The sequence below is a fragment of the Canis lupus genome, chromosome 18 (genome assembly GCF_048164855.1).
Source record: "Canis lupus baileyi chromosome 18, mCanLup2.hap1, whole genome shotgun sequence".
Taxonomy (NCBI): Eukaryota; Metazoa; Chordata; class Mammalia; order Carnivora; family Canidae; genus Canis; species Canis lupus.
This window is the reverse complement of record NC_132855.1, coordinates 8,051,707-8,123,795: the sequence shown is the minus strand read 5'-3', so window position 1 is coordinate 8,123,795 and position 72,089 is coordinate 8,051,707. Positions and strand designations below refer to the sequence as shown.

Sequence of the window (72,089 nt, the reverse complement as noted above, 5' to 3'; positions counted from 1 at the left end):
TTGAGGTGAGGTTTTCCTTCTAGTCATTTTGCTCAGTGCAGAGTGGCCAAAAGCAAGTTGTATTGGGAAAAAGAGAAAAAGAGAGGAGAGAAAGAAGGAAAGAAAAGAGAAAGAGAAAAAAAAAAGGGGGAGGAAAAAGAAAAAAAAACGAAAAAAAAAGAAAAAAAAAAAAAAGAAGAAAAAGAGAAAGAAAAAGAAAGGAGAAAAAAAAGGGGGTGGGGGAAGGAAACAAATCAAAAAGCAAAACAAAACAAAAACAAAAACAAAAACAAAAACAAACAAACAAAAAAAGAACCACCGGGGAGTATCTTCTGATTCTGTGTTCTTTAAGTCCCTTGGCTTCTCCTGGAAGTTGTCAGTCTAGCTGGTGTTCTGGGGGAGGGGCCTGTTGTGCTGATTTTCAGGTGTGAGCAGTTGGGGGAGCTGCTCTGCCCCTGCCTGGTGCAGGGCTCGGTGGGGGTTGTTTACCCCGTGAGGCCGCAGGAGGAACAGCCCCAGTGGCGGGGCAGCTCTGGAAACCTGGAGTCAGCTCCGGCAGGAACTCCTTCTGCAGGGCCTGGAGGCTCCGGGGCGGGGCCGCTGATGTGCTCAGCTGGGGCAGGAGCGTCCTTGCTGTCCTGGGCCCTCCCGGCCTCTGCCTGTCCCGGGGGAGGCCGGATCCTGGGCTGTGTCCCGGCGCCCTGTGCTCCGGAGCCTGCGCTGGTGGATTCGCGCTCCCCGGCCGCGCAGCCCCCTCCGCGGAGCTGCCGCCCGAGCCCCTCCGAGCTGCTCCTGGAACCGCGCAGCCCCCTCCGCACGGAGCCTCTTCTGCCCGAGCCCCTCCGAGCTGCTCCCGGGGCCGCGCAGCCCCCTCCGCGGAGCCGCCCCCGAGCCCCTTCAGCTGCTCCGGGTCCCGCCGGGTCACGCCGTGCGCGCTGCAGCCCTTAGGGAGCTCGGCGCACTCTCCTGGGCGCGCAGTTGCTCTGTTACTGTCCCCGGGAGCCCGAGGGCCTCCTCGCCCTCCTGGTCCTGCTCCACCTCCCCACGAGCCCCTTTCCGCCCGGGAAGGTCGGTGCAGCTCCTGCTCCTCCGGGACGGGGCTCTCCTGTCCTGGGGACACTCGCCCCGGCCTCAGCCCGGCTCCTCGCGGGGCCCCTCCCCCTTGGAGGCCTTTGTTCCTTTATTTCTTTTTCCCCGTCTTCCTACCTTGATAGAAGCGCGAACTCTTCTCACTGTAGCGTTCCAGCTGGTCTCTCTTTAAATCTCAGGCCGAATTCATAGATTTTCAGGATAATTTGAAGGTTTTCTAGGTAGTTTGGTGGAGACAGGTGATTTGGAGACCCTACTCCTCCGCCATCTTGCTCCTCCCCCCAATAATATTCTTTTGATACAGTAATTTAATGTTGCACCTGTGATCTTGGCTTCATTCAGATAATGTAGTTTTGCTATAATAACCTCTGAATTTCATGGAGCTCAACTAAAAAACACAGCTCCAAGTGGACAGGCCAGATGAATAAGGGGGCCAGATAGTTCTAATCTAAAAAAGTGTCATTGAAAAATTATCACACATGGGAATCACAGCAACAAGGAGCATTGTCTACATATCATGAGAAAGACTTCATTTTTATAGATTAGGGATAAAGGCATTCTGAAAAATGTCAAGGGAATGCTCAGCATTGATTGATTTTGCATCTTTAAGAAAAAGAAAACTGATAATGCTTGACCATCAGACAAGATTTCACAATTTGGCAATAATTCTCTAATTGAAATTAGCAAAAACAAACAAGCAAAATGTGAATAAACAGAAACTACTTTCATTATTTAAAACCTTGATGAAAATTGTGCTTGTGTGATGTTGCAGTTTGACTCTCGTGGTATATGCAGTCATTATACTTAAAAATTCCAGAATGCCTTTCCATACACAATATTTATATGAAAAATGGTAAAAATGGTTCATGTGTTATTTTGAAAAGCAATACAGTTTTTTTATGACTGTACTTAGGGGAGAACTGTGTTCCCTCAAAATTCATAAGTTAAAATCCTAAACCTCAGTATCTTAGAATGTGACTATTTGGAGAGAATACCTTTAAAGAGATAATTAAGTTAACATGAGACTGTAAGGGTATGTTCTTATCCATCCTGACTGGTGTCCTTGTAAAAGATTAGGACTCATCATGGGACACCAGGAATGTTTGTGCACAGAGAAAAGATTATGTGTGAATGTTGCAAGAAGTCAGCAATCTACCAAATGAGAAGAGAGGCCCTTAAAAGAAACCAAATATGCCAGCACCTTGATCTTGGGTTTCTAGTTTGGACACCTGTCAGAAATAAATTTCTGTTATTTAAGCCACCCAGTCTGTATGATATTTTGTTAAGGCAGCCTTTGTAATCAAATACACTCTGTCTTATGTAAGATAGTGAAAGAAGCCTAGTCAGCTAGTTACTTGAATTGTTACACAGAATTAAAAGAAAAGTGAATACAAACTCAGGTTCAAAGATCCTTTAGATCTATAAGAATAAATGAAATCTTTGTGTATGGTGAAAGAGAGTGGTCTAGTTTCATTCTTCTGCATGTGGATGTCCAATTTTCCCAGCACCATTTATTGAAGAGACTGTCTTTCTTCCAATGGGTAGTCTTTCCTCCTTTATCGAATATTAGTTGACCATAAAGTTCAGGGTCCACTTCTGGGTTCTCTCTTCTGTTCCATTGATGTATGTATCTGTTTTTGTGCCAGTACCACACTGTCTTGATGACCACAGCTTTGTAGTACAACCTGAAATCTGGCATTTTGATGCCCCCAGATATGGTTTTCTTTTTTAAAATTCCCCTGGCTATTCGGGGTCTTTTCTGATTCCACACAAATCTTAAAATAATTTGTTCTAACTCTCTGAAGAAAGTCCATGGTATTTTGATAGGGATTGCATTAAACGTGTATATTGCCCTGGGTAACATTGACATTTTCACAATATTAATTCTGCCAATCCCTGAGCATGGAATATTTTTCCATCTCTTTGTGTCTTCCTCAATTTCTTTCAGAAGTGTTCTATAGTTTTGAGGGTATAGATCCTTTACCTCTTTGGTTAGGGTTATTCCTAGGTATCTTATGCTTTTGGGTGCAATTGTAAATGGGATTGACTCCTTAATTTCTCTTTCTTCAGTCTCATTGTTAGTGTATAGAAATGCCACTGATTTCTGGGCATTGATTTTGTATCCTGCCACGCTACCAAATTGCTGTGTGAGTTCTAGTAATCTTGGGGTGGAGGCTTTGGGTTTTCTATGTAGAGTATCATGTCATCAGCAAAGAGGGAGAGTTTGACTTCTTCTTTGCCAATTTGAATGCCTTTAATGTCTTTTTGTTGTCTGATTGCCGAGGCTAGTACTTCCAGTACTATGTTGAATAGCCGTGGTGAGAGTGGACATCCTTGTCTTGTTTCTGATCTTAGGGGAAAGGCTCCCAGTGCTTCCCCATTGAGAATGATATTTGCTATGGGCTTTTCGTAGATAGCTTTTAAGATGTTGAGGAATGTTCCCTCTATCTCTACACTCTGAAGAGTTTTGATCAGGAATGGATGCTGTATTTTGTCAAATGCTTTCTCTGCATCTAATGAGAGGATCATATGGTTCTTGGTTTTTCTCTTACTGATATGATGAATCACATTGATTGTTTTACGAGTGTTGAACCAGCCTTGTGTCCCGGGAATAAATCCTACTTGGTCATGGTGAATAATTTTCTTAATGTACTATTGGATCCTATTGGCTAGTATCTTGTTGAGAATTTTTGCATCCATGTTCATCAGGGATATTGGTCTGTAAGATAAACTCAAAATGGATGAAAGGTCTAAATGTGAGACAAGATTCCATCAAAATCCTAGAGGAGAACACAGGCAACACCCTTTTTGAACTCAGCCACAGTAACTTCTTGCAAGATACATCCACGAAGGCAAAAGAAACAAAAGCAAAAATGAACTATTGGGACTTCATCAAGATAAGAAGCTTTTGCACAGCAAAGGATACAGTCAACAAAACTAAAAGACAACCTACAGAATGGGAGAAGATATTTGCAAATGACATTTCAGATAAAGGGCTAGCTTCCAAGATCTATAAAGAACTTATTAAACTCAACACCAAAGAAACAAACAATCCAATCATGAAATAGGCAAAAGACATGAAGAGAAATCTCACAGAGGAAGACATAGACATGGCCAACAAGCACATGAGAAAATGCTCTGCATCACTTGCCATCAGGGAAATACAAATCAAAACCACAATGAGATACCACCTCACACCAGGGAGAATGGGGAAAATTAACAAGGCAGGTAACCACAGATGTTCGAGAGGATGTGGAGAAAAGGGAACCCTCTTACACTGTTGGTGGGAATGTGAACTGGTGCAGCCACTCTGGAAAACTGTGTGGAGGTTCCTCAAAGAGTTAAAAATAGACCTGCCCTACGACCCAGCAATTGCACTGTTGGGGATTTACCCCAAAGATACAGATGCAATGAAACGCCGGGACACCTGTACCCCGATGTTTCTAGCAGCAATATCCACAATAGCCAAACTGTGGAAGGAGCCTCGGTGTCCATTGAAAGATGAATGGATAAAGAAGATGTGGTTTATGTATACAATGGAATATTCCTCAGCCATTAGAAATGACAAATACCCACCATTTGCTTCAACGTGGATGGAACTGGAGGGTATTATGCTGAGTGAAATAAGTCAATCGGAGAAGGACAAGCATTATATGTTCTCATTCATTTGGGGAATATAAATATTAGTGAAAGGGAATATAAGGGAAGGGAGAAGAAATGTGTGGGAAATATCAGAAAGGGAGACAGAACATAAAGACTCCTAACTCTGGGAAACGAACTAGGGGTGGTGAAAGGGGAGGTGGGCGGGGGGTGGGGGTGAATGGGTGACGGGGCACTGAGGGGGGCACTTGGAGGGATGAGCACTGGGTGTTATTCTGTATGTTGGCAAATTGAACACCAATAAAAATAAATTTAATATAAAAAAAACAAAAAAATATTTTTTAGCTTAAAAAAAAAGAATAAATGAAATTAATATGGTGTCTCAGCCATCATAGAAGTCGAAGCTTATGTTTCTTTAAGAGATATTTTGAGGTTAAATTATGCGTTTCATAATGCTAATGTTAATCCTCATTGTTTTAAAGATCTAAGAAGAGTAGCAAGTTTATTTGACAAGAAAATTTTTAGATACTGCACTGGAAATGATTACCACATATTATAGAGTTGTTTTGGAGGAATAAAACCTATTATAGAGTATTAAGTGATACCTTCTTTTAGACTCCAAATTAATAACCAGTTTCTTTGTTGTCCTCAGTTTGACATTGAAGGATTTATTTTAAAAGCACAAGAAGCCTCATTTTTTGTCATATCTTAATTTTAGATAGGAGTCTTCCATACAATTTATCAGTTATTTTTGGTACTAAAGACATTTAAATGACAGCAGACCTCCAGTTTAATGGAAATCCCTTTTATTTTCCTTGCTATAGTGATTTTTGGTGTTGCTTTGCTAATCTAGGTTATGCCTGCTATACCAGTCAATGCAGCAATTCAAATGGTTTAAATAGTAGACTCAGTAAACCTCTCTCCCCCAGCTTTTCCACCCAGTTTTTGATGTGTGACTGTCTCTGACTCTTTATAAAACATGATTATGGACATCTTATAATACATTTATCAAGAACTATAAGATATACAAAAATGTACTGTTCCTGTGTGAGTAAAAATGATCTTTGAAGAGCATACTCAGAAGTTACTCTAATAATTGTGAATTTTTAAAAAAGATTTTATTTATTTATTCATGAGAGAAAGAGAGAGAGAGAGAGAGAGAGAGAGAGAGGCAGAGACACAGGGAGAGGGAGAAGCAAGCTCCATGCAGGGAGCCCTATGCGGGACTCAATCCTGGGACTCCAGGATCATGCCCTGGGCCGAAGGCAGGCGCTAAACTGCTGAGCCACCCAGGGATCCCAATTGTGAATTTTTGATTAATATATTTCTGTATGGTAGCCACTTTTTAATTAGGGCTAATTAATGTGTGAAGTATTTTGCTTTGTTTTTTTCTCATCTATGTGTTTGATCAGATATAACCTTTAAGAAATGGTGGGCAAGGCATATTAAAGAAAATTTTAATCAGCATATTTTCAAAGTTGAGATAGTTCTGGTAAAGGATGAGTATTTGGAGGTTTCAACTATTGATTAATATTAAATTTTGGGGTTTTTATAAAAAATTGAAATAATACATATAGTAAAATTTGTAATTTTACAATTAAATTTGTAATACTTTTTGTCACTTTATACAAGGTAAAGTAACTGAAACATGTACATATAAACTAACAATAATAATTAATGAAATAAGGTTAAACTAGACTTATATAGGAGTGATCAAAGGATTGTCACTTTCAATTTCTTCTTCTTTGTGCCTGAAAAAGTGAAAAATAATTGCATTTCACACCAACCCCTAAGAAAATCCTTTGTTACTTTGAAAGCTGCCAAAATTGTCCTCAGAAATTCATGCAAAAGAACACAATTCCCTGTTACTTTTATGTCAGTTGTAAATAGATTATATATGAAATGCATATGTATTTTACTGATGATTAAGATGAATAACAGGATGCACACAGAATGCTTTATTTATCTTACAATATACCCTCAAAAGAAAACAAAAACCAAGGTATTGATATAACCTTCCCACCTCACATCTCATTGTCAGGCTCCAAATGTACAGGGGGTTAATATGTCCATTTCTTCCCTCTCAACCTTCCTATTTATAGGCTTAAAAAGATTGCCATGACTGATATAAGAAGAAAATGTCAAAAGGTTATAATACTGCAGAGAAAACATTTTTAATGAGTCTTCCAGAACCCTGAAATGCGAAAAATCAGAAATAAGGTTATTACAATGAAACCAGATAATGAAACCAGTATTCAAGACATGTTTTCTAGTATTTCTACCTATCTGTGTTGCATAATTAGTGGTAGGCAAGTTAGATTGTAAACTGTGAGAAAAACAACATATTTTCCAACTCTGGCTCCTTGCTCTGCTGCAGACAGCTGGGAATGTTTTCCAGAAATAGAAGGTGGCTGTAACAAACAATAAAATATAGGCAGTGAGAGCCACGATGATCTCTTTATCACATCTGTCATCACTGCACATACTGACGGATTTATCAGAATGCCATGTGAGTCTGAAGGCAATGTGTCACATCCGTGGGTATGCCTGATCCTGAAGGATTTATTGCTTTATTAGGAACCAAGGGAAGAACTTAAATAAAAAATTTAGGGATGTTTGGGTGGCTCAGAGGTTTAGTGTCGCCTTCAGCCCAGGGCATGATCCTGGAGTCCCTGGATCGAGTCCCACATCGGGCTCCCTGCATGGAGCCTGCTTCTCCCTCTGCCTGTGTCTCTGCCTCTCTCTCTCTCTGTCTCTCATGAATAAATAAAATCTTTAAAAAAAATTAAAATAATGAATTAGGAAATTATATTCCCTAATAACCTGGAATGAGATTTTGAATGCAATAATAAACATGAACTTCGATTACACACATTTACTTCTGCCTCTACCCATTGATCTTTGTAAAAAATGTTACTCCTTAGTTCTCTTAAATCAGGAGCACAAAGGGTTGGCTTTTGATACTTAATAGTTTGATGGCTTTGAAGGCTCCAAAACCCAAATGATAAAACTGAAGATTTTTTTTTTTAACTTTTTCTTTTTATCAAGTCACTCAGGAAAGTAAATCACTTGTCCAAATTGCTGAAGCCTGAAGTCTTACCTTCTCATATGGGTTAATTATATAGCCTTACATCTAGTACGAGTGTGTCAAAAAGGGTGCTGAAAAGGCCAGAAAGCCTGGGTCCCATTCAACTCTTTGGAACTGTGTGACTTTAGAGAATCTTTATTTTAGGATATTGTGAGACTAAGTATAATAAAGTATGTTTACCTTTTTAAAATCTTTTGTGAAGAGGAAAATGTTATTCATTCATTTATGATTGAACTAGTATCATTCATTAGACTAGAGTCACAGCATTGAGGCTCTAGATCTAATACTATATGTTCAGTAAGTTCTTCCAATTCTACTGGGATTTACCTGAATTTGTTTTTTTGGTATAAAACTGCATTGTTAAAGATCTGCCAATATCCTATTTTTTATTTCTAAAGAGTGAACCTCTATGATCTTTGGTTAGCCACTTAACCTCTCTGGAATATTAGTTTATAGGAACATAAAGGAATCAGAGTAGATTATTTTTTTTAAGATTTTATTTATTTATTCATGAGACACACACAGAGAGAGGCAGAGACATAGGCAGAGGGAGAAACAGGCTCCATTCAGGGAGCCTGACGTGGGACTCGATCCTGGGTCTCCAGGATCAAGCCCTGGGCTGAAGGAGGCACTAAACCGCTGAGCCACCCAGGCTGCCCAGAGTGATGATTATTAATATTCAATTCAATCTTACAGTGCTCTGCTACATTTCACACTGCTTGTTCTTGGTGTTGAAATCTAGGACGGCAGGCACAGAAAAGACCTTTGGACTCAGCATTTCCTGTTTGCACGTGGCTGAATGGAACTGAGATTGTCTCCATCCCTGGCTTCCCTGTCCAGTGTATCTTCATGTTACAGATTCTGTTACACAGAACTTTCTATTTTGGTCCTCAGGATTCTTACTTGTTTTTGCCTGAGGCTTTCAGAGTTATGAGTAAATATTTCATCTGTTAAACTAACACCTAAACTAACCCTTTCTTTATCTTTTTTTCCTGTTTTTGTGTAAGGGTTGTCACGAAACCAGCCACATACTAATGTCACAGAAGCACACCATCAACAATTCAAAAGTCCAAATCACAGAAATCTACCCTGAAGGTAAAAATTAGAAAGTTTCCAAATGCCATTCTGCATTTGAAAGGAGTGTGATTGTAGGACTGTGATTCCTGAACAATCACAGTCCTATTTCCTGTTAATACTATTGCTCATGCTTTTTATGATATCTTATAATTTTGAGAGATTAAGCCAATGCATGTTAAATGATGTGAAAGCAGCAACAGTAAAAGTACTTTAAGTAAATGTGCATAGAAAATCATAATTTATTTCAGGAAGGGCACAGAGGAATCAACAGAGGAATGACTCAATATTTTAAATTTTACTTTCTGCCTCTTTTGTGATTTAGAATCCTGGTGAATCAATTAATCTCTTTATTTTCAATCAGCTTGTATCTAGGGTCTAGAACCTATAGATCTAAAGTCGATAGATCTATAGACATCTGTATATTGACATATATATATATATGTTGACATATATATATATATATGTTTTTTTTGAGGAGCAGGCTCATGAAGCTGTGCAGGTTGGCAAATCCACAAGGTCGGTGGGTTAGGCTAAGAGGCTAGAGAGTGGAAGAGTTGCAGTTTCGGTCAGAAGGCAGACTGTTGGCAGAATTCTTTCTTCTTTGGGGGAAGTCAGTTTTTTTTTTTTTTTTTTTTGGAAGGCCTTCAGTTGATGGGATGATGTCTACCCTCATTATGGAGGACAATCTGATTTAAATGTTAATCTTGTTTAAAAAATACCTTCAGAGGAACATCTAGAATAATGTTTGATCAACTACCTTGATACCATGGCCAAACTAAATTTACTACCCCTAAGTTGTGTACTTTATTGTTTTCTCCAGGATATTGCTTTTAGCCTCCCTTGGCTATCTTTAAGGCTAATCTACCACATAAGGAATAAGGACTTTCAAAGATCTATCTTCAGTTCTTATCTTTTATCATAGTTCCAACTGTCTCCTAAATACCTTCCCTCGGGTGCCCTTCAGACACTTTCATTCCAACATGTTTAAAACAGAAACTCATTATCTTTTCTCCCTTATCTGTTGCTCCCTTTTATTAATGACAAGATTATTCAGTCCAGAAATCTTGGAGTCATCTCTGAATTATCCCTTTCATCCTTTCCTCTAATGAAATTCCAACTCACTTTCTCAACAGTATTTATAAATGCCTTCAGGGTGTCAGATAATATCCTAGCAATATAAACAAATTAGTAATGAGGTAGACAATAAACAATAATCCCCCAAATTATTGTAAGCACAAGGTGCTAGGAGATTTTGTAACTGAGGGACCTCATGCAGTATGAGGGCTAACAGGCAAGGCTGGAGTAAGATGGTTACATAAGTAAGCTGCACAAAGGGGAGAAAGGAAAAGGAGTAAGGAAAGGAACAGTATTCTAGGCAGAAGAAACAGCATGTGCAAAGACCCTGATATAGGATACAGTGAAAAGGGTATGTTGCCTGAGTATTAACTTTGAGTCAGGATCTTTTATTCTCATAGTGACCCAATGATAAAAAGATGTTGTGATACAGATATTACATAAATATACCAATCCTTATTTTAACTGAGGAAACTGAAGCTCAGAAACATTAAGTAAGGAGTTTAGGTTTTTATAAGAGCAAGTGGAAGACGGATGAGGATTCCATTCTATTCTCTGCAAGAAGTTCAGATAAGAGAGTCCCCACCTCTAATCACCCATTATTGTCCCATCAGCAAGACAAAGAAATGCCATAAAACTTCTAAATCATTGATAGATCCTGGTAAAGCAGTGTACAATATTCTTATTTTGGTAGATCAAGAATATTTTTTCCAGTGTTTGGTTTGTATGATTTCAAATATTTTAGAATACGTTCACATTAAATAACATGACATTGATTAAATGATTCAGTTTCTTTTCTGCTCTTAATTAATCTCAGCAATAGTTCATTGCTTTCTTTAATAAAAGTAATAATAACCTATTTTAACTTACCAAAATATTTTGCTTTAATTTCATATAAATGAAGTGATTATGAATTTCAGATTGGCTAGATTGCAGAATAATTTACTACATCGTTTTTTTTTTTTTTTTTCCCTTGCAGGAAGAAGCAGCACTTCTAATTAGAATATAGTATCTCATCAAAATAGGATAAAATTTAAATGGACTCCATGAAAATCCCTTTTAATTTGCGATTATAAATTTCACCAAAAAAAGAAATAGAATTCTTAGAGAATCATTTGGAAATTAAGAAATTTGTCTAAGATTTCTAGTTTTAATATTCACTGTGGTAGTATTGGCACCAATTTAGAAATTTTCAAACAGAATATCAAACATGGAAGTTCACATAAAATGCATAAATATATGTAAAGAAATAAGAAATGTTGTGATTCTCTACCAGTGGCTATTTTCAATTTATTGCACTGCAGCTTCTGGCCCCACTACTTCATTGAGATTGTCTTTGTCTGGAGCCCTAGTGAATTCCAGGTTGTTGGATACAGTAGAAACATTCAGTACCATTAGATACAGCAGACCTCTCTTCATTCTTTTCTTGGTTGTGAGGACATCAGCCATTTATGGTTTTACTTTTGCTTTTTTTTTTTTTTTTAAAGATTTTATTTATTTATTTGAGAGGGAGAGCACAGAGGAATAGTAAAAGGGAGGAGCTGACTTTCTGCTGAGTAGAGAGCCCCCTGAAGGGCTTGATTCCAGGACCCTCAGATCATGACCCTAGCTGAACAGAGATGCTTAACTGACCGAGCCACCTAAAGCACCCCCCTTTTGCTTCTTGTTGTAACTCTTTCTCCATGCTCTTTGTTAGCACTTCTTAGTAGATGTCCAGATACTAGAAAGGAGGCATATTGATTCCTCTTGAAAAACATGTGCTTCATAGGTGATCATATTAATCACTATTACTTTAAATATCATCTATGTGCCAGACTTCCAAAGTATCTTTTTAATCCAGGTCTTTTTTCAGAGTTTCGAGATCATTTATTCAGTAACTTCTTTGATATTTCCATTTGGATATCTCTTAAACATCACAAGTCTAACATGTCTAAAACTGAACTGCTAAGGTCCCCTCACACCCAAACCTGCTCCTTTGTCTTCTCATTTCAATCACTGTCTATTCAAAAAACTGTCATCCTTTTTATTTTTTTTTAAGATTTTATTTATTTTTCATGAGAGACACACAGAGAGAGGCAGAGACATAGAGGGAGAAGCAGGCTTCTTGTAGGGAGCCTGATGTGGGACATAATCCCCAGAGTTGGCATGGTACCCTGAGTCTAGGGCAGATGCTCAACAACCACTGAGCCACCCAGGCGTCCAAAAAAAACCTGTCATCCTTGATTTAGCTCTTTCTCTTCTAGTGAATTCTTTTAATCTTATCTTCAAAATAAAATAAATATTTCACTTTATTTCATTGCTTCCACTCTCATAAAAGCCACCATCACCTTTTGCCTGCACTCCTTCAGTAGCCTTGTAGCTGATCTCTCTGCCTTATTGTTGTTTTTAGTCTATTCTCTATACAAAGATCATTTAGAAGTGTAGGTCATCATTTAATGGCCCTGCTCAAAATCCTTTTCACTGGGGGTACCTGGGTGGCTCAGTAGGTTAAGTGTCTGCCTTCAGCTCAGGTCATGATCTCAGGGTCCTGGGATCAAGCCCCATATGGGGCGGGGGGGGGGTCCCTGCTCAGCAGGGAGTCTGCTTCTCTCTCTCTCCCTCTGCCGCTCCCCCTGATTATGCTCTTTTTCTCACTCTGTGTCAAATTTTTAAAAAATCTTTTAAAAATGCTTTTCATTGTACTTAGAATAGAATCAGATGTTACCATGGCTTCCAAGGCCCTGTGCCATCTTACCCTGTCTACCTGTTCCTGTCATCTTGTGAATTACTCTTCCTTGCTCATTCTCCTCCAACATCGTTGACTAGCTTTCTTTTAACTCTTCAAATACACCAAGGTCATTTCTGTTTCTCAAACATGTAAGGTCTTTCCAGCTTTTGGATTTTGTTGTTGTAGCCCTGCCTAAAATGTTCTTTTTTCTTCTTGTTGCCGCCCTCCTCCTCCTCCTCCTCCTCCTCTTCTTCTTCTTTCTTCTTTCTTCTTCTTCTTCTTCTTCTTCTTCTTCTTCTTCTTCTTCTTCTTCTTCTCCTTCTCCTTCTCCTTCTCCTTCTTCTCCTCCTCCTCCTTTATTGTATGTTTGTTTATCTTTTATATAATGGCTGATTTTTTTAATCCTTTAAGGACATCTCTCTAATGTTTCCTTCTCAGGGAGTTATTTCCAGACTGCCCTTTTTAAGTGCCTCCTCTAATCCAGAGTCATACTCTCATATTCTGTTTAGTTTCTTTCCATCATTTATCCCAATTTAAAATTATCCTATTTATTGCCTTTCCCTCTAGCTAGATTGTAATCTTTCTGTAAATCTAAAAGTAGTTTTAAATGGAAAGTTTTTTTTTAAAGGTGATTAAACAAAAAATGCTTTGAAATGAATTGATGATCTGACAAAGAAACTTAGGAATTTGCAGAGGTCAAAAATGAAGTGAGAGCAGGAATTCCTAGATTCATCATGATTGCTGCATTGGTGGAATGGTGTCTTCTCTTTTTTCTGGTAAAGTATTTTTGTGTCGGGATGAGATGTGGACAGTTTGTCTGCTCTGGGCCTCTTGTGTATCTTGCTGAGTCAGCTAGGCCAAAACTTCAAAAATTGCAAGGCCTTTATTGAATCATTTCTTTAGTTTTTCTCATAAAGATAATCTTGAAAACTAAGGGGGTTTGTCTTACACCAGGTATCCCTCTGGACAAAGAAGTCTTGCTTACTTTTTGCTGTAAAAATAGTGGATTCTCTAAGCTCAGGCTTCATCTCCTGTAGCACATCCTCATGTGTTTACAGATTCCCTCCAGCCCTGTAATCAAGCCCTCCTGCTATAATCAAGTTCTTTTCTGTGACCCAGAAGTCTTGTGTCTTCTTTCAGCTTTCATGGAACTATGGAAGGCTGGCATAGATACTTTGGCAGGCATTCTTTTGGTTCTAGCCCTTCTCAACACTGTCATTTTTTTTTTTTTTTTTAAGCAGCATAAAAGCCCAACAAAAGAGTGTCGATTTTCAATTCTTTCTTCTCCACTGAAACTCTGGTTAAATATGTATTGACCTTGTTATTTATATTCTTCAGTTTTTTTTTTTTTTAACTTCTCTTGTATTCCTTCCATCTCTGGTTGTCTGTTTCCCATTATCTCATTTATTAATTCTCTTTTCAGTTGTTTTTCTTATGCTTCCTTAAATTGTCTGTTGAATGTTTAATATCAAGTTATGTTTTTTTTTTAGAAATTCTATTTGTTCTTTTTCCAAATCTGCCAGATATTGAGAAAAATGTTCCTTACTCATGTTTTCAAATTCATCGTATACTTTAGGTACTTTTAAACATATTTTAAAATTTATTTCTGATAATTCAATAATTATCCAAATAATTCTAAAATACCAATCAGAATAATTCTGAAAATACAGTATCTGATAAAAAATCTGAATTCGTTGAGATTTTATAGTGTGTTTTTTTCTGCTGTTTCTTCCTTATGGTGCCTTATTTCTTCATGCATTATGTAATTTTGGAATGTAAGTATATATTTAATTAGGTCTGATTTAGTGACCTAGCTTGAGATCATTCCTGTAGAAAAGGATTTGAATTTGCTGTAGCCAGGTGTCCTGGAGCACCTTCAGTCTGAGGCTCTTCAAATTATCTACTATTAAGGATGAAACTGTTGCCAAAATTATCAAGGGTGACTTCTTGCTTCCTCAGTGCCCCATAATTAAAACCCCAAGAGGAGAATGAAAAGTTTTCCTGTTGCTTTTGCCTATAGGTGTGTATTTCATTGAGATTATAGCTTTGAGTGCCTTTACCTTTCCCAAATCATCATCTCATGTTCACTTATAGATTGTTATACTATGATCTTCTTTCTTTCTTCTATTATACATGTAGGCCTTTTCTCTCTTCTCTAGTTTTACAGGCCTAGCTTAGAAGTTTGACATTCTGTTCCTATTCTTTTGTCATTGTTACCCTTAAATTTTAATATGCATACTTAATAATATCTTAGGCTTTCTATCCTCATTTAGAATACCACAAGCACATTTGATCAATATAACTGTAAATCTTCTTCCTATCTTGCATGTATTTTTATTTAGCATTTCAAGTGCTACCTTTTTTCCTAAAATAAACTTTTAATTGAAGTATAATATACATAAAGAAAAATAGACGTAAGGTTCCAACTCATTAAAATTTACAAAGATTTTCCAAAGCTGTCTAAACACAGCTGAGTAATCACTACTCACATCAGAAATAGAATATTTCTGAAGTAGTAGAATATTTATAGCATCCCGGAGACCTTTGTGTACTCTTTCAAGAGAAAGCGCATTTTTGACCACTAATTTGCTAAGTTTTGGTTTTGAACTTTATTTAAGTAGAATAAATATATAGTTAATATTCTTTTGTGTTTGGCATCTTTACTCAGTATCATTAGTGAGGTTTATCCATATTTTTGTATGTGGCAGTGGATTGTTTATTGCTATAAAGTATTCTAATTTATAAATATATATTTTATTTATCTATTTTAATATTGAGGGTTATTTGGGTTATTTCCAGTTTTTAGGTGGTACTAACACCAGCTATTCTGATACTGATGCTATGAAAGTGCTATGAAAATTTTTACATGTCTTTGGTTGCATTTTGTGTGCATTTTTCTGTTGGAGTAGAATTACTATAACATAGAAAAGCATATGTTCAATTTACCAGACATTGCCAAGCACTTTTTCAAAAGTGATTATTCCAATTTACACTCTTACATAAAATGTTTGAGAATATCAGTTGTACTATATCCTTGCCAATATTTGGTATTGCCAGTTTTTTTCATTTTAGCCAGGGTGGGTATATAGTTGTATGTCATTGTGCTCCTAATTTGCGTGTCCCTGAGGAATAATAACATTGAACATTTTTCACATACTTAGTAACCATTGTTTATCCTTTTTTTTTGAACTCTCTTTTAAAGTGCTTTGCTGGGCAGCCTGGGTGGCTCAGCGGTTTAGCGCTGCCCTCAGTCCAGGGCCTGATCCTGGAGACCCGGGATTGTGATCGATCGAGTTCCATGTCAGGCTCCCTGCATGAAGCCTGCTTTTCCCTCTGCCTGTGTCTCTGCCTCTCTCTCTGTGTGTGTATCTCATGAATAAATTTAAAAAAAGTAATAAAGTGCTTTGCCTCTTTTTAACATTGTGTATTAAAATTATTGATTTGGGGATCCCTGGGTGGCGCAGCGGTTTGGCGCCTGCCTTTGGCCCAGGGCGCGATCCTGGAGACTCGGGATCGAATCCCACGTCGGGCTCCCGGTGCATGGAGCCTGCTTCTCCCTCTGCCTGTGTCTCTGCCTCTCTCTCTCTCTCTCTCTCTGTGACTATCATAAATAAATAAAATTAAAAAAAATAAATAAATAAAATTATTGATTTGTTAAAATTCTATATATACTCTGGATAGAATTCTACTTTCAGATAAATATGCTGCAAATATGTACTTCTAGTTAGTTCATCACCTTTTCATTCTCTTAATGGTTATCTTTTTTATAATAAGTTCTTGATTTAATGTAGTATAATTTATCATTTTATCCTATTTACAAAATCTTTGCCTATATCAACATTTTTATCTTTTAGAGGCTGCATTGTCTTACCTTACACATTCAGGTTTACAATCTACCTGTAAGTGATTCTTTTCTGCATAGTGTCCAACATGGATCAATTTACTTTTTAAGTATGGATAGCCAAATAATTTAGCTCCATTTTTTTTGAAAGGTCATCCTTTTCTTCATGCTGCATGCGGTACCATCTTTTTCATAAATCAAGTGCCTTCATAACTGTAGGCCTATCTCTGAAATGTCTTTTCTATTCTGTTGATCTTTTTGCCTATCTTGTACCAATACCATAGTGTCTTAATTACTATAGCTTTAAAGGAAGGACAAGTTTGTTTTCTATATTATTGAGATTGGTTATTCTTTCACTCATGTGTGTTTCACCTAAATTTTGAATTATCTTTCCAATTAAAATAAAAGTCATGCTAGGATTTTGATTGGAATCAAATATTAAATTTATAGATCAGTTTGGAAAAACTTGAGATCTTTACAAAATTGAGTTATAAATTTATGAACATGACATATCCCTCAATTTAGTTAAGCATCATTTTCTCTCAGTAATGTTTTACATATTTCTTTATGTCACTTTTACCTTTTGTGCTATTGCCACCTGGATTTTTGTCTTTCCCCAATTAACCATTTTTAACTAATCTTTTTTTTTAATTTTTATTTATTTATGATAGTTACAGAGAGAAAGAGAGGCAGAGACACAGGCAGAGGGAGAAGCAGGCTCCATGCACCGGGAGCCCGATGTGGGATTTGATCCTGGGTCTCCAGGATCGCGCCCTGGGCCAAAGGCAGGCGCCAAACCGCTCCGCCACCCAGGGATCCCCCAATTAACCATTTTTATATGTTTTACGTAATTATTTGGATCTACTAATCTACTTATTAATTTTTTGCACACCATTGATTTTTGTATTCTACTCTTTCCATCTGAGCTTAATTTCTTTCCTATCGTCTGTGTCTTTTAGTATTTATTTCAGAATGTGTTCATAGTTCTAAAGTCTGTGAGTGTTCTATTATGTAGTTCTGTTGAAAGCAGTCTTTTTTCCTGCAGATATGATCTTCTAACAATATCCCCTTGTACTTGATATTTTATATTCTTCAAATTCCATCAAATTCTCTTTATATTTTGTTTTCATCAGTCCTGCTGAGTATGTGGTAGTTTTCTTCAGTTTGAGAATATATTCTTTTTACAAAATTTTCATTTTGGAGAAGTTTTTATGTGGTATTCCTTTAAATAATAGTTCTCTTTAATTCTCTGTTTTTGCATTTCAGAATTCCTATTGGACTTCAGTTGTTTCCTCTGAATATATCCTTCATGACATTTAACCTGTTTTTCATGTTTTCTGTCTCTTTAAATCATTTTGTGGCAATCTGGATAATTTTCTCAAAAATAACTTCCACTTGCCTTAGTTTCTCTTTAGCTGCCTATTCTAATCACTAACCAACCATTTTATACATTCTCTAAGGTTTTGTTTGTTTGCTTGCTTGCTTGCTTGCTTTTTGAGAGGGGAGTGGGGAGGGTCAGTGGTTGGGGAGAGGCTGAGGGAGAAGAGAATCTCAAGCAGCCTCCATGCCCAGCACCAGCTTGACATGGAGCTCAATCTACCACTCGACTTTGTGATCATGACCTGAGCTGAAATCAAGAGTCAGACACTTGACTGACTGAGCCACCCAGTCACCCTGTTTTATTTAATTTAAATAACTACAATTTTTGGACCTTCTATTTGACTCTTTTTCTTTTCTTTTCTTTTTTTTAAGATTTATTTATTTATTTATTCATGATAGAGAGAGAGAGAGAGAGAGAGAGAGGCAGAGACACAGGCAGAGGGAGAAGCAGGCTTCATGCAGGGAGCCTGACGCGGGACTCGATCCCGGGACTCCAGGATCAGGCCCTGGGCCAAAGGCAGGCGCCAAACTGCCAAGCCACCCACCCTATTTGACTCTTTCAAGCCAGTCTGCTATTTTCTCCACACTATTTTCTTCATAGTTTATTTCTTTTGTTCATCTTTCCAAAATTTATATGTACTAATTAAAATTAATCGGGCAGCCCAGGTGGCTCAGCGATTTAGCGCCGCCTTCAGCCCAGGGCGTGATCCTGGAGACCCCGGATAGAGTCCCTTGTCGGGCTCCCTGCATGGAGCCTGCTTCTCCCTCTGCCTGTGTCTCTGCCTCTCTCTCTCTCTCTTTCTCTCATGAATAAATAAAATTTTTTAAAAAAGTGAAATAAAATAAATAAAATTAATCTTCCAGGTATACGGTTTTATTTTATTTAGATCTTGAGATTGGAATTTTCCTATTTGTATTATTTCCATCTCTTCCTCTTGCTAGTATTCATATAAATTTTCCCTGTGACTTTGAGCTTATCTTTAGCAGTGGTTGATTTTATTAGAGGACTTTTTGTATCCTGCACTTAGAAGCATCAGTGGTGTTTCATTCAATTGTCTCTGCTTCTGGAAATTAAAAAAAAATAAATTACTTCTTTAGCTTTCAATAGAGACGAGCCTAAAAACTTTGACCTTATTTGTGTATAGCTTATAGTTTTAGTTTCTTGGGGAACTCGTTTTCACCCATGTTGGGAACAGACAGCAAGTTTTGGTGATGCCTGAAGAACCAGAGGACAGAATTTCTCTAGTTCTTGTTTATGAGTAGGGTTACTCTTCATGGATCTTGGCTTTATATTTAGGCTTAAAGTTCATTTCTCCACTTTGTGTTTTCCTGAGACCTCTGATGTGTTCATGTGCAAGCTTTAAATTCTCAGCCCCTGCCATTAAGATCTATAAAATTTTGATCCTAATGAATTATTTGACTTTTGCTTCAAATTACTGCAAAATTACTTGAATACTTCTTGTTTCTGGAACATTGAGTTTTCCATTCCTTTCCTTCTTTCCCTCCCACCTTCCCTCCCACCTTCTTTCCTTGACCATATATCAAAAATATTTTGAATATATTTTATCTAACATTTTTATATGCTTGGAGCATGGCAGGACAAGCATATTGATCTGATAGATGTCTCATCCAAGACTCAACATATATAGAAAACTAAGTGTTATAGTAAATAACATCCCAACCCTATAATTTATATAATAATTAATTGTATATTTTTCTTTTAAAATTATATCATTATTTCTTATTTTTAAGATTTTATTTATTTATTCATGAGAGATGCAGAGAGAGAGGCAGAGACACAGGCAGAGGGAGAAGCAGGCTCCATGCAGGGAGCCTGATGTGGGACTCAATCCCAGGACTCTGGGATCACGCCTTGAGCTGAAAGCAGATGCTCAACTGCTGAGCCACCCCAGTGTCCCAAATTATATCATTATTTCATTAACTACTTTTTATAATTATAAAGTTAGGAAGAGTCACTTAATGTTAGATGACAATGTGTTAGTATCTGTTTTACATTAATAATGTTCACTATCCCAGACCTTATTGTCTGGTTTGGGAGAAATACAGAAATAAATATTCATATACATAAATGACAACTACAGAATGTTTTGAGGGGCTGATTTTATATTGGAGAGATTTTCAGGAAAGTCCTCTTTCAGAAAGTGATCTTTAAGTTGATGAGAAGGAACTCGCCAGCTTAAAAGTTAAGAAAGAACATCTCAGAAAGACCACTGTATGTAAAGGTAGGAGAAAACTTGATACCTTTAAGGAACTGAAATAAGACCACCATCATTGGAGTGTACTAGGAAGGGAGAGACTTCCCAGTGGTGAAAGTAGGAAAAATTGAGAGTTAGGTCATTTAAGATCTGGCTGACCTTGTAAGGAATCAGTTTTGTTCTGAATGCAATGGAAAACATGAAAGGATTTTACATAAATGGTGGTGTAATCTTATAAATAATCACTTTGATTGCGGTTTGTAATAGAGTTGAAGGGGGTAAAAAAGGAAGAAAAAGTTAGCAACTTGTTTCAGGAATCTAGGCAAAATATAGTAGTGACTTTGACTAGAATGGCAAAGATAGAAGTGGAAAGGAGAGAATGGCATAATATTATATAGTATAGAAATTCTACAAGTGATAAGAATGACATCTAAGTGTGCATCTCTTTGAGGCTTGATTGAGGGGTCCATTTTAGCATATGTATTCAGGGGCTTTTAATCTGGACTTCAAAGGGCTCTCAAACTTTTGAAATTTAAATTTTGAGTCTATGGGCCTATGTGAAGTTATCTAGGGGGATGGTCCAAACCACTTATTTTCAAAAGATCTATGTCTCTAGATATAAAAAACTCCTGATTTAGGGGAGTTGATTATAGATATTTTTCCTCTAAAGTAGTCTTTTGATTAGGACTTTCTGATAAGACAATTAAAAATTGACAAGATCCCCTTGGCAGCAACCTAGAAAGAATATGTTTTATGTAGGCACGATATTAAAAGTATTTAATAACCGATATTTCACTGACATATGTCAATCAGAATAGATAGCACAATCAAATGAATGTTGGCCATAATCAACAGCTATTTCACTATTGGTGTACCCCAGCCAGATTCTATACCGTAAGTTAAAGAACAGATTTAGTTGTAATCAACCAAGAAGAGTATAGCATTAAAATCCATTTATAAAAATTGAGGGATGACGTCTATAAACAGGATAAACCCATCACTCTTTATGGTAGTAGGTCATGGTTCCATATTGAATAGCTTATCTTCTAAAACAATTTTGAGTTATAAAACATGAAAATAGTTTAAAAATACTACAGATACTAATGAGGTATACCACTATATTCTAACAAAGTTATGCCTTTTTTGGCTGATTTATCCAACAGATAAATCTTATGGACACAAATAACTGAAATAATTTAAAAATAATGAAAAATGATTTTTAAAACTGATTGAAAATAGTTGTTTCCAAGCTTTGTTCCAAGGATATATGAAGTAAAAGGCAATTATAACACATGAAGAAAAAGTATTATCCTGGATATAATTTTTCTTTATCAGTTATAAAACCTTCTAGTATCTTGAGGGGAGGGGGTGTTGAAGTCTTAAGTAATGAAAGTAGTACAAGTAGTTATATTTTATAACCCAGGAAGATTGAAAAAATACATAACAGAGAAACTGAAATCAGACACATGTTTTAAGACATTTTAGACTAATAGAAGGAAAGACTAGTATGGAGACTATCCATTTTTCATGAATTCATGAAAAGCCTAAATAATAAGCTATTCTTGAAGATATACAGTTTTGTTTTTCTTAAGTACACACAGTTATTTAAACCAGTTGTTCTCAGACCATTTTAAGCAGAGCTCCTATGGGTCTTCATTTAAAGAATTAATGAGACTGACTTGCAATTAAAAACATCCATTTATGTAAACATTTGTTAAAAATCTATTAATAATTATTCTTAGATTATTTAGAAATCCAATGTCATCTCCTGTAATTTTGTCTATACTGTTAATTTGATTAACAATTGCTTTTTCATAGTACATACCCCAGGTTTAATTATTGCAAATCTTAAATTAGTATTGTCCAGATTAATGAGGTTTGACTATTCTTAAAAATGAATTCCTTTTAAATGAAAATAATCTCCATCTACAAAAGCTAATGAAACATTAATCTGTAGGCAAACATGTTTTTGACATAATACTTGGGTTTTTAAAAATATTTTAGAGAGAGAGAATGAGTATGAGCATGGTGAGGGACAGAGGGAAAGAGAGAGAGGTAGAGAAGCAAACTCTATCCTGAGCATGGGGAGCCTGATATGGGGCTCAATCTCATGACCCTGAGATCATGACCTGAGGGGAAAGAGTCAGACACCCAACTGACTGAGTCACCCAGGCACTCCTTGGCATAATACTTGTTATAAATTGTCTTGGCTTGGGGTAGGCTTGAGAGTTAAATATGCCAGCCATGTGAACTTAAGCGTACCTTTCCTTCCAACTATATTTATATCCATTCATTTATTCAGTGAATATTAATGATGTCCCTTGGGCAACAGGCAGTATTTTGAATGCAGAAGATAAAGGAATGGACAAAACAGACTCTCTACTATCATGGAATTTCCATTCTGAACATCTAATGGGAAAAAACAGGTAACAAGATAAATAAGTGAAAATATTATGTTAGATGGTGAAAAGGGCTAAGGAGATACTTAATGAAGGGGAAGAGCTAGTGTGTTTAGCAGATTAAATATAGGTAGGGTCATCAGGAAAGGACTCACTAACAGGGCATTTGAGTACAAATTTAAAGACGATGAGAGAATGAGATATGCTAATTCTTAGGGGAGAACAGCAAATGCCAAGATCTTGAGACAGCAGCTAACTAGAAATGTTAGAGTCATAACGATGGGTAAGGTGAATGAGAAGAAGAGCAATAAGAAATGGGATCTAGAAGAAACTGTGCCAGATGTCATGGGGCTTTGTAGACCTTTATGACTGTGGTTCTTGCTCTGATGAATAGAGAACCATTTGAGGGTTCAGAGCAGTCTATTGACATTACTTGCTTGTAGTTTTAGAGAAACCACCATTCTTACTATGATTCAAACAGATCAAAGGGGAACAAAGGGCAGACCAGAGGGATAAATAGGAAAACATTGTGATAATAAGGAGTAAGAGAAATGTAATTTGGTCAGGTTAGAAGCTGTGAAAGGCAGGAGAGTTAGTTAGATTGTGATTATATTATGAAGGTAGAATGAATAGGATTTTTCTGATGGTTTAGACGATGGGTATGAGAGTAAGAAAGGAGACTAGAAAGACTGTAATATTTTAAAAATAATCTTTTAATTTTAGAATAGTATTGGAATTATAGAAAAATTACAAAGATAATACAATGTCTGCATATCCCATACCCAGTTTCCCTATTATTAATATCTTACTATTTTATGATACATGTTACAATTAATGAGCCAATATTGATACATTATTATTAACTAAACTTCATACAGATTTATTTAGTTTTATTCAGATTTCTTTAGTTTTTGTCTAATTTCCTTTTTGTGTTCCAGTATCCCATCCAGGATACTACATTACATTTAATTGTCATGTCTCCTTAGACTCTTCTTAGATGTGACAGTTTCTCAGACTTTCCTTGTTTTTGATGACCTTGGCAGTTTTAAAGAGTACTGGTCACTCAGTTGGGATTGGTCTGATATTTTTCTCATGATTAGACTGGAGTTACATGGATTAGGGAGGAATACCAGAGGTACAATGCAATTTTCATCATATCATCTCAAGGGTGCAAACAATGAACATGGCTTATCACAGTTGATGTTAAACTTAATCATTTGCCTGGGATACTATTTGTGAAATTTCTCTAAAGTTACTCTTTTTTCTTCCTTTCTATACTGAGCCCTTTGGAAGAAAGCCACAAAGTGTAGCCCACACTTAAGGAGTAAGGAGTTATTCCTCATTTCTTTAAGGGTTGAATATCTACACAAATTATTTGGAATTCTTCTCTATGGGGTGTTTGTCTTTTATCCCTATTTGTTTGTGTAATCATTTATTTATATCAGTATGGACTCATGGATATTTTACACTTTGGGTTAAAATCCAATACTACTTAATTTTGTTGCTCAGTTGTTCCAGCGTTAACCATTGGGAACTCTTTCAGTTGGCTACTATGTCCCTTTGACACACTACCATATGTGTGTCTCCTTTGGTTCTCCAAAGGAGAGAGAGCGCTCGAGTGAGTGAGTGAAAGAGTGCGAGAACAAGAGAGCAAGAGAACTTTCTTACTTTTTGGCACTGTAACATTCTTTAGGCTTATCTTTTATGATTCCTCCTCTAGTCCAAAAATTAGCCATATCACCAATTAATTCTGGTTCCCTTTATTGGAGAGTGTATTCGAAACCAAAATCTTGGTATTGGCTGTACGCATTTCTACTGGGGTGTCATTGCTTCTGTATCTCTTAGATCACAGAGCAAGGAAATATATGCCTGCCTGCTAACCTGTGTATCTACATACATATATAAATTTTTCTGTAGGTAGCCATCTGTGTTTCTATTGGGCTAAACATAGTTCATACTAATGCCTCCACTTCTAATTCATTACCACATACCATGTGGTTGATTCTAGCCATGTCCTTTTGCTTATTGGTTAAGTACCCGCTCCAACAATGGGAAGCCTGTTGCACACCAACTGTCATTCATCTACAAAATTGTTCAATTTCAGTATATATGCAGAGTGGTTTCAGAATTATTAATCTATACCACTGTGGGATATAACTTTATTAATATAGTGCTTTTATATTGTACTTATGCCATTAATCTTACAGACTCTAGTCCTTTCTAAAGTTACTTAAGTCAGCACCTTTGCCCCTATCCCTTTCAGTAAGGGTGTTTCACACATTCGTAATATACTTAGATCCTTATCACATTCTGTATTCCATCCTGAGATTCTCTGACCTCCTAAATGTTTTTTAAATTAGTATGCATTAAAGTGTTGCAAAGTTTTATGAATTTTGACAAATGTGTATGTGTCATACATCTACCACAGTAGAGTCCTACAAAATAGCTAAATATCTCCTGAGTTTCATCTACTCAACCCAACCCCTCTATCCACCACTTGATACAAACTCATGATTTTGAATAACAGAGTATGGGGCTTTAAATAATCATCTCACTCATTTGTATTTATGTTTAAAAGCTTTAATAAGAATATAAGGAGGAGTATGATTATGGTTGTTCTGGTTATATATTGCTTCTTAACAAATCACCCCAAATTCAGTCATAATAAAAGAACATTTATTTCCTTCTCTCTCTCTCTCTCTCTCTCTTAATCACAAACTTGTAGGGCACCTGGGTAGCTCTGTGGTTGAGCATCTGCCTCAGGGCGTGATCCTGGGGTTCTTGGATCAAGTCCCACATCAGGCTCCCTGCAGGGAGCCTGCTTCTGCTTCTGCCTATGTCTCTGCCTCTCTCTCTCTCTCTCTCTCTCTCTCTCTCTCTCTCTCTCTCTGTGTGTGTGTCTCATAAATAAAGAAAATCTTTAAAAAATATCACAAACTTTTAATTTGTGCAAGGCTTAGTGAGGAAGGCTTATCTTGATTGCTGTACTATATGATTCAATCTTAACCTTTTGGTGGTTAGTGCACTTGTATAAAGATACTATCCAGTGAAGGTTTTGGAAAATATATTCAGTGCAACAGATATTTATTGAGTACTTACTTGTATATAAGACACTTTGCTAAGCAAGGTGATGAATATAAAAGATACAAAGGTCAAGATGTAATTCCTGCCCCAAGAAACTTGTAGTACATATTAATTTTTGGTGGAGATTTAGATGCTATAACAAAAACCAAAATAGCAGTGGCTTAAATAAATAAAGTTGATTTTATTTTTTAAGCTACAATCTAGTATAAGTAGTTCAGAGTTGATATGGTCCATCCATGATGTCAAGGACCTTCGTGTCTTTTAGTTGTCTAAAGTTGTTTAGTTGTTGCTTCACCATTCCTAGGACCAAATTGTTTCACAAACCCTGTCACATCTGGGTGATGAATGTTAGAAGAAGGGATGGAATGAAAACATATCACTCTCTTTAAGGTTACATATAGAAATTGCTTATATCACTCAGCTTGCATTTCCTTGATGAGATTTTGTTTCATGTGGCCATACCTACATTCAAGGGAGAATGAGAAAAGTAGTATTTAGGTGGGGAAGCCCATTCAAATATTATGTTACTGAGTATAGGTGGGGAGAATATTTCCACAAGGAAAATATAAACCATCTTGAAAAAATGACTATTATATAAAGAAGAATGTGATAGGAGTTATTAGATATAAACAATGTGATTTAGGAGATAGAAATTAATTTTAAATTTTAATAAACAGGAAAGTTTAGATACAAGAATCTGGACATTTAATTATGAGTAAGAATTTGAAAGGCAGAATTCTGATTAGAGTTAGAAAGATATAGTTAAATTTGGTGAGCAGAAACTCCAGGCTAGTTTTAAGTCATACTTCAGGAGTGAAAGTAACTGAAGATAAATCTAGAAAGGAAGGTCAGCAGCCAGTTGTAGATGACCTTTAATTTTAGGATATATTCTGAAATGAGGTTTGTGGATGGGCATTGCTAACTGTATGGCACATAATAGATTATTAATGTTAGATTTCCGTACTTAAGGATTTAGGTTTAATTCATTTAGATTTAATACTTTTACTGAATGTGACAGTTATTTTTAAAGAAAAGAAATAACTTACATAACTACTTCGGAGAAGTTGCTTCAGTAGGGGCCACCAGTCTTCTGTGGCCAGTTGGTCTCTCTTCCTGCAGCAGATGCGGGGCAACTGGTCTATGCTCACCCTCCTCTTGACTCTGTAGATGGACCCTGTACACTCCCCCATGGAGGGCAGATGTAGCAGTAGGATTGCCCAGGTGCCATATACTTAATGCAGAACAAAAGAACATATATTGTGCTTGTAAAAAGGGAAGATATTCTTCAACAAGGTGATAAACCCAGCAGAAATTATGAGAGCTCTTTATTTCTTGGTAAGGAAGTGTTCCAAGTCCCAGTCTTATGTGGCTGAGTGGGGGCTGAAAGGCTGTATGCATGAGACTGCCTTTCTCAGCCCTACTTCCTCCCATAATTTTAGAAAAAGTGTAAAGAAGCCGATAAAAGATAAATTACCTAGATGAACTGTCTTTCTTTAAAGTAATTGTTTGGAAAAATACCAATAGACAATACTACAGCATAGAAATTGCAGAAATAGTATATTCTATTACATGTGAAAATTACAAATAATTGCTAAGCATTATATTTATCTTAATTATAAAGTTTGAGCTTGATTTAAGTACTATGGCATTGAAAATAAATTATTTTTATGACAGTATTATTCATTGATTTTTTTCTGTGCATTTTGATTTTGGTATTCAATTGATTTCTGCTTTTATCTTGTTATTTCTTGTATTTAATTTGAATTTATTTTGCTCTTCTTTTTCAAGGTAGAAACTTTGATTAGTCGAGTTATTTTTCTTTTTTGGGATATTCTTTTTCTAATATAAACATTTAATACTATAAATTTAATGCTTTTATAGCAGCCTACAAATTTTAATGTTAGATTTCTATTTTAATTATATTAAAATTTTTCTAATTTCTTCTGTTTATCTGCTTCATAAAATTTCTGTGTCCTATGTCTATAGATTATTATTTTATTTCTAAATATTTGTTTTTTACCCACGTATCTTTCTGTTCTTTATTTGCAGTTTCATTCTATAATCTGAAAATCTATCTTTTATAATAACAGTTGTTTTCAATTTGTTGAGATTTGTTTCATGGCCCAGAATGTGGTCTGTCTTGGTGAACATTTCATTGTATTTTTTTTTAATTTTTTTTCCCACTGTATTTGAAAAGAATGTGCATTGTGCTCTGATTGGGAGAGTGTTCTATAAATATCAACTACTATGATAGTGTTCTTCAGGTCTGCTATATTTTTATGAATTTCTATCTACTTTTTCTGCCCATTACTGAGAGTGGAGTATTTTAGTGAATGTTCTAGGATTTGCACTGTAAATTTGTAACATCACAGTCAACTGCCAAATATTACTATTTCACTTAGTGTATAATTTAGCAGCTTATAACACTACAGTTATATTTGCTCCTTCTCATTTTCATGCTGTAATTGTCACACATTTTACGTCTTCATCTCTTACAAACCCACAATTGTGTTGCCATTTTTACTTTAGATGGTCAATTATCTTTAAAGTGATTGAAAATAAGAAAAAAAGTCTTTTATGATTGCCTTCATTTTATCATTTCTGGTGCTCCACATTTTTTTGTCTGTTCATATTTACATCTAGTATTACATTTCTTTTGCTTGAAGAACTTCCTTTAACATTTCTTGTTGTATATTGTATTGACAATGAGTTCATCTTTAGTTTAATAAATAAAAGAAGAGAAAAAAAAGACTATTTTGCTATCATTTTTGAAAAATACTTATACTAGGAATGAAATTCAGAATCAATAGACTTTTCTTTTACAGTGCTATGAAGATTCCATGCTGTTGTATTCTGACTTGCTTAGCTACTTACTGAGAAGTTTGTGGTAAACTTTATCTTTGTTTTCCTCTCTGAAATGTTTCATTTTTCTCAGGTTGCTTTAACATTTTTCTCCTTTTTCCAGCAGTTTGACTATGGTCAAACTGAAAATTTCAGTTTTGAAATTTCATGTTGTTTTGGAGATATTTTTCCATATCTCTTGAATTCTTTATTCTGGGTTTTCCAGTCTTTTTTTTTTTTTTTTTAATTCAGTATGGATGATTTATTTTGCTCCATTTTTAAGTTTACTGATTCCTTAGCTGTTTCCACTCTGGTAATGTATGACAGAGTATGTCAAAGGACTCTATTACTCTATTACTGTTTTAATTTTTATTATTCTATTTAGCATTTCCATTAGACTCTTAGTTTTCATCTGTCTGATGAAATCCCTTATCTGCTCATATATATTATCTGTCTTTTCCTCTGATCATTTAATATGTATATTATGGTTATTTTTATGTTCTTGTCTGGTAATTTCAACTTATGGATCAACTATGATTCTTTGATTGCTTTATCTCTTCACAATGGGTCATTGTTCATAGTATTTTTTTGTCTCATATTTTTACTTGTCTCATAACTTTTTATTGAATTCTATCATAATATATAGAATAATAGAGGCTGAGGTTAATAGTATTTATGCCAAAAATGCCTCTTCTTTGACCATATCCTTAGTATGAAACTATTTAATCAAGATTTTGTTGTTATGATTCTCTTCATTGCAACATTAAGCTTCAAATTTATCCAGTAGTTAAGAAGAGTTACCTTGTGTTTTTGTTAACATTCTTACTCTACTCTCAGCTTTAAAAGTTTTCCCACACGTTATAGAGACCTTTGTCTATGCTCTTGATCCTTCCGTAGTGGGAGATGGCTATTACTTGGTACTGGTTTTATGTTAAGGACCAGGAGGAATTTCCTCTTCTACTTTTTTGAGTGTTCATCTTCAGTGTTTGGAATGCTTGTTTCCCTTGGTCTCAAAGGTGGACCTTTGCTTGCATTCCTTCCCTTCCTTCCCTTGATAGCCAAACCCTGCTTTGTATTTGTGGTTGATCTAGGGCTGAGATAATTCCTTGCCCTTTATCTGGTGCTAGCATATCTCTGCTCGTTATTGGTGTTAGATCCTGGGGTCAAAAGGCTTGTCTGCCCTTCCCTTATGGATATAGGTTTTCTGATTATATACTTCTCCCAGCAGCAAAGGATCTTTGCCTGTGTCCTGGAAATGGTGAGTATTTCCATCCCAATCCTGAGTGAGTTTTGATTCTATGCTGTATTAAAATAATGGATTTTTACCACTATCCTAGAGGATGAGAGAATTTGCTGGTCTTCTCCAAATGGCTTAAAGCTTTTGCTTCATAGAAAGAAAAATATAGGGAAACATTAAAGACTGCACAATAGCTGAGTATACGCTAAATGCCTGTGCCATGTGGGGAGAGCTTTTTCTTCAGTCGTGCCCTCCCACCTCTGCCCCCATTAGTCTTTTTCAGGAGCACATAGGGAAAAACAATGGAAAAGAGCTTGTAAAAGACTGAAACTCCCCTTGTTTCTGGATTACCCATTATAGAACTGAAATGCCCCCCCCATACCATTCCTTTAAAATTTTGTTAAAATGTTAGCTTATTTATTTTAATCTGCTTGTTTGATAGCCATCTTTTTTTCTTTTGCTTTGACATAGGTGAAATGATTTGTATGTCCTGTCTCTACTCATAGAGGCTTGTCACTATAGTTTTCTTGGTTGCCTGCAGGCCTCAACTCTGATGGACTCTGGAAAAGCTATGATTTTGTAGATCATCTTTCTCACATTATTAATGTGAAAGCAGCATTCTTTTGTGGCTTTCTACATCTTTGTCCTAAGTGGAACCAAACTAATTATAGTAGGTTCTTATTTTCATGCTATCTTAATGAAACATTAAACATTTTCTTCTTATTTTATTCAGAATTTTAGTTGTTTTCAGTGGAAGGGTCATCAGGGTGTTTAGTTTTCTATGCCTTTGGAATAAACTGATTAAGTCTTAAAATTGATAGTAAAGCTCTATATTCTTAAATATCAATGCTAAATATGTAAGAACAATCACTAAAGCTTTATAATTATCTTATATAATTTCCAACCCTTTTAAAAAACACAAAATTTTACTAATTTGACTAAAGGCAGGGCATGGAATAAACATTACTTTGCATCTAATTAAAAAAAAAAGACTTGTATGTAGTATTTCAGAGGACCCTCTTGAATAGGAAACGTTTTACACATTTTTAATTTTTTTCTAAAATCAGATCTTTCTAGAAACAGTATAAGATTGTCTTCTCTGAAGACAAAAATGGGAATTTTTCATTCTCTAATGTCTGAATTAGAGAAAGAACAGCATTTTGATTAGGCTGTTCATTATTAGTGTTATTCATTATTAGCTCTTCAACAGCATTTATTAAAAATAAAAATCTAACATTAAGGGCAGATTATTTTACAGAATGGTGGGATTTTTCAGTATCTTTTTTTTCACCAAGAAAATATTTTTTTCTGACCTTTGCTTTTAGCACTAACAGAAATGTCTTTTAAGTACTATGAAAATATATTATACTTTCGTGTTTGTGCTGCATAGTTCAAAAATGCAGTTGTGTCATTTACCTCTTTGCAGTCATTTTGTTACAGAAATAATGGAGAAATGTGTTACCACAAAGTCATCTTTATGTAGATGAGCTGGTAATGGTGATAAGGATCATGAAATACTTAGTTAATTCTTACAGGTTACTTCCAGGATATTTACGTTTATCTCTCCTGGACACAAGAGAGGTAACATAGTTATCTTTTTTTTCCCCTAAAATTCTGAATTGTCTTAAGAAACACACACACACACACACACACACACACACACATATATAAAACTTGTTATTCTTTCATAGAAGCCTCAAGCTCTAAAATTCAATGACTCTCTAGAATCAGTTATTAAAGGGGGCTTTGTATTTGGTGAATTTGTCTTAGACACGTTCTCAGAAGATTTTCTAACCAAAATATCAGTATATGACAGTTTTCTAGCATAGAACCACAAATAGTGAAATATGATAAAGCTTCATTGTCTTTAGCATACTTCCTGGAAAAAAAAAAAGAATCATCTCTCTATTGTGCAGGATGATGAACAATTTAAAAATCATACTGTTTGTAAGCTCTCTGATTTGGAATTCATGCCTATATGTTGCCTTTAATATGTGAATGTCTTGAGGAATCCTTTATAGAACATTCGGTTTAGAGGGCATGTTTATATCCACTTAGAATAATATTCTGAGTTAGGCTGAGTTTATTTCCATCCTTCAGAGAAAAAAAAACAGTATGGAAGGAATTTTCAGCCATTCTAGCATGGACATTAATTAACAGTGAGACCTCCAGTCTTTTAATCATCCACTACCTTTGTACAGAAGATCTCTCTTGATATAGATACACTGTTAGATACTGATAACACATAGATGAAACTGCAACCCCTGACCATAAAATGATTATATAGTCATAATTTTAATCTGGTAGGAAAGCAGAAGCTAAAGCAAATAATGAGTATAGTGGAATAATTGCTATAATGAGAGCATAGACAAAATGCAGTGAAAGCAGAGGCAAAGGAAAACCTAATCATATTTGGGAGTACTAGGAAAGACATCCCTGAAAAATTATACAGCACCCTTGAATAACCCCTGAAAGAAAGAGTAGACATGTTAGTCACAAATCAGGGCCTAAACACTGGTTAGACAGCAGAGTTTTAAGGTATATAAAATGGCATGTCCAAAATCTGGGAAAATATGGAAATTTGAAACATTTGGGGAACTTCCAATATTACTGGACTCATAGAGCAGAAATTTCAATGCAGAGATGGAAGAAAAGGAGACTGGAGGTAGGGACAGAGCCAATAGTCAAAGATTTTTCAAATTTTAGGCTTCTACCTTAGAAAATAGGAGGAGGCCATTGGAAAGTGTAAGATAAATCAGAGGATTCAGTTTGCATTTCAGAAATATAACTGTGGTTTGACTGTGGAAGATAAAAACAACAGGGCAAGATTTATTCATTCTTTCTGTATTCCCCAAATTGTATTAGAGAATGGGTGCTGTGTTGAGTACTAGGAGTGTAATAATAATAACTAGTGTAGTTTACAGTCTAGGGGAGGAGCTGCACAGAAATCAAGCAAAGATACACCCTTTAGAAGTTAGAAACTCAGTGAAAGAAAGGACTTTAGCTAGAATGGTCAGGGAAGGACACTCTTAGAACTTTCATTGCTATAAACAGTGTACTATTTGTGACAAATTTACAGCTGATCATAACAACCAGATTGTCATGGCATTGAGCTGAGATTGTCAATGAGCTCTCAAGTTATATTCAATTGGGAATGTGTTCAACTACACCCTAATCTAGAAGATTTATTAAAACCTTTTCACTGTAGATGTATACAGAAAACGTATTTTTATAAAAACTATTTTTCAAGACTTGAGTTGAAAAATAGCCATACTTTTGAAGGTTATTTTATTTGTATGAATCGTCAAATAAGAATAGAAATACTTGAAGTCTGTAATTAAATACTTAATTTTGAATAGTTACAAAGCCATGGAAAGATACTTTACTGAAGTTAGCATAGGAGGCCTGATATAACAGAATAACCAGTCTGTATGAACTGGCAGAGATTATAATGATCCATGGACTGGTATGTTATACTAAAGTGGGTCAGGGTATAGTGTAGAAATAGCTATTACAAAGAAGTCTCCAATATAGAGTAGGTAAGATATTTTATAAGCTTCTCTGGTCAGTGATGGGGCATATGTGATTCAGAACAGAACCGCAACCTATTGTTTTTTATTTTACTGTATGTGGGTATATGGTTTCCTTCTCCAGTAATTGTATTTTATTTTATATGTGTGATTTTTGTTTTATATGTGTGTCTATATGCATTTAAATGTTATATAATGTAAAAATTATAAAATATAGATTTTATAATGTAGGTTCTGTTTTTCTTAACTAAAGAATTTAAAATGATAATCCAAGTAATTTTTTACCAACTTTGGTTAGATTCCATAGGAATTATATACACAATGTAGGCAACACCTGTTACCTAATGATATATGAGCAAGGTCTATTCCCATGTGGCATGTTAGCATGTAGTTAATGTTTGTTAAGTTAAAGGGATGTTTATATCTTTTGGAAAGGGTCATATTATAGTGACTAATAGTGTTGACCTAGCTCTCAGAAGGCTTGGATTCTAATCCTGTGTCTGCCATTTATTAGGTTAAATGTTAGGCGAGTTATTACTTAATCTTGCTGTCTCAGTTTCTTCACGGTTAGAATAGGGAGTGAAATTCTACTTATATATAGGCAGGTTGCAAGAATTCAATGAGGTAATCACAGTTTCTGCTACACATTAATTTCTCAATGTTTCAACCTCTGATTATTTAGCAAAAAAAAAAAAAAGAAGTACATGCTTTTCCTAAAGAAAAATAATTTACTGTCTAAAATCAAAAGTAAATTTGGGGAAAGTGGGCTCATTTTGCTCTGAAAAATGTAACAAATCTGTGTTGAAAAACAAAGTCATCTTATGAAGGAAAGGAGAAAGAAAAAAAAACTCTACCCTCTATCCAGTTCAAGGAGTTTCATTTAAAGGCTTTGATAATCCAGGTTCCACAATGTGAATATATGAATAGGTATTAATTTGTAATGGGTTTATCTAGTTGACACATTGCTGGTTTTTATTAGCATTATCGTTTGGATGGTCATGAATGTTTTGATTGAAGACCAAAATCTCTTAGCATGATTTTACTTAAGTAAAATTACTTAATTAATTACTTAATTTACTTCAAGAAATGTTTAAAAATTCAACGTTTACATTTATAAATTAAAATACTAATAAATAGAATAAACAACAATACAATAAATGAATTGCTGTTCAGCAAAGTGTTTCCATTAAAATTAGTATATTTAAAGCATAAAACTATGTAAAAATTATCCTTATTTTTTCAATAATTTAAAATGATATCAGAATGCAAAAATGATGACCACTATTTTATTTCACTCCTAGATATATTTGAAATGTATCTGAATATTTTTTGAAGTATGTATGTATGTATGTATGTATTTATTTATTTATTTATTTATTTATTTATTTATTTATTTATTTAGAGTGGGGTGAGAGGCATATAGAGAGAGAGTACCTCAACCAGACTTGACACTGAGTATGGAGCCCACTGTAGGTTTCACTTTCATGATCCTGAAATCATGACCTGAGTCGAAATCAGGATTCAGACATTTAACTGACTGAGCCACCTAGGTGCCTGAAATGTATCTGAATATTAAGGAACACCAAGAAATTTTGCTATTGCCATGTCTAAAATGTTTGGAAATTATAGGTGAAAATGCTTTATAATGAAATTAACTTTATTTTTTGTTATTTGTACTTTTTGTGTGTCTTTAGAATATTTTAAACACCTTAGGAGCAGTGACTATATCTCATTTTGTATTTTCTTCAGGGTAAGGCATATAGGAGCTTGTTCAACTATCAATGTTCATGACAAATTTCATTTATACTAAGTTTTACTCTAAATTGAGTATGTTCTAATTGGATTCTAAATGTAAATAATTATCAAAATATCTTCACTAAGAAATATATATTTTCTGTCACTATTAGAGTTTACTGGGAAGATAAAAGTACAGGACTAAAAATATCCTTGTACTGACAAGGTTTTCAAACTAAATTATTGATGTTTTGTAGGTATACTGGCTATTAGAAAGTTGAAAAAAATATATTTCAAAGACCTGTAGTACAAAATGGAAAAGAAACAATTTAATTTTTCACAGCTATAAAATGATGAAAGCTAAATTTCATTTGAAACAAAGTATATAATTTTTATTTTGAAAATAAAATCAGGCACACCTGGGTTGCTCAGCGGTTGAGCAGTCTTCAGCTCAGGGTGTGATCTCAGTCTGGGGGATTGAGTCCTACATCCCGCTCCATGCAGGGAACCTACCTTTCCCTTTGCCTGTGTCTCTGCCTCTCTCTGTGTCTCTCAAACAGACATGTGTTTAAGAGCTTGATCTTCATGCGCAGCCTGTGTTTTCAGTAAGAATTGGTGCTGTGGTTGAATTTTGGGGAAAAATCTTTGAGTGAGGTATGAGCATTTAATTAACATTAATATTTTGAGGGGCACCTGGGTGGCTCAGTGGTTGAGCATCTGCCTTTGGCTCAGGTCGTAAATCCAGGGTCCTGGGATCGAGTCCTGCATCAGGCTTCTCACAGGGAGCCTGTGTCTCCCCCTGCCTGTGTCTCTGCTTCTCTCTCTATGTCTCTCATGAATAAATAAATAAAATCTTTAAAAAATTAATATTTCGATTGTATTATGTGCAATAGAGAAAAATGTATACAATATAATATTTAGCCTTTAATTCAAAGAATACTTGAATTCTTTTAAAGTTTTATTTTTTTTCTTTCACTGTTAGTAATAGCTTAATTTTTCTGTTGAAAACAACATTGCTAATGTTAAACCAAAATCCCTAACAGGAAGGCTAACCAATGTTAGTACTATGAAGTTTGGTCTAACCCTGGAAATGATAAATTTTCCCAGGAGTCAACAGTTCATCAAGACATCATGACTTATGTACTCTTTTTCTCCACATTTTTCTCTTAGCAATGGAGAATAGAATTTTTACTGAATTTTGATTAAATGGGTGTAGAAATTAATCTGTCTTGCCATTTTTGTTTTATTTGGAAAATCCTAAGAGTTCAAAGTTTCATAATACATTCTAAGTGGCTTTCATAATACATTCTAAGTGGCTTTTATATCTGAAGAGTTAGAGCCTTTAATAGTGTTCCTATCACCCTACTTCTACTTTCTCTAGGAACGTTTGATTGTATGTGCAACTTTAAAAAAAAAACAAACAATATTGGGTCAAATGCTGAATTCTAACTAACATTGTTTATCATTGGAAAATATTTCAGTGTTGTCTTTTCTGTGAAAAATGCTAGTGTCATGTGGAAAGACAATTACATCTTTCAGCCCTACCAGACTCAGTCCTTATATTTCTTCTGGGATCATTTCTGTCTCTCTTAATTTACTAGTAGAAGTGGATATAGCAACTAAGAACACCATATAATTGCATACCTTGCTGCCATAAGAGGATTTTATTTTTAAGAAGATATTATTTTCTGCTTCAGGGTAAAGGTATGTATTTTTTAGTGTCATATTTGTCCTAAATCCAGCTGTGCTACCTAGGTATCTGGTTTTCATTATTTTTGATGAGGAGAGCACTTACTAAGCCCAAATAAAGACATGTGAGTAAATTTGGTTGATGTTACAACTCAACACTTATGCTTATTATTAGCTCTGACTTTATACATCCTGGAGTTCACATAATTTGCCATTTCTGAAATCTAAACTCAAACACACAGGACAGTTCTTTAAACATAGACACACAAAAATCACCATTTCAAAATGATTATTTTAACTCAATGCAACTGGAATTCTGCAGTTTTGAAATGTGTCATTTTCCCTCAAAGGAACTTCTGGGAACATTGCCAAATCAGACTTTTATCTTCTGAAACAAAACTTGAAATTTAGCAAAGATGTATTTCTTACCATACATACATATCATTATATGAAAAAATTAAGGCTATCACATCATCCCTAGTGTCTGGATTAGTTGAGTTACTATTCAATTTTAAATGAGAACAGGAAATTTTCTTTAAATTGAGAGTTTCCTCCCAAAGACCGAGTTATAAAGTATTCAGTGTTAAGGGAAACATGTCATTAGATGACAAATACAATTTTTTTTCAGAGAAAGAGATAGTCATGATCATTATTTCTTAACCTTATCAAAAAATCTCAATTTTTATCTAAATTTAGATAAGCAAAGATAAAAAATAAACAAGTAGTTTACTTGTTTCATTTATAAGGAACATTCTGTGTATGCATGTAATTTATATCTTTTTTTTGTCTTTGCTCTTATTAACGTTTATATTAGTCAGTATACCTTGAGTACTTTATAATAATCACATATAACCAATGTGAATAATTTCTATACCTTTAAGTACAAATATCTTTGGTCATCTGTAATCTATGAACTCATAGATGTGAGTATCATTAAAATGAATCATTTGGAGACTTAACATTTGTAGATAAATTCCAGGAAAGGTTCAATTTATTCTAATTTTTCTGTATGAAGGCTATTGTGAAATATCTTATTATATCTAAATTCCAGCACTTATGATTATTTTTGGCTATTACTGACTCATTAAGGACAAAGTGATGACAAAGGTTCTAATGAAAATAGATTATGTTAGGGCTTAGGGATTCAATGATTCAAAACATAATTTTCACAATTTGACTATATACCAATATAAATTAAAATTCTTAAAGTTCTACTTCCATCTTGCTATACCTCTGCTCAGAAAAATTTTGCTAATCCCCAAGATTCTACAGTGAAATTATTGCCTTGGTATTAAAGGAATTCATTTTACCATATGCCTAACCTATATTTTCTATTCAAACTTTGACCATATTCCTACATTAAGTTCTCACAAGTAGTCAAATTTATTTATTTGTTAACCTCTGAACATTCAGTCTTTTTATTTCTAGTTCCACAATTCATCATCCTTGGTGAACCAGTTGTAGAGGCTGGAAATTCAGCACTCTGGATATTTTTGTATTGTTAAAGTCATGGGCTTCCTTTGATATATAATGAGCCTTGCCTGACCAGTCTACCCAGTGAGGAATCTGCCCAGCTCTTGCAAGTGCCCTGTCTGGTTCCTCCAGAGTTGCTGCTATGAAGAAAACAGTTCAGTAGCTCTGGTTGGAGTCTGTGCTCAACCACATGAAGGTTTCCCAGGCAGCTCCAGATTTGAAACAATTCTGTCTGTAGAATGCTCAACATGACCCCTTGTTGACTACAGTATCTTCAAGTATGAATCCCTTCAGACTACAGAAAGTCTTTTTTAGTAAAACAAATCTTGGGATGGTTTTTTAAAGCACTTTTTGTGAACCAGTCAGTATTCAAAGGAGAACTAAATTTGAAGCCTGTACAAGAGCTTTTCCCTAAAATGTCCCATACTCTATGAATTGCTTTTGTCAGTCCTTAACATCCACCTCTCTAAATCTTCATAAATTTCGATTTCCTAAGGGTAATGATTTTATGTACACTGTCAGCAGCATACAATAAGATACTTAGTGAAAAAAAATAGTTATCCTTGATAACCGTGCTCTTTTAAAAAAAATTTTATTGCAGTATAATTAACATAATACAGTGTTAGTTTCAAGTATACAATATAATGATTCAGTAATTCTTTTTTTTTTTTGATTCAGTAATTCTATACATTGCTTAGTGCTCATCAAGATAAGTGTACTCTTTTTTTTTTAAATTTACTCTTAATTCATTTTATCTATTTCACCCACTACCCCACCCACCTCCCCTCTGTTTGTTCTCTGTTTTTAAGAATCTGATTTTTGTTTGTTTGGTTTTTTATTTGTTTTGTTTCTTAAATTGCACATATGAGTGAAATCATATGGTATTTGTCTTTCTCTGATTGACTTATTTCAGTTAGCATTATATCTTCTAGTACCATCATGTTGTTACAAATGAGAGCTCTCAGTCCAAATTTTTGTGGATCCCTGAAAGCCTGATTTATGTACTCATCTTTACCTTGAGTTTAATCCATGAATGTGAAGGAAAGCCTTTTCTCATAGGTGTTTGCATTCCAGCTTGTGCTAGCAGTAATGCATCTCTTTTACACACATATTGTCTATCTGCCCTACAGTCTCTAATGTTTTTGACAGAGATCTACAGTTTATAAAGCCTTATTAATTTGTTGGGAGAGTAACAACTACACATGTGTAGGTTGGACATAACTGGATCCATTTTCCCTGTTTCAAGATGGAGAATTTACCTAGATTGTTTTTCTTAGCTTTCTAGTTTATATTTATATGTAGCCTGGCTGCATCCATTTTTGTAGTCAGTTCTGCTTGACAGAACTACTCTTTATATTTTTTCTCCCTCCTGATTTTTTTTTCCTGTACTGTTTACTTTACCCCTTCATTGGGACATGGATTCAACCTGATATCCACTTATTTTCTGTTTTCACAGTAATCCTCTCAATTATCACAAATTAGCATTCAGAAACATTTTTTGACTATGAAAATTATCATGGTCTTCCTATAGTCAAAGTTGTATAAAAAATAAGGATTCAAAAATTTATACACTTTAAATTGCTTTTACATTGGCAATACCAGGGATGTTAAAGAAATATAGTATATGAGTTACTCTTGAGTAACTTGCTAACTAACCAGAAATATAAGGAAGCAGGGACATTGATTTAGAAAAATCACAACATTAAGCAGGTTTTTATTGACATGGAAATTTTAGTTCTCTTACTGAATTTCTAATGACTGTCTTCACTTGCATGTAATTGGTTGAATTAACATTTAAATGACATTCAGTCTTTTTTAGATTTATTTATTCATTTATTTATTTATTTGAGTGCAGGAGGAAAAGGGGAGGAGCGGGGCGGGGGGGGGGGGAGAGAGAGAGAGAGAGAGAGAGAGAGAGAGAGAGAGAGAGAGAGTCTTAAGCAGATTCTTCCCTGAACATGGAGCCTGAGGTGGGGCTTGATCTCAAGACCCTGAGATTAATGGAAGATAGTTGGAAGAAAGGCAGGCAGGGTCAAGAGGCCCTCTTGTCCAAGGAGGAAACTACCCTTAAAAGGAAAAAGACTCCATCCTGTTATTCTACACTACCCTGGAAGGTGCCTTCTACCCTTTCCCAAGTGAACAATTACCTGATAGGTAGATGAGCACATGCACAAAAACCTGACTGGGTGACAGGTGCATGGAGGTTAATCAGATTAAAACGGCCTGCCAATATTCTCATTGAAACCCCTTGCTTAGGGGATCCCTGGGTGGCTCAGTGGCTCAGTGGTTTAGCGCCGCCTTCAGCTCAGGCATGATCCTGGAGACCCAGGATCATGTCCCACATCGGGCTCCCTGCATGGAGCCTGCTTCTCCCTCTGCCTGTGTCTCTGCCTCTCTCTGTGTGTGCCTCTCATGAATAAATAAAAAACAAAACCCTTGCTTAGAAACTCCAACAGCAACCCTCTTAGGTCCCCTTCTTCTTCAGGTGCTTTGTACTATCACTCAATAAGCTTTGCTTTGCCACACACAGCACTTTTCATCTGGTCTACTTCTTCATACTTCAAAGTGGTGTGACCAAGAACCACAGGCACTAAAGGAAAAGAAATCCTGAAACAAGATCATGACCTGAGCTGAAACCAAGAGTCAGAGGCCAACTGCACTACCCAGGAGGCCCAACTTTCAGACTTTAAAACCAAAGCTTCTGTATAGGATTTCATCCGTTATCATCATCATCTCTTGTCCTATATCACCCCTACTTATTGATCATAGGCCAGTAGGGCTCCTCAGTCAGGGCTTTTGGTCACATAAATCCAACAAGTAGGAAAACTGTGTAGGAAGAGATTTAGTCCTTTTCAGGCTGATAGGAAACGTTTACCCTATGGAGTACAAGTTGATTTAAGTGTGAACAGGTCTTCCTTGGAGAATCACAGTCTTCTGTATAGAATCTTTCTGTATATGTTCTATTTATAAACCTCCCACCAACTTAGATGGGGCTTTCTGTTTGAGAGGTCATTTCTTTGTCAGAAGGATTATAGAGCATAGATATACTTTCAAATTGTTCACCTTTACTTTCTCCACTTTTTTTTTAATGAAGTATTTCTGTTATATATTTACCCACTTTTGGGCAAGTATCTGGACAGGCAGGCCTCTGAACGCATTGCTCAGGCAAGACATTATAAGACAGTTAATGGGTCATTTTTATTATCATGGATCCATTTATTCATGCAACTAACATGTCTTATAGTTGAGTTTTTTTAAAGAAAAGCCTTATATAGGGAAACTATAGAAAACAGTAGTGAGGCATACCATTAGATTTGGACTTTTTGAAAAGATCTTAGTACCTAATATGTGAGGTGATACAAATTATTAAACTTAGAATCAGCAGATATAAAATTAGTTCCACACAGTGGCTCATCTTTACCTGAATGTCATATAAGTGATACAATGTGTAAGTAAATTTAAAATGTAGAGTGCCATAAAATGTGAAACACTGAAGTTATTGTTGGTCATTAATAGTAATATGTTTTTGTTCAGATAAGCTAGTTGGAGCAAAGTAGAGTGGTAAGATTTAGGAAAGTTTGATATAGGCTGCAAAAAAAACAAAAACAAAAATTGGATTATCCATGGATAAAGAACAATTTTAAAGGTAGAGGAAGCTGAATGATCACAACCTCATAGATTAAACTGAACAGGTTGGAGGACAGCAAGATAAATGGTCAGCTGATATGAAGAATGTGTTGAAAGAAGTGAGGAAACATATACTTACCTGTGATTAAAGAAATCTTTTTCCTAGAGAGATTATATAAAGATAGATTGCTATGGCCAAAGGTAAAAGAGGGAAATATGAAATATACATTAAATTGTTCCTAATATCAACTATCAGTCAACATTTTAAAATGCTTTTTTTCAAGTAGGAAGGGCTAGTTTCATTTACTGCCTCATGTAGCATTTATAACAACCCTAGAATGTAAGGTATATTATTTTCCTAGAATCACATGTGGACTGAAACTCAGATATGTTAGTTGGCTAGCTTAATGACAAAAATGTTTAGGTATAGAACTGGGATTTGAACTCTGGCATTTTTAGTTTGGAGTACAGATTCTCTTTTATCCTCCCTCTGCCCATTTTTAAAATTTTTAATTCGGTGTAACTAATATACGGTGTTCTAGTTGCAGGTGTACCAGATAGTGATTCGCGGTTCCATGTATTACTCGGTGTTCATCAAGGTAAGTGTGGAGTACAGACTCTAAATCATAAAGCTACACTGTCTCTTTTGGCCAAAAGACTAAATGATAGTATGTAGAAATAGTGAATAATTAGCCTCCAAAATAACACAGCTTTATTCATTTTTAAGGTAAAGTATTTCACATGAGAAACAACAATATAGAATATTTTCACTATCACAGGCTTAAGAAATTTTAATGTTGTAACATTTGTTTTATATCATTAAACCAAATAAAATATTATAGTTGTAGTTAATGTCTTCTGGAAATTCTTTCTGATCCTAATTCCCTCACTTCCTAGAAGGAAAAACTACCAAGAATTCAGTATTCATTCGTCTCGTGCAAGGTTATTTTTCAAAAATAAATTTATTGCACAAACTATTATCTAAAAATAGTTTGTGATAATTTATATAAGTTTTAAATGTTATGTAAATTGCATGCTAGGTTCAAAATATTTTTGAGGCTAACACATGATTATACATATAGCTCTTGTTCATTCATTTTAACTTATGTAAAGTCTTCTATTTTATGAACGGACCACAATTTCTCTAACCACTCACCTCTAATGGATAACTAAACTGATTCCAGTTTTTCTGTTTTATATACAGTGCAGTTATGCATACAAGGATTGAAACATCTTCAGATTGGGTTACTCTTGTTCTGCACGTAGGGAGCTTAGAGGTTGCCACTGTGTCTGAATAAGAAGTAGAAAGCTGAAGGGTCTGAAAAATCAGCAACTCCTCTTAGATCTTTAAGAGAGTGGAGAACACAGCAAATCACAGTTCCTGGTAATTGTGCTCCCAAGATTGGAGAGATGTACAGATGATACAGAGATCATGGATGGCTTCCCAGAGCAGAGACTAGCCAGTAGGAAGGATTAGGGTAGGAAATCTGAACTATAATTGACAAATGGCTAGAGGTTCAGTGTGGACAATTCTGAGTTAAAAACTCTAGTTGGGGGATCCCTGGGTGGCGCAGCGGTTTAGCGCCTGCCTTTGGCCCAGGGCGCGATCCTGGAGACCCGGGATCGAATCCCACATCGGGCTTCCGGTGCGTGGAGCCTGCTTCTCCCTCTGCCTGTGTCTCTGCCTCTCTCTCTCTCTCTCTGTGTGACTATCATAAATAAATAAAATTAAAAAAAAATTACAAAAGTGATAAAAAAAAAACAAAAAACTCTAGTTGGACTCTGTCATGGAGGACCTCTGTGCCATTGTGAGTATTGCTTCTAGGAGCTTGACCAGGTTCTCACAGTAAATATTGGAGAAAAATTCCCTTATTTTTCTAGCAGAGGAAGAGGAAAAGGAACCACTTTGAAATACATTAGAGCACTCCTGTTCTTAAGAAGGCCTGCCCTCAGGAGAAACTAATCACTTAGCATCTATTGTGCTGGGGTTTTATCAAAGACTAACTTACTTGACAGGAAGGAAGTAATCCATTCCAATTAGCTCTAGATTCCAAGTGAAAGAAGAGAAATATCTAACTTTAACTTTCTTTAGCCATCCTGTCCTACCTAAGGTGGGGAAGGGGGATTTAGAAGCATGTATGAAGTTTACATTGCAGGAGCAAAAGCTCACTAAAAGACCGAGACCTAATTATAGGACTGGTAGATGCTTCCCTTCTTCCACAACTTACCACCACATTACTAAAGGACTATTTACAATCATTACTTTTACCCAGGATATCATATACAGCTCTTGAGAAGAAATTACAAAGCATACTAAAAGGCAAGACAACACAATTTGATGACACAGAGCAAGCACTAAACCCAGACATGGCCGGAATATTGGAATGATCAGATTGGAGTTTAAAACAACTAGGATTAATATGCTAAGGACCCTAAGAGATAACGTAGACATCAAGCAAGAACAGATGGGTGATGTAAGCAGAAGGATGGAAATCCTGAGAAAGAACCAAAAAGAGATGTTAGAGATCAAAAATACAGTGACTGAAGAAGACTCTTTCATGAGCTTATTAGTAGATTGGGTTCCTCCTATATTTATATGATCTTTATAAAGATGTGCTATAAAGACCTGGACATTTCTTTGTTAGCAAGATGTACCAAGGAATGAGATAATGGGTGCCAAATATGTCTCACAAGAAGTTATTCTTGAACACCAATATCTATTAAGGTGACCTTTTCATCCAGTGTCAGGAATGCAGTGTAGGTGTGGCTATTTAAACGCATCACCACGCTTTTTAAAAATCCGTTTTTAAAGTTCTTCATGTAGGGAAAAGAACCTTTGAAATCATGGGCAGCAAGGCATTTAACTTTTATTTAGTGTGCTCTAGAGGTAATTAATCTTCCAGAGAGTTTCTAAAGCTGATAATATAACAACGGGTGCATTTTTGTTGGACTTGACCTTGGTAGCTTGATCTGAACCCTTTAGTATGAGTTTGTGAAGAATGGATGGAAGTAAAGTAGTGAAGCCCTGTTTCTCTCATTTGTTGCACTTCTATTTGACCTGAGTCCCGGTGAGATGGATAGTTGGCTCTTTATACATTGGGTTGTTACATATAATGTTTACTTCAGCAGCAATAGCTTTATCTCCTCAACTGCCCTTGAAACTTAGCAGAAAAGTTTTATATGATCATGTTCTTGTTTCAAAACCTTGTTTCTTTAAAAAATGCGTAACTGTATTACTAAGAATTGACTTGATTTTCCTTACTCACTGAGATCTGTAGACCTGCCAAGTTTGAATTTTATGGTTTTAGAAAATAAAAATATGTATATATTTATTTATTGTATGTAAATATATATTTACTTATTCTCTGCATGCTGGCAGAAAGGTCAGTGTTCTTTTCCAAGCTCATATTTCATAGATAGCTATGTGACTCAATTTAAAAATTATAGGTAAATGTGGGTTCAAATTCTGGAATAATCCCATTAGCCAATTTCTGAAAAAATAAATCTGAGAATCAAACTTTTTAGCTTTAACTATTAACTATTTTCCATATTGCATATGTGTGGGGAGGAAGCTTTAGACAATACGAAAATAATTGGATTCAGTCTTACGATGCGACCTTGGGAAGATATTGAGAATAACTGGTGGGTTTTGTTTTTGTTTTTTACTCTGTTTAGCATATGCGGTTTATAAACAATTATATAATATTGAAATTATTGGCTTTCTTTTTATATTCCTCATGAATGTTACTATAGTGATGTGCTGCTAAATGTTTAACATCTGGCTCTTAGGCTAGGAGGAACTTGGGTTTGTAGATTTGCCTGTTTCTATGGTACAAATACTTCCATCATTGCTGATGTCTACCAATATGCAAAAATTTAAAAAATTTAGCAGTCAGCTCTCAGAAGCTAGGCACACTGCTAAGTATAATTTTGTCTACTTCAGTGATGTAAAATAAATTTATGAGGACATTTTATTTGGTAGTGTTATTTTAATAACTATATGTTTGCATATCAAAAATACATTTGAAGTATTGTAAGATGTTTAAAATGAGATAATTGACGTCTTAATAGTTTATTTTTGCTTTTGTTCCCCTTGCCTCAGGAGACATATCTAGTAAGAAGTTGCTATGGCTGTGTGAAAGAGGTGACTGCCTATGTTCTCCTTTATGAATTTAATGGTTTCCTATCTCACATTTAAGTCTTTAGTCCATTTTTACTTTATTTTTCTGTATGATGTAAAAAGTGGTCCAGTTTCATTCTTTTACATGTTGATACCTACTTTTCCCAACACCATTTGTTAAAGCGACATTGGATATTCTTTCCTATTTTGTCAAAGATTAGTTAACCATAGAGTTGAGAGTCCATTTCTGGGTTCCAAATATTACTTTGATCCAAAATATTAGAGAAGAAAAGAGGACTTATTTTTTTTCTTTGAGAGCTAAGAAGAATTGGAATAAGATTTCCTAGATTGATTTAGCAATTTGTTAGTTAGACTGGTTCAGTGATTCTCTAAGGGTTCCATTATTTTAAAGGAATGAATTAGCTCACTATCTTCAAGCATGATCATGGTTAGTCTGTGCCTCTCAAATTTTCACTTAGAATGGAAAGAACACCAGTAGGACTTGATTCCTTTGGTTAATGGGTAATTGCAGATGTAACTCTGTTGTCTTTCTTTAGTACTTGCTCAAGCTTTGGTCCCTTCCTAAATAATTACAGTCTCTTTCCTTTTATTTTACGAACCAGTGAAAAACTGCTTCTGCAGTAAAGACTCCCATCCATGCTCGTTAGTGGGATATGTAAGAGTTGAGTGTTCTCTACATCCCGAATATGGTTACCATCTTCTTCCTCCTGCTCCTCCTCATGGCCCTCCTCCTCCCCCATCCATTCTTTCTCCTCCTCCCCATCCATTCTTTCTCCTCCTCCTCTGTCTTCTTTTAATACATCACACCATAACTCCCTACATATCACAAAAACCTGATGAGGTCGGAAATCAGCAGCTTTAGGTTTTAGCTTTTCCTTTTTATATGACAATAAATAGGAAAAAGAAACTCAGACAGATACATTCAATTTGATAACATTTTCTAAGATGATGTTACCTAGAGTGTACTTTACAACTTAAAATACTTTGGGTAGCAATCTTACAGTTTTAGTAGCCAAGTTGTTTTAGGAAAACAGAAAAAATAAAAAGTGGTGTAATCTTCATGGAAGGCATAGGTCTAGAGAGTCACAGGTTTTCTTGAGTGGAAGATTTTAAATAAAATAACATTCAGTAATTTTTCTACATTGTCTGGTTGAAATTGTTACATGGGATGGCCAATGTGACCATGTTGCCAAATCTCTTTTTAAACTATGGTAAAAATAGAAAATTTCATAAGCGTGTGTGTATGTGTAGTTTGTGTATAGTTTTTAAATTTAATTCATTCTTGGTAAGAAATTAAAGTTGCAGCAAAAGCTACAAGTCTCAATTAATGGTTAATGCAACATCTTCTAAGAATAGCAGTCAGTGTATATAGGTACTTTAAAAAATATGACATGATCAAGGTCCTGCATTTTGTTTTTTAAGGTTAGACTATTCTAGAAAATATGTTCTATGTTTAACACTTCTCTTTGCTGGAGCCATTTTCTTCCACCACAATGCCTTATTTCTCAATTACCCAAGCCAGAATATCTTCACCCTTCACCCCTTGGAGGCCTTTTTTCCAGGTGCCTTTCCAGAAAAACCACAACCCACAGGTATCCTTTTATCTTTCTGAATTACAAAACACCTGTTTACTATTACCTTAGCAATTAATTGTAAATTCAATACAGTGCATGATAATTCAACAAATACTCATAAACCCAAAACATATGTAAAACCTTACACTACAAAATTGCTCATAATATTTTTGTGACGTTACTCTATTGACCTCTTTTGTTACTACTTTTCATGATTACCATATTGACCACTCTAATAAAACTTGAAATTTCCTCCCTAGTATACATTTCAGCCTTCTGCCTTTGTATGGTATCCATGGGATATGGATGATATTAACTCATGTCCAGCCTCAGTGGCTGACTCTGATTCATATTTGCCAGTCGATATAACCTTGTTGATTGGTTCAAGGATAGACTGTAACTAAAGCCTAGGTAGATTAGTACATGGCATTCTAATAGCCACGGTGATTATTTTGGTTTGTTCCAAATAGGACTTTAATAGTTAAAATGTAGAAGACTTCTTTCTTGTGCTGTTTTACCCATTTTACCACTGTGAGAAAAGGCAGCATGAGAATTAAGTCAACCTAAATAGTTGATCAAAATTCAAGTTGGTTTATCTGTATACTCTCGATTGATATTAATCAATAAATTATCTTACCTTTTATGCCATTTTGAATTTTCTGATTCTCGCAAATGAAAACAGTCTAACTGACACAACTCCCAAATCGACAGCAAGTGGAACAGGATCTGTGTCTCATACTTCTTTATGTCCTCAGCACCTGGGAAATATCTAATCACAGGAGTTATTCAGTTATTTGTACTGATTTGATATTGGAAATAAACTCCAGGCTTCTATTTTCTTTTTCTTTTCCTTTTTTTTTTTTTAAAGATTTTATTTATTTATTCATGAAAGACACAGAGAGAGGCACAGAAGCATAGGCCGAGGGAAAAGCAGGCTCCCTGTGGGGGAGCCCGATGTGGGACTCGATCCCAGGACCCTAGAATCATGACGTGAGCCAAAGACAGACGCTCAGCCACTGAGCCACCCAGGCGTCCCCAGGCCTTTTATTAAAGCTCATCATAGCTGACATCATTTAGGAAATCATCAATTTCCAGAAGCCAATTTCAAAAATACCCAAACTGGGAAGTTTGCCATATTGCTTGGGATGTGTGTATACCACCAGAGAGCTGAAAAAATATATACCTAAACAAATTCTTGGAAAATTCATTTTATGTTAATTCATCATAGGATTGACACAAAGAAAAAAGTTGTCATGATTCAACTTTAAGATGTAACTTTCTTGTTATGAAATTATAAGATATATTTAGTAAAAAATTGTAAGATGAATGGTCCTTAAGAAGGGACTAATTTTGCCACTTCTAATGGACATTTCTGATTTATCAGCTGAGTTTTGACATGTTCTCCTCCTCCTTCAAATTCTTTTAAAGTGTTTTAGATGCCTCAGTTTGGGAGTAACAGGCTAGGGCTAGCTTATCTTCTTGAGAGCATGATTTAAAAAGAGTAAAGCCATATCAAGTAACAGATTTTTAAGACTCATTTTTAGAAACAATGACATAATATTTTCATTGTAAGTACAATATAGCCACATTAAGAAATAGAAAATGAAGAAAAAAGGAACCCTAATGCAATTAGCATTATTTGCATATTTTTTACTTAAGTAATGTGCTTTTATTGCTTTCTTGTCTTCGGAGACATGAGACAAAATTTTAGGTTTTATTTTTGATGTAATTATTCATGTAAATGAACTGTGGTACTAGCAAATTCTTTAGGTCTTCTTATTGCAGATTTTAAATATGATAGCCTTGAGGTGAAATCTGAGAATGAGATTTGTTTGGATATACAAACATCTTGTTTGCCTTGAGCAACTTTATGGGGCTGTGGAGGCTGAAAAAAATGAATCATTAAAAAAATAAAACACAGAGCAACTCCTTATATGGATTGCAACAAAGTAAGGAGGGAGAGAAAGCTTTAAATCCCCAATAGTCTCACTTATTTTTAAATGAAACACCATTTTCTATTCCCTTTCCCAAATTTAAATTAAAATAGGCATGTAAAATTATTTTTGTTAGCTATATTTTGGCACAGAAATAATTTTTTATTTGGAAAACTATCCTTAGATGGCAGACATATTTCTCCATTTCAAGTTGTATACTTTTTAAAGGCAAAGGCATAGTAATAGTACTGATAGCTTTTTACCCCTAAGAATTCTAAATCATTATCTAGCATGGAATTATAATACTTTGTGAGGTATGCTCCTTGTGATAATTTGAACTTCAAAGAAACACACATACAGAGAGATGTAAAGATTTATTTAGTGATGCTAGTATTGTTATGTTTAGGACTAAATTTGATTGTTCTTTTAATTTGGTCAAATTTAACTGTTCTCCGGTATTTCTAAGAAAAAAATTAAGATTCTATATCTATAAGAGGTCTTAGAGGTTGTGTTGGGAGGGAATGTTAAATCAACATCTCAAAAATACTCTGGTTTGTTTTTCAGTGTTTTCAGAGATCCATTTTGTCAGTAGTTGGTTATTTCATGAATTACTAGTAGGTTCAAATGATTGAAACAATATAAAAATAAGATTAGCTTAACAATTTAGGTTCTAGGTAGGAATGATAAATAAGTTGTGCTGTGCATTTGCAATTACTGTCCCCTCCTGAGCTCCTGATAGACAATGATTATCAGTTACGGAGCGTTTTCCAACCGGGCTTGAATATTGAGACATTTCAGTTGGCAGTTGAGTCAAAACATATTTGCTGGCTTGATATGAATCACAATTTGCATTTCCAACCCTGGTCAGCTGTCTTGCTTGGGAGAGAAAATAGTCGGGGTTAATACAAATCTATTGCCTCTACTAGAAAATCAATTCTGAGAGCATGCCCTGCTGATATATCATCAGAGCTGCAGCTGTGTATATAAAGTACATAACATTAATGACCTAAACTAAGGGGCCTTTACTGGGGCCAACATATATGCATGAACCTAACTTTCAGAGGACTCTTAGCCAATTTCATTTCTAGCTTTGGCAAAATGTTAGGGGAATGCCAGGAAACAGGGATTCCCCCTTTTATCCAATGATTGCACTCAGATTTGATGCAAGTTACAGAAGTAGAAGAATAGAAAATCCTTATGGTGACTAAGATTAGTGCCTGAATTCTTTTTTTGACTGGAAAAATTCAGCTTAATACTATACCAGACTCCTTTATTAATTGGTATTATCTTACATGAATTTTAACTAATGTAATACCCTTATGTTAATGGTAACTATGCCCTAATGCTAATGATGATTAGCATAATACCATAGCCAACAGACATTTATAACTACTTTTACTTTTAGAAACGAAAGCTGTGGATCATAGCTATCTGTAACTTAGAACTTTATGGCCCTTATTTAATACCCTTACTGGTAAAAACGGTGAAAGTCCGACCACCTAGTATATTCTGGGTACTTAATCAGTGTTAAAACATGAGACTTGAAAGAAGACATGATATTACTGTACTCATGTTCACTGCCTTTTGACTTTGTGCTTTCCTCTTCATAAAGCTTTAGCACATTCTCCTAGAGCAACTAACCAGGACAATTGCATTATCTATAATCATTAGTTTCTCCCTGATTCACTGCTTATAATTGACATCACTACATTTAGTTAAATTAAATTTGAAAAAATGTAGTGATTGAAAATAGCCAGTTAAGTGAACCAGCCAAAATGAACAGTGATTAGTAATGAAAAAAGATAATGATATGCATTGTGATAATTATTGCAATGCTTTTCTATCAAATGATCCTTTTAATTCCTTTCTCTTTCTCTCCTTTATAGCTGGCAGACTTCTTCTGTAAGTATTTTTAGAATTGAGTGTTTATTTTAAAACTAGTTGAGTCAAACTGATTGTGACATTCATTTTTATTGATCCTGACAATGAATAGAGACAAAATAGATTAAGGAACTGTATTTTTAAAGGTTCTAGTTCTGCTTCCACCCCAGTCATAGTTTCTATTCCCTCTGTGTAGCTCCCTGATCACTAAACATTACCTGGCGGGTTTGGCATTGGCTCACGGCAAAATTTTCCACAATTGATCCATCCTACCTTCCGATGAAATATTAATAACAGAGCATAAAGCCAACTTAATAGAATATGTCCTTCCATAAAATAAACTTTTTTGTTTATCACTTTCCAATGTCATTATCAATGTCATGGATGAGGCTTATGGCTACTATACTGCAGAACTATTTATGATATCAGAATATAGCATTGTTCTCAGGTCACCTGTGAAAAAGCAACCTGTCATTATTATTCAATCTAATTTTCTGCTTCTGATGACCTTGAATCCATCTAACAGTTGGGCTACTCTGTTAAGCACTGCAATATTTAATACATTTTCATGCTTTTTGTTTAATTTTCCTCACAATATTCTGTAATTTAGAATCAGGTGGTTATTTTTGGCATTTCAATTTGGCAGCACAAGTTATGTTAAAACAACCTACTAGTACAATGGATAAATAATTGAAACTTGAAAACTGGTCCTGGAGTCCAAATATATGGATGGATTTCCCTCTAGATCATTACAGTTACTGGATATGTGACTTTGAATTAGGTCTTTTGGGTTCTTATTCAGTTTATTTAGCTTTAGTAATATATGTTTATGAAGGTGGTTATGAGAATCAGTTGAAATAATGCAGTAAAAATACTTTGTGAACAATTATCTTTGGTAGCTTGGTTGACTCTCCAGTATTTTATATGCATATGCTCATCAGGGGTAAATTGAGAGAATGCCAAGTAATTGATTTATAATTTTGTCAGGGTTGCAAACAGTTGATCTAATGGTAATATTCTGATTTAAGATTTCGGATTTTTTCCTCCTTCTCTCTGAAATTGGTTTCCATGTAAATACCACATTTATTCTAAATATCATTAAAATTTTTTTTAAATTTATTTATTCACGAGAGACACAGAGAGAGAGGCAGAGACATAGGCAGAGGGAGAAGTAGGCTCCCCACAGGGAGCACGATGTGGGACTCAATTCCGGGACTACGGGGTCACCCTGAGCCAAAGGCAGATGCTCAACCACTTGAGCCACCCAGGTGTCCCTAAATGTCTTTGTTATCTCTATACTTATCTATTTATTTATATTATCTCTATATTTACTTCTAGTAAGGACTAGGGACAAAGAAAGGATTATTTTCCACGGTAAGTACTTGAAAAAGAACATGCTAAGCCTGTTTTGAACTCCCACTCCCAAACTGTATTTTTTTCACCAGGGCAATGTAGTTCAATTGAGATGTTCTTTGCTTAACTGGTTCCTTAGAATAGCAATCCCAGAAAGGATTTTAAAGATCAACTTTTCCTTTAGTTAAGAGAGGTTATTGTCTTGCAGAAACATAAGGGCATTTCTTTGTAGGATAATAGTAAGTCTACTACAAAAGAAATGACAGTGACATTATAAAACTTGAGTATATTTATGTACCTAAAATAGGGGGAAAAACACCAATCAGAAAAAGGCAGCAGGACTTTAAAATATTACCAGTTTTCTATCCAGTCCCTGCAGTTAGTTCTGGTCATGATTACTAATTTATCTATGCAGTTTTAGAGTTATTACTCACTTTGAGGAACACATTTGCTTCTCTTCATACAGTACTTTTTATTTCACTTACCAATGACAATGAATTATCTCATCTTTGTTCAAATGCATCAGCATTCTAACATTTTGCATTGCTGCTCTGAAAAATGTCCCTATACATTAAAAATTTTTAAATCTCTTTTTCATTGACAAAGCTCAGAGCACTTCAGAATTGAATGCTGTCTGTTCTTGTGTCTGTGATCCCTTTCATGCGATGCATGTTCAAAGGGCTTTCACATACATATTTCAGACATTGTGATCTCAGCTTTTGAGAGGGTACGCAATATTTTACTGCCACCAAAATGAATGCAGGTTTCTTTGAAGGACTACCGATCTCGGTTTCTTTTGTCAAGACATATTTATGCATTTACTCTGCTCATGAAATGCTTTTACACTTATTCTAAAGAAGTAAGTGGTAATATATAGATGCTTTTATTTTTCCCCAATGGAGCAAGAAATTTTATCCTAATTTTAAAGGAAAAACTTTTATTACTATTAGAGGGGGAGAGGGGAATAGGCCATTGGAAAGTTTACTTTTTAAAGGCTGGAAAATATCTTAGTCTTCTATTTCTTCTTTAAAATGGATTGCACTTTTATTTATGGTACAGATTGAACTTTTATTAAATGATTGACACAGATGGTCTGAGCATTTATTAAATTAAGTTAGATAAAACCAATTTCTTTATCTAGATGATACCTCTAGGTATTTTGTCACAAATATTAAACTATAATATTTTCCTAGAAATGTAACAGCAGAATTCATTCTTTTATTTTAAAATGTTGGATATGGTTGTATAAGTTTCTTTTGGCTGCTGTAACAAATTACTGTAAATTTAATGGCTTACAGGAGCACCCACTTATAGTCTTATATTTCTGGAGGTCAGTATTCTGAAGTGGATTGGCAGAACTATGTTTCTTCCAGAGGCTCTAAGGGAGAATCTGTGTCCTTGCTGCCTGCATTTGTTGGCATGGACTCACATTACTCTAAGCTCTGATTCTATTGTCTCATCCTCTGTGACATATCCTTCTGCCTCCCTCTTATAAGAATCTTTGTGATTGAGAGAATCCAGGATAACCCCCTCATATCAAGGTCTTTAATTACATTTGCAAAGTTGCTTTTGCCATGTCAGATCACATAGCCACAGGTTCCAGGGATTAGTAAGTAGACATCTTTGTGGGCCATTATTTTGTCTGTCACAATGGTCATTTTAAAATGTGTGTTTATAAAGGCTAAAAACACTAAATCTAAGAGAGAAATTTCTCTTTTAAATTATCATCACTATTACTGTAATTTTTTTTCTTTCAGTGAGATCATTGTAGCCATCAGTTTCAGCAAAGACACTTTTACTTAAATCAATCTTGATGAGTTAAACTAGAGAAGAAACATAATTATGATTTCTCCCAGGCCATATAAATCAGAAGGAGAATGGTTTGTCACTTCTTTTAACAATGACTAGAGGCAAAGGGCATTTGTACTGGATATGTAATTTCCTTATGGAGATAAAATGTATGTGATTGGGGATTTGTAAGAAGTTGCTTTTTAGAGACCTGTGAAGATGATCATCCCACTTACATGGCAGAACTATATTCTCCAGATTGACCACTAAGAAAGCACTTGCCTCAGGTAATAATATGAACAAGAAAACACATCTAGTTCTCTGAAAATATCCTAAATAATGTTTTAGAGATGATTCGGCTATATCTTGGAATCAGTATGTTCAAAAAATCTTGAATATTTCTCTGCCACTATGGCAATTCATTGTAGTACTTCTAGTAACTGTTCCACAGAACAGGATTAATGAGTTTTGCTTTTGTCCTTTGTCTAGAAGGAATATAGTCCATATATATATATATATATATATATATATATCTTTCCTATGAAATGTGGAGTGAATATTCTCTTGTCACTGTTCAGTTTTGAAATGATACTAGAAAGAAATAAACTAAAATACTTCAGTGATTTGAACCAAATTTGAACACTCCATCCCATCCCTATGAAGGCAATGCCATTAAAGGGGCACTCATTCTAAAAGACTAGATATAAATGCACCAGTTAGAGTTCTTCATTATAATTTTTGAACAAAGGAGGGAAAAGATAGAATTTCAGATACTTGATCTACTCTTTTGAGAGAGATTTTTATAGAAATAGAGGATAATGTAAGTGCAGTGAAAACAACATAAGATTGATGTGTAGAGGATGTGATGTCCACTTTGCTTGAGTTAGTTAGGTTAAATGGTCTGAGGAGGTAAGCCTTCCCTTGATTAAATACAGTTATGCCCCATTCTGAATCTATTTTCCATTGGTCTATAATGTTCCAGACACATGATAGGGAGTTAATATTTCTGAAAAGAAAAGAAGGAATATAAAACTAGAGTATGGGATTATTGATATAGATCCCTCAGTTTATTTTTCAATTAAAGGTTCATAAATTGAATTAAGACAAAGCTTGAGAGTGAGCATGTTTAATTTGTCTAAAATAATTATAATCACTAAAATTATATAATTTGGCATTGATCATTTGTTTCTGATTTCTAAAACTCTATATGAAAAAGAAAAATGATATTAGAAGCTAGAGGGACAAATTTAAAAATAAATTTAGCATGACTTAATTTTTTATTCATAATATTAATGCATTTTCTTTTAAGAACATAATCAGATTTGATGAATATAAGTAAAATATCTTCTTGTCATCCTGATATTGGGTACATAGGTATTTGTATAGTTCAGATTTGTAGCCAGTGAAACAGTAATGCTACAGACACTAAGCTTTAAGAGCTTACTCAGATGATTGCCAGGGGAACCTGGCCCCTAAAATCCAAAGGAAATGTAGCCGAATCCCAAGGTACTGTAAACATTTTTCCTAGACATCTTGGGTTGCAAGCTCTTCTTTACTGGTGAATTGGTCTCTTTCTGGATCACTTTGAAATCTCACATATGCTTTCCTTTTTCTGTTTCATGACATGCCCAGCAAGATCTCCATGCCTTTTCATAAATCAAATACACACATTCTCACATTCTCACTAGATCAAGTTTTCAGATTATATAGAGTAAACCTTGGTGTTTTGGAGCAATGAAAATACTTTTAAACCATAGGGTGGGGGACTTGTAACTGAATACAAGGCATTTCTGTTCTCAAAAGAAGTGTTTTAGTCATTTTTGCTAGCTTTGCCTCTAGCCTCATTAATTATCATCAGAGTAACTCAAAGTCCTCTGACTTAGTCTCCAAGATCAGTTTTGGACTTCTCTTTTATATCTAAAAAGTTAGTGAAATGCTTTATTAAACAATGGCCTTTTAGCCCTGAATCTCACCATTCTCTTTTTCTGACTCCTCTCTGCAAACAGAAGGAGCATATAGAGGTTTTCCCTTTGATGAAAATTATGTTTTCTCCCAAAGGAAGAGAAAATTACTATAGGAAGTTCATGGATTAAAATAATATTTTTGTCTATATTAGATAGTATTAGTTGAAGTTACAATACTGCTGTTAATGTTAGAGTATAACCGGTAAAGAGAAAAAGCCTGGGAAATTCAGTCAAACGGTTTAGAGCTTCTGACACATCACAGCTCTTTCAATGTTTCTTAAAAAGTCAGAGTAAAGATTACAAGGAAATGGTTTTGTTCAGAGCTCTTGGAAAATTGAATAATAAAGCATACATGCAAGACTAATGGAGGCTCAGGTTAAGTCTGTTTGGCTGGAGAACTAAAAAAATTGGTTGTTCTTGTCCCTCCAACCATATGTACAAGAGGGCTACCTTTTAAAAAGAGCTTAGCTCTATCCTGGCTAGTCAAGGAATACAACACAGATGCCTTTCTATTCATGAATAGACCCCCATGGTTTGGGGTCCATGGTTACCAGGACAGTAATGAGCTGGGATCTTTCTTTGGGTACATGAAAAAAATCTGCTATTGAAAGTTGATAGTATTTGAGAATTTCACCAACTTCTCAGAGATTAATATGGTATAGATACACATTAAATTAAATATTGGATTTTTTTTCAAATATTCCTAAAGAGAGATAAGGTGAATTACTTCTCCAATATATTCACATATTAAATAATAATACTTAGGTCTTGAAGGAGTTAATGCAACCTTTGCAGGAATATGAATTCAAATCTCTGAATAGTTGCTTACAGAAATGAGAAGCTTTCCTCCAGTGAGTGTCTATTTGTGCCTAGGAAAGGTCTTGTCTACACAATTTCAGGATAAGCAATAATTTCACTCCATTCAAACATCCTTTTTGAAATTATGTAGACAAGATTGTTTAGTTATTTGAATGTATATTTTTAATAAATTGTTTTTGATGTCACTTGAGAATAACCCAAGGCAAGTATTTAACTCATAGTCAAAACCAGTAAAAACAAAATAGTACAGTATTCACAGTGCCAGATTTGGGAGCTACACAGTCTGGGTTTGGATCCTTCCTCTGTCATCCAGTAGCTTATGACTTTGGGAAAATTACTTAACCTCTTTTCTTACTTTTTCATCTAAAAAATGAAGATAGTAACAGGTTCTCCCTCAGAGGGTTGTTGTGAGGAGTAGAGGAGTTAATAAGTAAAAATTGCCCAGTAAATTGGAACTTTAGAAATATTTTCTATAATCTGTTGATGATTATAGAAAACGTATGTTACCTATGAAACAAACATGTGCAAAAACAGATTGGAAAAACATGCTAATCTTAAACTATTTATATTTCAAAATGCTCATTTTCTTTTAAAAATGATAAAGTGTTAATAAGGAATTTTAATTAGACTATAAATTGAGTGAACTTTTACATTTTGGTTATATTTCTAGATGGGCTAGCATATAAAATACTTACTCATTTTAGCAAAGATTACAGAATAATAAACACTGAATGTAGAAAAACCATCTGCTAATTATCCAAAGCTGAATAAATTTACATAGCAGTGAACAGAGTTCAGCCTTAGGTTGTTTTCCTGATATTTACACTGTATAATAAAGTCTTGCTCACAGTCTCTATTTTTATTAGGAGAAATATTAATTTAAGAAATAGAGTGAAAAATTTTAATGATCATAAGTAAAGAGGAAATTGGTTTTGCAATTTTCATGGAAATGAAGCTATTTTTCCTCTATTTTTAAAGTCTTATTATATTAGTAGGGAAAAAATGCTATATATAAGAGATAGTTGGTAAAATAATATAAGAGCCTTGAACTGTTGAGATAAAAATGACAACAGATTCCAAGAAGATTATTTATCTTGGAAGACTAACCTTATGACAGCATTATAAAATTTCAAATCTATTAATATTTTTACTGAGTTTAAACTGAGTATGTCCTAAGTAAAATTTAGTTACTAAAAGCATAAATGAAAGAGTTAAATAAATTCAACATTGTAGGCATTTTTTATTACTGATGAATCATTCCAAAGAATAAGAGGCTGATCCTACAAACTTATTTACATTTTTATATCTTGTCTGAGGTCAGGAATTTCTCCTATTTTTATTCTGTTTTGACTTCATCTATTGGGTTCTTGTTACCAATCTCCACAGTTCTCTGAGACTTTCTCATCATATTCTTACACCTTAAATTTACTTTTTTAAAAAAGATTTCAGTTTTAAAAACTGCTCAAGACTTTTTGGCAAACTTCAAAAATATATTTCTAATTTTGTCTGTATCTCAAGCTACGAAGGCAACTACTTGTTTTTCTTTTCTACCAACCATCTTAATGGGCCCTCCATATCCGTCCTTTGCCTCTATTATCTCACATTTCCTTTGCTCCTTACCACAGTATGATTGATTGCCTCCATCACTGTCCTGTCATTGCTCTCACAAGTCCCCAGAGATCAGCCTCTGTCAAATTAGATGGTGTTTTATAATCTGAAATCTGCCAATTCTCTCTGCTACATTGGACATTTTTTAAATCAACATATAATTGACATATAACTTTGTGTAAGTTTAAGGTTTATAACATGATTTGATACATTTATATATTGTAATATAATTAGCTATCACCATAGTGTTAGCTAATTGTGGTGAGAACATTTAAGATCTAGTCTCTCAAAGTATATTAATATACTTAAAAGTATATTAATATATACAGTATTGTTGACTATAATCACTGTGCCTCGCATTAGATCTCCAAACTTAATTCACCTTTCAGTTGCAAGTTTGTACCCTTCAGGATCTCTCTAATTCCCTTACCCTCAGCTTCTCATAACTGTCAGTCTGAATCCAGATTTTTTAGATTCCACCTATTAGTGACAAACTTGTTATGTGGTTTCTCTGCCGAGATTTAGCATGCATATCTTACCTCTGTCAGCACTTTAAGTTTCTGTTGCTCTTACCATCCCTAAAATATTATTGTCCACTAGGAATATACCTGTATATCTTAGAGGATATATACAACTAAACTCACTTCTCTTCCTTGTTCCATTTGTTTCCCTTTCATTTTTCCCTATCCCTTTGTGACCTTGTAACCCATGTTGTTTAAGTCAGCAATGACTTAGTTATCATTGTATACCTACTTCTAGTCGATCATGAACTTTCAGTATCAACTCTTCTCTTCATTTTCTGCAGCCTTCACCCCTATGAACAAACAGCCTTCCACAGTCTGCTCTGTATCTGTATTGGCATAGCTAAAATTTAGAAGTTTTTCTTCCAACATTTTGTCGGGTTCTCTGATACATTTACTTTTCTCTGATTGGTGACTTTACCCCCTAAACAACCTTCAGAGTCTGTATTCATGGTTTGTCTTGCTTGTCTAGCTTATCAACATCCAGAAGAAGTAAACACCAGCATCTCTTTGCTAGGGACCTCTAGGCCTACTCTCTGGCAGGATGAGACTTAAAATTTCTGCCTGCAGAGTCAGTAAGAGGGTAATGGCTATGATTTAAACCCACAGCTGTCTGATTCCCCCCAAAGATACTGCCTCTCTGAAAGCAAAATTTGTTTATTTTCATTGAACAAAAATTGAGGCCAGTGAAAAATTCTCTCCATTTTGGTAACGATTCCATTTACTTTAATTTGTGGAGTTTCTAAAGGCATATTGTTTTGACTGTTAAATAAAAATGTACAAGTTGGTTGTTTAGATATAGGACATCTATGCTGGAAAGAATAGTCAATGTGTTATGCAATGATAGGGTAAGCTACTGTTTTCTTGAAAATAGAAGATAGTGTTTTATGTTTGAAAATATTGTTTTCCTTAGGTGTCTACTTTTTTTTATCCTTGCAAGTAAATTGTTAACTTGTATATTTTCTGAATATATTAACATAAGTAATTTTTCAACAAAATATTATATAGAGGAAAAATTGCAAAAGTGCTTTTAAAATCATACACTATCAATTAGAGTAATTGCTGCTAAACATGCATAAAATCTGTTCTTTTAGATTCCTTTAGACCCTGGGCTGCCTGTTGCTACCAAGTCTAATTTCTACTTATGTAATTGTTTTCTTTATGAAAATAATCTGAGTTTTTAATATAAGTATTAGGAAGAAATAGAGCCATTTTGATTATCAAAATGGACAAAGACTACTCCAACTTTTATCTCCACTTTGCAAAAAAGTTTTAGAAATTTTATTTTCTTGGTTTAGAACTTAGAACTCAGACAGCTTCATTTATAATTGTGTTTCTAGGGACAGTTTTAAATGCAGTAAAAATATTTTCTGCATTAATATGCCTACTGTACTTATAATTTTCATGACTAAACAGGGCCAGCTCAAGATTTTCTATTACCCTCTGGAAATTTACAGTTGTATAAATACATATAATTTATAACTAAAGACAGGTTGTAAAACTTTGAAACACATTCATTCATCTAACAAATGTTTCATTTTATAAGAACATAATACAAAGAAAAACATTTTTAGGGATCCCTGGGTGGCTCAGCGGTTTGGCACCTGCTTTTGGTCCAGGGCATGATCCTAGAGTCACAGGATCGAGTACCGTGTCAGGCTCCTGGCATGGAGCCTGCTTCTCCCTCTACCTGTGTCTCTGCCCCTCTCTCTGTCTCTCTATGTCTCTCATGAATAAATAAATAAAATCTTGTAAAAAAAAAAAAAAGAAAAACATTTTTAACTAAGAAAAATCAATTCATAGGATAGAAAGGCCTTTCTTCACCCTCAAGGCCCTTAGGTAATATCATCAGGTATGCAATGGCAGTTATAATGTTGAACTCATCAATTACATCCTATTGATTCATTTATTAATGAATTTTGTTAGTTCCTTCCAGGTTTGGATAGCTGAATTGTCCAAGAGGATCCAATTCTCTTCATAAAGTTAGTGAATATTTGTTATAATATAAATTTATAATTTTTGTTTCATTTTTTTGTTTGTATTTACTAATTTATTTATTTTACGTATATATATTTAAAGGTTTTATTTATTTATTCATGAGAGTCACAGAAAGAGAGACAAAGACAAAGACACAGCGAGAAGCAGGCTCCTTGCAGAGAGCCTGATGTGTGACTTGATCCCCGGAACTGGATCATGCCCTGAGATGAAGGCAGATGCTCAACTGCTGAGCCACCCAGGTGTCCCTATTTTACATATATTATATACATATTAAATTCTAGGAGCTGTGCTATGCACAATATTGCAAAGGACAGACATGCTCCCTCTCCTCAGAGTCTGAGAAGAATAATGTAGGGATGATCACAGGTCATGTGTTTCACACTCTTTGAAGGCAGTAATATCTAAGCAAAGAAGAGAATAATTCTTACAGACAGAGGGAATGGAATATTCAAGGGTCCAGAGAAAAGAAAGTATGGTCAACTGACAATGGTTAATCATGTTTGGATATGTGAGTTGAGGGCTAGAGAAGCAAACAGGGTAGGTAGGTCTTGACAGATTTCAAAATATATCTTCATGGAAATAAGGAATCATTAAAGAAGAATAGCATTAAGAAGAAAACATCATATTAACATTTTTTTAGAGTAGGCTCCCATGCTTAGTATGGAGCCCAACGTGGGGTTTGAATTCATGACCCTGAGATCAAGACCTGAGATCAAGAGTCGTACATTTAACCAACTAAGCCACCCAGGTACCTCTCATATTTATATTTTAGGAGGCTCAAACTCACTTCAGTGGGTAAAAAAAACTAGTTGGATATGAGAGGAGGAGAAGTAGCCAGTTAGGATTCATTGTTATATAGCCAAGAAATAGTGGGAACTAATCTTAGAGGAGTGGTAGTGGGATGCAAGGAAAACATAAGATATCTGGAGAGTACAGTCAGTAGTGTGAGGAGGTGGAAGGCAGAAATGCATACTGTGCAGCTAGCTGGAGAGAATTGCCTTTCACATAGACCAAGATGGTAGACCACACAGTGAACCCCCCCCCCAAGATTATATCCAGGTTTAAATAGCAGAGAAGATGATAATCATATTCACTGAGGGAAAATAGGAAGAGATATGCTATGGGGAGGGGGATAATGAGTTCAGATTTGGACATGCTGACTTTGAAGTGTCTATGGAATATTAAAAGGTTCATGACCAATAGGTAAGAATGGGATATATGAGTCTGGAGTTCATGAAATTTTTTTGGCATTAACTGCGGATCTGATAATATCCACATATAGATAATAGTTAAAGATATAGGAAAATGAACATTTTCTGGGGGAATAAGTAGAATGAGAAAAGTTGAGAGGCAAGACACTCTAAAGCGTGGAAAGGAAGAATAGGAAAAAGCTCTCCTCCTGCTGAAACAGGAGGGAACTCTGTTTAGGAGGATGCTTTGGAATAAAGTGAGAGAGGAAGGCTTTTTATTTTTTTCATTTTTATTTCTTGAGCTTTTATTTACTTATTCATGAGAGACACACGGAGAGACAGAGACACAGGCAGAAGGAGAACCAGGCTCCATGCAGGGAGCCTGACGCAGGACTTGATCCCAGGTCTCCTGGATCAGGCCCTGAGCTGAAGGCGATGCTAAACTGCCTGAGCCACCCAGGCTTCCCGAGGGAGGCTTTTTAAAAGGAAGGAGTAATTAACTGTGCCAACTGCTACCAAGAGATCAAGTATGGCAAAAATTAAAACCTAATTATTACATTCATAAGTGAGAACATTATTAATAAGTTTGGTAAAGCATTTCTTGTGGAAATTACTAAGAGTGGGAACTAGAATGTGATGGGTTGTGGGAGGTGAGGAAGTAGAGATAGGGAGTAAAGAACATGCTTTGGAGCATTTGGAGTATGAAGGAGAGGGGAGAGAGAAAGGCAGTAGGTGAGAGGAATATGAATTAAGGAATGATTTTTCTTTTTGAAGAAGAGTAGAACTTAATCATGTTCAAATATTATTGAGAAAGAAAGATGGAAGTATGCAAGATGATTAAGTTCCTGAGGAGGAAAAAGAGAAGAGTCTCTGGAGAACGTGGAAGGATTAGCCTTTCAGTAAGTGGAGGTGGTAATTCTTTTTCACTTTAGTGGGAAGGAAGGAAGAAAAGGAGAGATAGATACAAGTTCCTTTTTTGGTTCAGTGGTCAGATATGGGGGGAATTTTAAGATGGTAAAGCTGGAAGCAGAGTCATATGTTTTTAAGAAAAGGTGAAGGAGGATGGATCAAGGAATAAGAAGTTTGAGAGTAATAATGATATCAAACATTTATTGAACTGTATATTTCAGGCTATTTGCTATAAAATTTTGCATGAACTAATTCAGGTAATCCTCAAAGCAATCCTATGGCTTAATTACCATTATTCCCATTTTAGAGATGAGGATGGGGAGTAGGTTTGAACTAGCCTTTGAAAAGAACTGGAAAACAAGCTGACATAATGCTGTTGAGGTTAGAGACCATGAAATTATAATGACACTATGTTAACGGATCTCAGATCTTCATGACAACCTGAATACAAACTTTCAAAATAAATATCATGAATATGGCTTGAAAACATCTGTTAATATATTATGTTAAAATATGTTTATGTGTGTGTGTTTCTCACAGAAGCGAAGAGTATGAGTCTTAATCATCATAGTACTCAAACTCAGTGCTATCCCAGGCTCATATTAAGCACTTAGAAGCTTTATATTAAATCATTTTTAAACTTGTTTCCATTCTTCCTTCCTTTCTAGACCTATCAAGTGCTTTGTTTCTTGATTTAATATTCCAAATTCTTCTAACTGTTCTAGATATGATTTTGTTCTAAATCTTTTATGTTCCTACTATTACTCTGCTGCAAAAGCTTGATTGCGTTTATGTTTATATCTTTATTATGAAGCATTCACAAATAAATGTAACGATGCAGCTTTAGTTGAGAACAGAAAGTCTAACATCAAAGTTAAGGATTTGACAATCCTCTTTTTGTAAATCAAGAGAAACATAGCATAATAATGATTATACTTTGAAAGTAATGTTCAAGTACTTTCAAACAGTTCAAGTATGTTACTCTTAGGCACAAAGATTTTTTTTTTATCAATTTATTCTATTGAAATGATACAGTCTTTTGCCTATACCTATGAAAGAATTACCCAACCATCCTAGTAAATGATTAGCCCAGGTCTGATACCTTCTAAAGTTCAGCAAACATCTCTACTTCTCCACCCTCTGTTAGTTGATATTTGCTTGTATAAAGAAAACAATTCCAAAATTATCGTAACCAGAACAGAAAGAACCAGCCCTGCTCACAGCCCGACATTAGCCCACTGAGATTCATGGCAGGCTTTGGACCTCCAGAACTGCAAAATAATAAATTTGTGTTGTTTAAGCCACCTGGTTTCAGTAATTTGCCATGGCAGAAATAGACTAATACAGGGAATTACATGTTGTAATTATAAATTGAGACAGAATTAAGGACAGGGTGTTAAAACTTTTTTGCAGAGTTAATCATTCAGTGAATGATCAGTGAATCAGATTCACTGCAGTGAAAAAGTAACTAAAGCAGCTTCTTCACCTTCAACCTTCATAGACCTACTTTTCCCTGAGTGAATTATTGACTTGACTTTACTGTCTATAGCAAATTATCAGCATAAATTATTAGCCCACAAATTATCATATCTTTGTACACGTAAGAGTGAAAACACAAACTCAGGAAAAATGGCAACTGATCTGCATATAAAACTTAGGCTACTGGTCATAACACAGCAGTACAGTTAAATTTAGCTATTCCGTAAAATATCACAATTGATGTGTCAATTTGCTAAGGGCATTTTCTTCTTTGATGACATAATAATGACATTTACTATTTGTTTAGCATTTATACTGTGCCATACGCTACAGTAAGAATTTTACATATATTATTTCATTTGATCCCACAATATTAATATATAAGAAATTTTATCTCCATTTTACAGATGAAATTTAAGCAAAGTGGTCCCTGTCCGAATATTTGTATGAACATCTGACCCTAAGGTCCATGTTCTTTCCCTTGTGAAAGTTCTAGGAAGGTAGATTGGTAGCATCAGGCCTCTTCTCTTAAATTTAAAATAATCGGGTCAACCATAGTACTATTTTTGCATATCTGTGCTTCTGCATAAGAATCATTCACACTTGGGATCCCTGGGTGGCGCAGCGGTTTAGCGCCTGCCTTTGGACCAGGGCGCGATCCTGGAGACCAGGATCAAATCCCACGTCAGGCTCCCGGCATGGAGCCTGCTTCTCCCTCTACCTATGTCTCTGCCTCTCTCTCTCTCTCTGTGTGTGACTATCATAAATAAATAAAAAAAAAAATTAAAAAAAAAAAAAGAATCATTCACACTTGCTTTTTGCTTTGCTTTGCCTTATAGACCATAACCTATTCTAGGAACAAGTGTCCTTTTTGAAGTTTGCGCTGTGGACATTTAATTAAAAGGGAACATGTGGGACAAGATGATACTCTGTGACCTAGAGTTTATCAAAGAAAGCAACCTTCAAGAATTTAAAATTTGGAAGCATATTTTTGCTTTACCAGGACACGTAAGAATTTATCTGCAAGGCAGATATTTAAAAATTAACTTATAGAATAATTTGTTTGACTTCTATCAAAACTGAAATCAAAATGTGTTAAGATAGGTCAAGGTTTTATATATTTGATATAGCAGGGTATATGTTAAATCATTGACATGCTAATTTAATTTTTGACTGGCCAATCTGAAGTTAGGTAAAAAGAATAGGTTCCCTGTTGGGTTAAGCTGTGCTGAATATTTTTGTTTTTAGTGGAAGTTTAAAGGTTGATGGAGATTGAAGAGATGGAAGAATTTAGCTCTTGATTCATCTTTGATGTTACTTGATAGTAAAGGGAACAAATCTATTTGATACAGGTAGAAAAGGATACATATGTATCAGACCTAACTAAAGTATTAAAATTAATCTGATTTATTTTGTTTAAATGAGAAAGTTGACATTTGGGTATTTCCCTAATATTATTCTATAAATTTGTCAAGTCTTGGTTGCTGAAACTCCTCTCTAAAACTAATGGGTAACCTATCAGTTATCCTCATTGATGACTTGGTATTCCCTACAAGCAAGGTGCTTGTTCCCTCTAATCTCTGGCTATATCTTGCTTACTGGCTACCATAATTGCTCTTTTCCTTCTTCTGCCAAAGTTAATGGCTTCCATTTTTCAAAATACTGGTAAGGATTTATTCAATCCCTTTATCCAAAATATATATGTATATTTATTTTACTAAGCACATACTTGGTACAGTGACAGAGGGGAAGTACACAGATTCTCTTTTAGAAGGCTAATTTGTTAGGAGGGACAGACAAGAGTAATGAAAATTTTAAGAAGTAGGAGGGGTAAGAGCTGTGACACAAGTTCATATGAAGTCTTATGGATATACAGAGCATACTTCATACTTTGCATGAAGCTTTCCTTAATTTACTCTACATAAATGATAATAATATTAAACAGATATTATCTACTGTGTATAAAAGTACACTATTAAGTGCCATATGTGTATTATTTCATTTAAATCTCACAATTTAACCTGGAGGTTAGAACTATTTTTCATCTCATTTTTAAAGATGGGGAGTCTAGGGCTTCAAGAAGTCAGAACAGTTTCTCCAAGTCATATAGTTATCAAGTGAGATTAAGTATGAGATAAGCAGAAAAGGATACAGGACTGTCACCCGCAAAGGCTGTCTTCTTCTTCTCTTTTTTTTTTTTAAGATTTTATTTATTTATTCACAAAAGACACACAGAGAGTAAGAGAGGCAGAGGGAGAAGCAGGCTCCCTGTGGGGAGCCCTGAGCCAAAGGCAGACGCTCAACCACTGAGCCACTCAGACATCCCTGTCTTCTTATTACAGGGTAGAGTTGCCTCAAGGCAGTGTTTTTTAGTCCTACATTTGATACATTTGATAGCAGGATTTCTGTACGTTTCTTTGTATATCTCTCTTCTATTATGTTCTTCTTCTTTTATTCATTAGTGAACTTCTTGTGGACATCACACATTTATTTTGGTTGACAGTGTGCCTTTCCAATGCTTATTTGTAATAGGAGTCTATCCATATTAATTTTTGTCAGTTAAGTTTGATTACTATCCTTACTAATTACTAAGGATAAAAAAATAGAAAAGAGATCAATTATTGGTGATCTGATTGAGCAAATGAGAAAAATTCTGAAGAAAAGTTATTAAAGTTAAAAATTTTAGAACATCAAAATGATTCCCATTCTGATTTAGACTTAATTTTATCCAACCTCAATTCTGTTTTTAACATAGGCACAAAGGGCCATGTTGAGAAAGAATGTTTTTGTTTTATATTAATCTCAAAGATTAGAAACTTCTACAAAATCTTAACTTTATGGGACTTGTGCATTAGGATTTTTTAGTAGGCACAATTCTAAGATGACCCTAAAGATTATCAGTACCCTGGTATATATACATCTTCCAGTTTTTCAATTAAACACAAATCTAGGTACTGCTGGTAAGCGATTTTGCAGAAGTAATTAAAGTCCCAAATCTTGAAATGTTCTTTTGATTGGGAGATTATAATTAGTGGGTGTGACCACATGAACCCTTAAAAAAGAACTGGGCTCTTGGAAAGAAATTTTAAGTGTCAGAGGAATTTGATGCAAGGGAGATTCTCTTTTGTTGGCTGTAAGGATAGAGGGGACTATGTGGAAAGGAATGATGGGTGATCTCTTAAGAGCTGAAAGTGGCTTCTAGACTACAACCAGCAAGAAGATGGAGACCTCAGGCCTCCTTATAATTGGGAGGAATTTCGCTTGTGAAGAACTAAAATAAGTGTGGAAGCAGATTCTTCTTCAGAGTCTGATAAAATCACAGCCTAGCTAACACCCTGAACAGCAAGTGCTGCCAAACTGCTCCTAGACTTCTGACCCATAGAACTGAGAACAATAAATGGATATTGTTTTAAGCTGACAAGTTTGTGGTAATTTGTTACACAGCAATAGGAGACTAATGTAGATTTAAAAAAAACAACCACCAACCAACCAGAAAAATCTCAGTCTGTGTTTCTTATTGTGATGATTTTTTAAAGTATACTCCACACCATACAAAATGATGTTGGCTATTTTCTATTTAAAACTTAGCTCTTGGGATCCCTGGGTGGCGCAGCGGTTTGGCGCCTGCCTTTGGCCCAGGGCGCGATCCTGGAGACCCGGGATCGAATCCCACATCGGGCTCCTGGTGCATGGAGCCTGCTTCTCCCTCTATGTCTCTGCCTCTTTCTCTCTCTCTCTCTCTGTGACTATCATAAATAAATAAAAAAAAAAATTAAAACTTAGCTCTTATTTTCAATTCCTGTGATCACTACTGATGACTTAGGGATTTGGTAAATGAATTATTCATAACACTAATATATTTGTTAAACCTTTGTATTTCTAGGCCCAAGAATCCTAATCACTTTAGTCTGTTTGCATGCAGAAGTGCATCCATCTCCTTGATTATTTTAGCTGGCCTTTTAAAATTATTTTTCCTGAAGAGCAGTGAATAGACTTGGACAGGAATGCATGTGGTAGACAAATGAGGATTTTGTACAAAGGCAGAATAGTCCCTCTGAAGTAAAGGAAGAAATGGAGGCTTAGGAGGTTATATGTTGCATAAGTGGCAGACCATTTTCTACTGAAAGCACATCTACTGTTCTGTTTACTACAAAATATGTATGTCTTGCATTTACAATTGTATTTTTGGTAGGAAATGGTCAATATAATTCATCTTTCTTCATTAAACTGTGGAGTTGAATATTTCAAACCCAAACTATTAATTATTAATTATTCTAAAAACCAGAATGGAAACCTTGATAAGATACCTCCTTACTTCATGTCTTAAAAAAAATAGAGGTCTAATCTGTGTCAGGAAACTCCCATTTGTTCACTTTGAAAAGCTGGAAAGAAATTATGATGGAGCTGACACTGGAACCTGGATGTTATTGGCTCTTGTGGATCCTTCTTTTTCATAGGGTTTCTTTCTTCATTATTCTATCATTTGACTATGCCTGGAAAAACTTTCTGATAAGGGGTACCTCTGGAGAAGGAGTCCTAGAGCAGGATCTAGGCTGCTTCAGTTTGAAAACAAAACAAAACAAAAAAAACAAAAAAACAAAAACGAGGTGTTTAGAGGACTAAAGTAAATAAATGAAGCCCACAAGCTCATTTATGTTCTACCTCCATTCACTAGGATTGAAGCACAATGTTTAGCACATAAAAGGCATTCAGTAAGAGTTTTGTGAGTGCCAATATCAGAAGCTCCCAAGACACCTTCCCCCAAGATTTGATGATTTGCTAAGAGGAGTGAGCCAGGGAGATAAGAAATAATGGAAGGACTGGAAGGTACAGAGCCTTGGGACTATATAAGAACTTTGGCTTTTATTCTGAGTAAGATAGGAGATCATTAGAGGGCTTAGAGTAGAGAAATGATATGACCAAACTTTGTTTAAAAGAATATCCTGGCTGCTGTGTTGAGTATATATTGTTGCGGCAATGGCTGAAGCATAGAGACTAGTTGAGAAGCTAATGCACTGAGATGCTGATGGTTGGATCAAAGTGATCATTTGGATGTAGTGAGATGTGATCAGACTTTGGTTATGTGTTAGGCGTTAAGTCACAATTCCCTGGGGACTGGATATGAGGAGTCAAGAATGATGCCATAGTTTTTGTTGTGAATAACTGAAAGAAAGAAGCTGCCATTTACTAGATCGGGAAGAGTGTCAGTGCAGCATGTTTTGGGTGGACACTTGAGAGTTTAATTTTGGATTGTGTGAAATGCTTTTTAGATATATACATTTGTAAGTATCAAGTAGGTAGCTGGAAATAAGGGCTTGAGTTTGAGGGGAAATGGACAGAAGATATAATTTTGGAAGTTGTGAGCCAATAAATGGTATTTAAAGCCAAGACATTAGGTGACATCATCAGGTCAGTGGGTGTAGGAGTCAACCTTGGACATTTCATGTTGAAAAGCCAGAGAAACTGGCAATGGAGACTGAGAAGGAACTACTTACAGGAAAGGAGGACGACACTCAGTGTCTTTGAAAGACAAGTGAAGGAAATATTTGCAGGAGGAAGGAGTGATCAAACCTATTGAATGATGATGGATCAAGAAAAATAGAGTGATGATTGGATTTTTCAAACTGGAGATAATGGCAACCTTGAGAAGACCAGTTTTGGTGAGTGTTTGTCAGTTTTATATAGTTGCTGGGAACAGACACTTACTCTAGCTGTTTAAGTAAAATCATCAGAAACAGAAACATCTCCAGGGACTATATTCTACATGGACCTCAGAGAACTCTATATTTCTTATGGCTCTGGATTATCCTAGTTCATTTGGAGCAGAATCTACTGCTAGGCATAGTCTACTGCATGGCATCACTGGATGCAATCTTTTGGCTTATGCCCTTACTGCTAACTGCCTCAGTGTCCTAGTTTTTTGATTACTGAGAGACTTAATTTTTTAAGCTCAGCTCTTCGTATGAGGGTATATGTTTTAAGATGTAAGTCACCATCAGCCCATATAATAGCTTCCTTTGGATTAGGTTTCCATTTCTTTATTGTCACTTATGGTTTACAGAAGTGATGAGAGTTGGAATCATATGATAGAGAATATAGAAATAGGCAGAAGGTGTGCATAAGTTTGACACTATAACATCTGTTGAGATAATTTAGTGACAGTCTCAGGGCATTTTTGAACTTCATCATTCTTTTGCTTTTGCTTACAAGCTGAACTATTAAATGAAATAACTTTACTCTAAATTCTTGCCTTGCCAACATAATGACACTGGCATTATAAGTTTGCTATTCATTTGTTGAACCCTTTCATTTGTTTGGCTCTGCTGATCTAATCTTAAATTGTCTCTGGTCATTACATTTTTGTATCAGAGATTATCTCAGTTGTAGTTGTAGCAGGCCATTGAAGATGATGCTTTTGTCTAGACTGATGGGGAGTATAGCCTGTCTACCACCATTCAGCCTCCTTTAATGTAGGAGGGCATGGATTCCTTCCCACAAATATAATGTATATAAATAAAATTTTTCCTTAGTCTTGTTTGTGTTATACTAAATTGACCAAGTTACTTTTTAGTCAAGTTTCTATAACACTTATTTTCTAAATTTAAGGACTATGTTAAAAGAAGAAAAAAATACAGCCTTTACAGGGAGTAAGATCAGATGCCTATTAATTCAATTTTTTAAAAGATTTTATTTATTTATTCATGAGAGACACACAGAGAGAGAAAGAGAGAGAGAGAGAGAGAGAGATGTAGAGATACAGGCAGAAGGAGAAGCAGGCTTCATGCAGGGAGTCTGACATGGGACTCGATCCCAGGTCTCCAGGATCAGGCCCTGGGCTGAAGGCGGCGCTAAACTGCTGAGCCACCCGGCTGCCTCTATTTTCTTAATTCTATATGAAACACAGAGATAGGCATGGACAATTTGCTAAAATCACTTTTTAAACAAGTGTGTGACTCGGTAATTAGAATAGACTTAAAGGCTTTATATCCAATGTTAAATCATAATAACATTTTTAATGTTTTAAGAAGCTGTTTAGAAAGAGTTCTTTTATTGGTTACATTTATAAATGTTAGCTTTGATAATCTAGACCACTTCTTATGCCTTCATTATTGAATTTTAACTTATTATATTGTGAGTCTTCTAAGTTGTAACCTTTAATTATCACTGGAACATTGATTTCTTGAAGCCTTTGAGCTATAATTGATCTAACAGTTAAAAAGGAATTTTCTTTACCTTCTAAGAAGAAGGTGGTAGAGAAATCTATT

At 35.1% G+C, this 72,089-nt stretch overlaps 1 long non-coding RNA gene across 1 annotated transcript; it reads right to left on the bottom strand.

Moving 5' to 3' along the window:
- Positions 1–25,695: 25,695 nt before the first annotated feature.
- LOC140608629 (uncharacterized) lies at positions 25,696–53,975 on the bottom strand. The gene is made up of 4 exons (XR_012010605.1): positions 53,845–53,975; positions 48,018–48,149; positions 26,581–26,765; positions 25,696–25,996 (listed from the first exon to the last, which is right to left on the bottom strand). It is a non-coding gene; the product is annotated as an uncharacterized lncRNA (long non-coding RNA).
- Between the last annotated feature and the right edge of the window lie 18,114 nt (positions 53,976–72,089).